Genomic DNA, 71,815 nt, shown 5'->3' on the forward strand with positions numbered 1-71,815 from the left:
GTGTTAGGGATTCCTGTACCACCCTCATCTCTCTAAAGTTATGGTATTGTGTTACGCTGCTATAGTAAGAAAACGGCTGTGAAGGTGGTTGGAAAGCAAAGCTTTAAACGACACCCACAACAACTTCCCATGCGATGTCACTTGAATTCAGACACGTGGCTCGACAATTAGTGAAGCCAGACATTCTGCTAGCCGTTACCTGGAAATCGCGGGGGCGGCGTCCCGAAGGCAGCAGCAGCGTCGGCCATGGCCGGGCTGTAGCCCGGCCGTGAGTCGGGAGAAAGAAAACGGAGAGGAACGTCATTCGAAGGGAGAGACAGCGGAACCTAGCCATCCTGATGCGCTAGCTTGGGGCTACATCACTGCGCGCCACAAGCGCAGACACCGAAACAATTCGGCATGTGAGCTTAGCGATTCCCATTTATACCGATTTAAACTACTTATTGTAGTAAGTCTGAGAATTGCGAGAAAGCTGAGGGAACTTTTATAATCGCTACTTATCAAAACCAGTTGCAGTACCTCTTAACACACAACCTAATTGGTATTCACCAATTTAGAAAACGGATTCCCATTCCTGGCAAACAGTGCGCAAAAGGAATCGTTTCTCTTGCGGCCAGATGTCTGTATGTGGTTTGTACATGTTCTTTTTCCCTCCCTGCAAACCAATCCTTAACGTATGTTTGCCGTACGACCCCTTAATTCCGTCGGGTGCGGCTTACCCTGGAGGTGCTGTCGAACAAGTTAATCAAGCCGTGCGAAGGCACCACGCAATGGACGCGAAACTGCACCAAAACAGGACGAAAACAATCGTCGCTAAAGGAGACGGCAAAGCCGCACCGCCGACGCCGACGCCGGCGAGCAGGCACTTCCGCGCGGGGAACGCTGGGTAAATTCGCCGCGCCATCTCTAGTGTACTCCGTGAGTGAAACCTGCGCCCCCCCCCCCCCCCCCCTTTTTCCCACTCCGCCGCCATCGCCTCCGCCGCGTTGGGTGTTTGTTGTCCCGCGCGCCACGAAAGAACCGTTGGCTGGTAGAGCTAGAAAGCTTTTCTTTAAAAACGTTCCCAAACGATATAACAGGGAAAGAAAAGTAGTACTGTAATGGGTTCCTACTCAGTTTGCGAATTTTCGTTCAGTGCCGTGTACAAAATTTATTCAGCAGTAGAGAAGCCCGAAAGGGCGACAGATTAAGCCACGATTCATGCATTCGACATAACATATGCCAGCATTTTGGCGCGCATGTTATAAGCCCAAAATTGATCTCCCAATCCGAAGCTTACCAGCGTTCTTCGCGGTAAAGTGTTTTATTTATTTAGCTGTTTATTTATCATACCGTCAGGGCCAGAGGCATTACAGAGGGGAGTGGTTACCCAAACAAGGCAAAAAGAGATGAGAATACAGCAATTATGGTGACAAAACATAAATAAGCCTGGTTATACAATATTGGCTGATGCATTTTGAGACAGACGATTATCATGAATGGCCACAACATTTGCGGGAAGGCGGTTCCACATGCGTTCTCGAGATGAATGATTCGCAAAAATGTTGTGTGCTGCTATGTTCGGTACCAACTTTTTTGAGCATGATCGATTCGGCGAGAAATGTGTTGCGGTTGAGTAATGAGTTGTTTGTGCTAGGTGGGATGATGGTATAGTTTGCGAAACAATGTAATGCGAAAAGTGGTTCGACGGGAAGCTAAAGATGGCAGCCCGATAATTGATTTCATGGGCGATATGCTTGCAGTACTGTTATAATTGGAGTGAATGAAGCGAATTAACATAGTTACTTTGAACCATTTCAAAAGCAGTTTCCATGAGTGAAACTTAAGCGCAAAAATTTATCACAGGGACGAGAAAGGGAATGACACAGGCTCGTCCCTGTGATAAAGTTTTGCGCTTAAGTTTCACTCATGCAAATTGCGAACCAACTAGCTCGTCTCTCCATTTTGCTTCAAAAGCAGTAATTAGTCATTGATAAATCAAACGGCTTAAATCCGTGCACTTGCGGCTTGGTTCTCCTCCTTGCAAAATTAACAGGGGGGCTGGCGAATCAGCGCCCTCCAAATACCTAATACGATTTTACCAGTACATTAGGTTTACGTTGGGTTATCACACCTATAAGGCCACGCCCTTCTGCGTGAGGCAGGGTAACAAAGATTTTGAAGCGGAACCGAGGTAAATATGCGTTGCGCCCTCCTGTCATTATTCCTCGGCTAGGCACTTACCTGAATTCTTTTGTATAATGCAATAAGGATTTCATGTTTTAGGCCTTTAATCGCTGTTAAGTACGAAGGATGTTTCTCGCAGTTTATTCTTCGCCTAATATTCGGTGTTTATCAGAGTATGATATCGCTACCTAGCTAGGGGTTTAATTTTGATTCCATCTGGCGTTGTGGAGAACAGTAGTGGCCCTACAAAAACGCGTCAGGAATGCGGGAACCAAGTTTAATGACGAAAAATATTTAATCTTTGAGAAAGCGTACACTTCAGCACACTAACGCTTTCTACTTATTACATAAGCTGTTACAGCTTGTAAAACAAGGTAAACATGCGGTTATAACGAGGTTGGCATCGTGAATGTCATCGCTCGCTTTCCGACTGACCACTTGCAGCACGGAACATGCCGTCTCAGCAATAGCACTCGAAATTGAGAGGGCTGAAAGCCTGAGCGTGCACCGGCAGGGAGCTGGCTCTTTTAGTGCAGATGGGGGTCAGCATGGTTGGCGTTTGCGCATCCCATATAAGGCTGCGGGTGTTCGGAATCTATTCTTTGGTGAAATTCGCAGGGTGTATTTCGGAGTTTATTTTTGAGCGAAATTTCGGCGTTTTTCGGAGTTTATATCTTGTAAAGATTCGATTCTCCGAAATTCGGATTTTTTTTTAGCGTTTATTTTGCTACAGGGCATAGATAAGGGGTATGAGTTTATGATGAGGAAAGTTTGTTGGATGAACATGAGAAGGTTCACTTCGCGTATAAAGTCTAGGAGGGAACGATGATGGGGCCCATATATCCACGTGTTGTATGCAGATGCGTCGTCTACGCGGAGGCCCGTTGTCGCAAGATGTCGCAGTCTCGTAGGACGCAAAGCGAGGCAAGACCACAGCAAGTGGTGTATGTCGGCTATTGCATCGCTGCGGTGGCAAACTGTACAACCGGGGTCTGTAAAACAATCTTTGAAGTGAGGCCATTGGCGGATCACGGCGGGAGTTAAGGCCACCCCCACCCGGATCCTCCTAAGCGCAACCTCCTCGGCACGGGTAAGACCCGGGGGGAGGGTGGCAGCACACGGTGGAATCAGAGCACGTGTGCGGCGCCGGAGGTGTTCCTTTCTAGTCAGCAGGAGAGTCGCATCATCCGTCAGTAGGTCACGCGGAACCCATTCAATCAGTATCTTGTGAGCAATTCGTGCCGCAAGGTGGTGAATACTCTGGGCCAGCATAGAGCTACGGGAATTTATTCCGCTCTATATTAAATACTCCAAATCGTAGGTGAAATGATATCCGAACACGACCACCACGCAACGCTGGAAGCAAATTTTAGTCTCAAAGGTTTGAACGAAAGACAAAACATGTACGGTTTTTCTATTACAACCTTAACACGTTGTAATACACACTAGCATAATTTTCGAGATTTTTGTCGCTGATGGAAGCGCGCTGCTTTCGACTTGTGATTCTCAACATAGAAAATGCCCTTTCAACGGTCGTGCTAAAAACAGGCGGAGCGAGGAGCCTCAGCGCGCAGCGAAAAGGCACTGGCCACTGCACAATGTGAACTCTCCAGAGGAAGGGGGTTTAGCAATGTTACTTAATTCATAGCCCCGGAAGTAAGCAAAGCCTTTCATGCGCTGTCTTATATCAAGGTAGATAACTCTCGTTTGGACAAGTGCACTGGTCTTTAAAGAGGACAAGGGAGCCTCCTTGCGGGACCGGTGGCATTCGTAGTTATCGCCGAAAGTGCGAACGGCCAGTCCGCGGGACCGATAACTACTGGACATTCTCAAGTACGAACTTCGATCGTCATTTTTTGCCGCCGTCAGCTCTAAAATCGGTGTTTATCGGATAAATCCGAATTGACCAAAACTTCACCGGCGAGCGTGTTCCGGATATTTTCGGATTCATTCGAAAAAAACTCGAAGCCCTGTCCATGTAGCACACAAATTAGTTCGCGAGCTCTCACACGCCATCTCTGTCTACAAGCACCAGTCTGAAAATAGGCTCATATTCCTCACATTATGCTCAGTTACCAAAAAGTGCCTTTTACTGACAGCATTGTGCGTTTCAATTTATCGGAAATGCTGCAGTGCATCCTGCGTTGTGGGATGTGCCAACTATGGTATGCCCTAGTTATTTCACCTCCACGACCTTGAAAAAAAATCGCGGGCCACCTCCACTAACGCGAAACCTGTGGAGGGGCGGAGCATGCAGTGAATAAGTGCATCCTTGGCTCCTCGGCGCTTTTTACAACGGATATGAAACCGTGGGGGGGGGGGGGGGGGGTAAAGGATACAGCTTTACTGCAAAAGTCTCTTGTCCTCGAAGCACGAAACTCGCTAGCGCGAGGCGTAAACGAGGGTTCCGGTGTTTTTTTTTTTAGCACGCGTTCGTTCTGGCGCGAGGCGTAAACGAGTGTCCCGGTGTTTTGGTACCATGACTACGTGAGACGACGACTACGACGACTACAGGAGACGCCAACAGCCCCAGACCCTAAGGGGCTTCGCCGCTAAAAAAATCTTGTCCTTTGTGTGAGTCGGGGAGTGTGAGCCGTTGAAAGCGCGCCAGGGGATGAAAAATTGGGCCCATCTCCCCGCGAGGGGGACTCGAGTAAATGCGTCGCATAGGGGGTGGGTGTATTGCGTTAACGTTTAGTGTTTGGGGAGTTGGTGGTAGTGAATGCGTTGTATCAGCAGCTTCTTGACGTAGTTTGAATGAGTCAAGGATATAAGGCGCGTCCGTAGCCTCCCATTCTGTGTCGGCTTTGTGGCGCAGTGGGTAGAGGACCATGTACATTGCGTTCCGCCCGCAGGGTCGAGGGATCGAAACCTGGCGCCGGATAGTATTTTTTTTATATAGTGTAGGGGGAGGGGTGCGGACAACGACGGTGCGGACTACGACGGACGTCAACGCGGGTGACATCGTGAGTTACTGAATTGCTCTGCATTTAAAAAATGCAGCGAGGAAGAAGGGCTCTGCGAAAGGGTGACGCAGCGCGCGCCGGGAAAGGGAAACGGCTGCGCCAAAGACCGAGGGGGGCGAACAGGAGGCATCTGGCGATGGCGAGCGAACGGAACGAGCTTTGGAGGGTGCTTGCCCTAATGGCTGGTCAAGTGGTGACGAGTGAGGCCGCAAAGTGCAGCACAAAGTTCAACAGCAGACCAACAGAACGTCCAAATCGGCTTTCGCCTCCACATTCTTGGAAGCCTCTAAGCACTCCCCCCGTAATTTCTTTCGGTGGGCGTTTTTCGGCTGCTCTATGTTCGAATGGAATATAGGAAACACTGAAAACGGTTTATGCCTTACTCCAAGCGAGAACTTCCTTGTTTGTATGTTGGAACGCGACGGCATTTCCATCAACATCGTGGCCATCGTCATGACCAGTCTCCTCTAACGGGCGAATGACACCCGCCGCTTCATCAACGAGGGGTAGGGGGTGGGGAGGGGGGGGGGGGGGCGTGTGAGCAGCTTCCCTCCTTCGTAAGAGGCAGTGATGGGTCAGCCCGCCCGTCACCAGCTCGTCCTGAGATGTTTCACGCGGGTATACACCGTCATTGCTCCTGTTGGTATAATTATCCCCCCCCCCCCTTCCCTCAACTGGGGACAATGGCGTATAGTATAGCTCTGCTTCTCAAGTCAGAAAATTAATGGTCTCCTCGACTTACCATTTCGGACTGCTCAGTTCTGTTTCGGAGCAGCTCCGCATTTTCTTCTGTTTGCCATAGAATTACTTTTACCAGAGAACTCGTGACTGCCGATGTGCACGTAATGCTCAGAGCTGCTCTGTACAGGTAAACAAAAGAAATTGTTGCAGCTTGCACTAGTGGTGCAACGCTGGAAACAGCGAAGCTACCAAGATTTATCCGGTTTTTTCTAAGTTTTCCTACGTTTTGCTAGGCTTTGCTAAGTTTTGTTAGGTTTTTCGATGTTCTTGCTAGGCTAGGCGAAGTGTTGAGAGGTAATACCAAGTTTAGCCGGATTTTAGAAGGCTGTTCCGATCGGTTACCCGACCCTGACAGCGAATCCCCGGGCGGAAGGAGCTAGGTCAACACCCAGCTCCGCTGTTTAGCCAGCATTATACCAGTATACGTGCAACCTGCGCCATTTTTTTTTGTCTTTTAGTAGCCCAAGAAAGACAATCAGCTTTAGAATGGTTAGTAATGGGTGCGCATACACATATGCCCCTTGTGCTCACACTCGAACAGGCGCGAACTCCGGCTTCACTGTTATAATGCCCTATCTGAGCTTGTGCGCCCTTTACAAGCAGCGCAGTTTCTTTCTTGGTATTTTTTTTTTGCTAACGCCACCGGACCAAGCTCAAGCCTAAACAGCTACGCTGTCAAAACCATAAGGAGAAGCATATGCGTGTGTCCTCCTGTGTGCTACAGCCGCCATCACATGCCATGGCGCTGTATGTTCTCACCAGCTTCTTTGAAGGAGGAATTGACCCTGAATCTTTTTGTTCAACCCGGCCTCACTGGGCACCATGGACGATAGTGCGCCTCAGGCATCATGGCACTGAGGGCCGTGTGAAGCTGCGATCGGTCTCCGATTGTTAGGCGGCCCGATTAGCGTCGCGGGCTCACCCAGCTGGCTGAGTCGGGGTAGAGATATACGCTCGCTGCGCTCGTCGTAATATCGCAGGGCAGGACGCACGTCGCGGGAACTGGGTGCGGGCAAGCACGCCTGACAGGAAGTATACATACGCGCTGGAGAAGAAGTAGTGTCACGGAGTGTGTGCGGTGACGTGGAGACAGCGACCGTAAACTCGGTGGGCATGCCCCGGGCAAAAGTTCGAAGGTCAGGTGTACGTACACGGAACAACAATCACTGCCCGGAAGTGGCCCCGGGTAGCAGAGCTGCGCACCGGCACGATGCGTGAAGAAATTGAGCACTCTGGTTAGCAGCCGCTACAAGGATATGCAGGGGGCGTCGCTCCGTATGGATTGAGAAGAGACGCCTGACGCTGCTCATTTCTCTTTCCATCGCCCCGGTTAATTAGCGATGTTTTCACTAGCGAGCGCCTCCCTCACATGTGTATGATGTCCGTTGCAAGTATACGCTTTAAGAATACCGGCCGGTTTTGTGGCGTTTTCAGTGAAGAGCTCGCAAGCTGTCGCTTTCAGTGGCTCTAGCTTTAACACGTAGGAGTGCTAGGAAACGAAGTCGCCGACAAGTTGGCCCGAGGAGCGCTTTGTGAAACTCGTGGCGGACGAACGGCGCATTTTAAAGCAGATGATTGCCGAACCTATTAAATCCCTTTGGTGTCCACGTTACCAACATTTCGTTACCAAAGAAATGAGGAGCGCAGAGCCGTTATTGTTGTTCCGCAACCGGGCACAACTGGCACGAACACCGGCGTGCCTTAAAAGCTGACTTTTACGTTGTCGCCGCCATGTCCAACGTGTGGTGCATGAGATTACGCCAGACATCTTTCCGTGGACTGACCAGGACGGGCGATGGAGCGATCAGCTTTCATTAAAGGACTTCGAAGGAGAGGCACCCCACACTCCCCGTTGGGTGTCGTCCAATTCCGAAGCGGAAACTGGATCCCTAGACGAGATATCTTGAGTCCAGCCCTCGAGTTGTTCGAGGACGCAAACCTTTGTGGTTCTTGGTGGCTTGCCGCGAATAGTTTTAATATCATGCAACCCTCCGTCAAAAGACGACGATGGTTAAACGCGAAGCTTTCTCGTGACGGGTTCTCTGGTTGTCGTCCAAGTTTTCCAAACCGCTTCCACCATGTCAAAATGGCGCAATCGGACAGACACCGGCTTCATAACACGATAGTCCCACGTTCGATTTCGCCCACGAGAAGCGCTGTTTTCTTTCACTTCGGAGTTTTAGCGCTTACAGACCAACACTAAAACTTTCTCTTTAAAGGGTGCTCACCGGGCGGAGTGATTGCCGGCGAGCCTTGTAAGGTTAGGCATTCCCAAGGAGAAGTTTTATACAACCTCCTTGGGCATTCCTATTCACTAACAATAGCCCTTACTTGCGCGCTTGACACAGCGCTTCGAAAACGAACATGTTCTAAGTGACTGTCTCACCGTCTGGGATGACCTTACTCTGTGGAGGCGTGAAATTAGCCCTGCTTGACGGAAAATCTGAAAGTTTCCTGCCGCTAGAGCCCGGCTAAAGCTGTGCAATGGTCGACCTCGGTGTATACCTAGCAAATTAAATCCATGTATTGCCGTTTTTGAAACTGATAGCTCTGTCCGAGTTGGTAGAGACAGGTGGTCAGAGGCCTGATAAAGAAAGCGAGCGCTCTTGTAATGTAATGGGGCGGAGGACAGTGGCGCCGATACTCTGTAGAGTATTCGTTCAATGATTAAGGAAGTTTGCTTATTTCTAGTTTAATGAAAGCCTCGCACCTTGAGGCCAAGACTAATAGGGTTTTTTTACGTTTCCCGTTCTAGTGCCAGCTTACAGGGGGACGTGAAATTTCAAGCTCCGGCTAAATATCGGCAGCGGTGTTGCAACCAAACCTCCGCCTGCCTTCTTGGTGTGCTCGCTTTGTGACAGACCATCAATAGCTGCTTGTCAGGCCCGAAAACCTTAAGCATCACTGCTTGGGAAACAAACAGCCACCGTTGATTCACCTGTCGGCAAGTGTACCCGCAAGGTCGCCGCCGTCACCTTGCTCATTTTTCCCCTTCTTCGACGACAACTCGACGCTTGTCTCTCAAGTCTATTCATATTTCTCGGTTGTAGCAATAGAGTGGCTGCAGGGGCGAGCAGGGAGGAGCCTTTGACGTCGTCGACCGAAGGCCGGTGACGTGATCCCGGCATGATCCGAGACGACGCGACGTCGGATGGGAAAAGGAAGAGGAGGAGCTGCGGTGAGAGTGCTCTTCGGAAGAGCCGGCGTACGTCACTCGAAGTATCCGAGGGGGAAAGCGCCCCCTCGGCTCCTCTCCGCCCAGAATCTGGAGCATCCGAAGAAAGTGAAACCCCTCCCGAGCGCGCCGTTCCGCCGCCGCCGTCGTCACGTGGTCCGGAGGATGGTTTCCTGTATATAAGGTGCCCGCGGTGCCCTCTCTGAGGTGCATCATCTCCCCTCCTATCCCGAGTGCTCTCCATCGGCCGCAGGTGATCGGTGCGCGCCGGCACGGGGACGACACTCTTCTGCTTCTGCTGACAACAGGCTGCTCCCGCTCCCCGCGAGCGGCCAGAGACTGTGTGGTGGTGATTCGTGGCGCGTGCCTGCCGTACACCACGTTGCTCCGCTGCTCGCCGCGGCCGCCAGGCAGCACCAGGTAAGGCACACGGCGCCGGAGTCCATCCCCCGGGGGTGCTGCGTTCTTCTGCCGATGCTTCCGAACCTCGTGCCGGCTGCCACCAAAGGCCACTTCCTTTCGGCACCGCTCACGACTGCCGGCTACCCGCAACTCTGTGACCATGGATATACAGCGACGCTCGAGTAGCCCACGCCGGCGTTCCTTCTTGCGTGTCCTTTCGCCGATTTACACTCCCTTTCTTATTGTTTCCTTTCAAGCAGTTAAGCCCTGCACGTGAAAATCGTAGCTGCTAGCTTAAACCGCGGAAATGTTCACAGTGTGAGATTCTCTTGCGCCCTATACTGTGTTTAACGGTAATTCCAACCGCAGATATGTTGCTGGCGGTAAATATGTGGTTCATTTTGTGCATGCAAGACATCCGTCAGTTTTATGTCAGAGCGCCGCTGTTCACCCCGCGTTGGGGGGATGTAACGGTATAGCTCGCTTCCTCGTTGTACCGGTGTATACAAACGGACAATCGACATTGTTTTCGTCAGTGAAACAGATTCTTCAAAAAGGAAACTGTTAACCATCACGATATTCACGCCATCATCTTCGCTGACGCAGAAAATTAACCACGAAGTTAAATGTCGCCGCCGTCATGTTAATGGGAGCATATAGCAGCATTGTATAGATTTCTGTGATGCCGCCTCAGTTGCGTGTTTGTAAGGGTTCTCGACCGCTCAGGAGATAGCGTCTTGATGTGTTAGTGTAGGAGCTCACCAACTTCATGTCTCGGGAAGTCCCTGTGCGCGCCGTTTGAAGCAGCAGCATCCCTATACAGAAGGTGTGTTGCCTTACTGTGGGGCTTTCGGGAGGACATTTATAATCAAAATCACCACCGCTCCGCTGAAACACACACACGCACACATACCTCTCGTGATCACCGGCAAGTAACTGCTCCGACGCTCAAATGTAAAAGGGAAATGGTTGCCAAAAAGCCTTATCATGTATTTTCATGGCAGGGAAGCGCAAATAGCATGATGAATCTTCTCGTGCCTTTGGCCGACGTCCCGTGTACTGACGCGAAAGGGGAAAGCAGGCTCTAGCGCTTAGAGAACGACAAAAGGTGCAAGAGTACTGAACGTTGGATATTTTGGGAAGAATAAAGTTATTTTTAATGTTAAAATTAACAAAAATAAAGCTATGCTTTGTTTTAAGCCCCAATTTCATACTCCATGCGATATCTATGGATTCCGTCATGCTAGCGAGAATGCGAGGCGACCTTGCATTGAAACGTTGTCATGTACGCCCACTAACGTTAATTAGTGTTTTGCGCTTGCTAGTTGTTATGCCGAAAGGTCGTGTGTACCGTAGCGACGCATTCTTAAACATCCTTAGCTAGGATAAGTGGTCCTGGAATTCTCCCACTCACCTCAACCGCACCCCAACTATCCCAACTCTGCTCTAAGTTTCTTTTTTTTTTTTTGTTCTATATCTATTGAAGCCGTATGGGGTTAAAAGAAGCAGTGGAGAGGTCAGAGGAATCCTCCTTATCAGGGTAATTATGGCTATGAGTGTGACGTCAGATTGGGCGTGGGTTTCAGACTTGTGGTTCAGCACGCCTTGGTCTATCTATATGCTTCAAGCTCCAAAAGGGTCATATGTATTTGCTTACAGCTCCCGAAAATCTCCAATATAAGCTAAAATCCGAAAACTACGGCTCTACTACGTGTACAGTTCAATTCGGATCCCTGTGCATAACCCCTCAGCCGGCAAGAATGGGCGGTGGCGCCCAGCAGCGGGTTGATTTCGTTGCGTACGTACGTACGGGCGGGCAGGCGTTTGCTGCAGCTAGGCCTGTACAATATTCCTAAAGGCGAGGTATAAGGCGATACCCTTAAGCTCCTCATTGTGCGGAAAACCGACGTCGTCGTTGTGCGGTGCAGAAAATGGCCGCCGGGAAAATAGTAAATAAAAAAAAAACAACCTTTAAGTCCGTATGGAATTGAAGCCGGGTCCTTAGAGTAAGAGCCAAGTGCGTTACCGCCACGTTGCAACAGCACGTTGAGAGCGGCGTAGCAAGAGTTAACCTAGCGCGCGTGGCAATGACGTCGCGTCTCGTGACAGCTGAACGTGAGGGCACGTGAGTAGAAGAGGGGCACCTCACCCGCGGAGAACTCTGATGGCGTAAAGGGGCGTCAGTCTGTCTGTCGGTGTAGTTCGCGCCAAATGACGAAAAAAAAAACGAAAGTGAGAAAAGAGACGCAAGCATGATATAGCAGCAGTAGCAAAATCTTTGGATAAGTAACACCGAAGGAAGCCATAACGCTTTAAAAGTGCATAACCAAACTTAAGTGCCCCGAGAAATTGGGGCTTCCCCTGAAAATGCTTCCTGTGGCTGTTAATGCTTGCGTGACTCCATTTCACTCTTCCGCATCTCCACATAAAGTAGCTTGCCAAGCTTGCTGTCAGTTCAGTTTTTTTCTCTTTCTCTCGATTAGAAGTATAGGATGAGCTGAAAAGCAGGTTTTGGTTAGCGCTGGATGCAATACAGAAATGAAAATTCAGTCTAGACTAAATTTTCATAACTCAAGCAGTTGTTTGAGTTCATTCGAATTCACCTGATTTCCTTCAATTAGAAAACCATGTTACCGTCAAATTATGCGAATGGAACGTACTTTCCCGTGTGCTCTGGCCATCAGCACCCTCAGGTAAAATACTCATCAGTGCCTTTTATCGTGCTTAGTGAGCAGTTTGTGAAAGTAGTTTGGTATCTCATTGATAATTCTTCCCTAAAGCCCATTTTGGGAATTCCCCGTAACCTAAGTTATACAGCACCCCACAGGACTTCATGCTAATCCCGTGCTCAACGAAGCGTACTGTGCTACGCCCAAGTGAGTGTTTTCGTTGCTGTTGGCCCTCTATACGTGTCTCAGCTTGAGATCTGTCCCGGATGCAGGCTTGGCCTGCAGAATGGCTTTCATCCACGTCCAGCTCGAAGGCGCGGGCTCGTGTACACGAGTGCATTTTGAGCATGTCTGGTGCCTTCACCGTATACGCCGGGACTTGCGAAACCGCGTGTCACATCGGATGAGCATATTCTAACACGGCCCGGATGTATCATGTCGTGTTCCACCGCCTGTATGCATTAACGTTGCAGGCGGGAATCAGAGAAGGCCCCAAGGGTGTTGAGAAAGAGCGAGGGGGCGGAAGACCTCAGCAGTCTTGGTGTGAATTAGCGATTCTTGTAATGGAAAATGCGCGAGTGTCGAGACATGGAGACGGGACCGAAGCGAATATATTATACGTAGATGCAAATTAGGGGCTTGTCCAAAAAAAGGAGGGAGTTGAAGATCGAGGTGGGATAGGAGAGTCCTAAATTGCTCTTAGGGGAACGTAAAACCTTTTTATTTATTTATTTATTTATTTATTTATTTATTTATTTATTTATTTATTTATTTATTTATTTATTTATTTATTTATTTATTTATTTATTTATTTATTTATTTATTTATTTATTTATTTATTTATTTATTTATTTAACAACATTGCGACATTGTTACAATAGCATAAATTAAGCATACGAAAACCCGCTTGCAAAGCCAATAGCACAGACAGACAGGGAAAAAAAAGTATTCATAATTTCAGCAAATATAAATGAGAGAGCAGCAATGATATTTTGTCGTAGACTGTCTCGCGAGGTCGTTCCAGCAAATGATTGCTCTTGACAAGAAGGAACAGTCGAAGCCCTAGGTGCGTGAATTATTCCACTTTTAAACAAAATACGACGGATATTTGCAGCTATAACGTCGTTCTCTAAAGCTACAAAGCGTTTATGGAGCGCGCTATAAAGCGTAAAGTTGAATTTTACAGCGCTGTAGATTGCCTTCCCGAAAAACGCCGAGAGAGCTTCGCCACAGTGATAGTTGCAATGGCTTTCCCGCCTTACACGTGTATTGCGGAGGAGCCACCGTTACGGCGGAAGAACCATGGACACCAACAACCTGCGACCTAGCTCTCTGGTTCACCGGTAACGCACTAGGAAGGAAGATGAGGAAAAAAGCTAAATAGTGATTATCTACTAACTTTAATCAATGACGACTTGTGAGTTAAGCAGCGTGACAGAAAACCGGCTTTTTTTTTTTCGCAGCTCCTATTGAATGTGGTCTGTACTACCACCGGTGGCGTTGATTCATCATTACGGGGTAATAGGTTGTTTAGCTATACTGACAGTGAAGGAGGCGACCATTACTGTTGTTTCTCAATTAATGCAGCGCTAATGCAGTCGCCTTCAGTACCATACCTGTCGGCCTTAGCAGCGCCAACCTCTCGTTAAAATGTCCTACAAAGTTAATTCCTACGTACCTACATTTTTCAAGAGGGTGTACTTTCGCACCCACATACTTACAAATCACTGCATACTTAACTTAACGGTGGACACTTTTGTTTGAGATTCCCGCTCCTACCGCAAAAGCTTACCGTACAAGCTTTATAGGCACACGCACAGAACAAATCCCTGATGCGTAGCGTTGCAATGCTTGCAGCATTGACATGTGGACCTCATTTAGCGTTCATCAAATTAAACCGCCCTGCAGGTTCAAATGCAAGTGCATAATGCAGTTTATCTCAATGTTTACAATATCCATGATGCTACTAGCATTGAGATCATCCTCAAGGCTTGGCCAAAGAAAATGATGCGAGCTTTATCATGCGTACCTTCATGCCGTTTAAAGTAAAAAAAAACACGTGCAAAAATAAAAGCAAACTGGACCATCAATTTTCCGAACCCCAACCTTAGAAACCAGAGCGAATGCGTTTCAACCAGCACCACCACTTAGCCCTTCCTTCCATTCAATTTTTTTTTGAAAACCGGTTTGTTTACAGAAAAACTATTACGGCCAGAAAATGCTTCAGCTCAAAGGCTTTAAACTATCAAAGCTGCAACCTACGTATCCCTATTTTGCAGGCTGATATCGCAAACTTGTTTCCTACAAAGCAAACAAAAAGACCACGTCTGGAACGGATGATAACTAAAGCGATTACAAAAGACATGAGCATCCTTTAAGTAGAGCGCCTATATTGATCTCATTGCAATACAAATGAGAAAAAAAAACCAGAAAGCTCACACTAACGCGTAGGACTTGAAAGTAGCGAAACTGCACGTAACTTTCACGACCATCACGCCGCTTAAGTCCACGATTGCAACCAATTTGCTTCTTCTTCGCTGCCGAAACGACCTTTACTTCATTTTTGTTGCTATAACGGCGAAGAAGAAGCAAATCGAAGAAGCAGAACGAACGAATGGAACGCGTACACTTAAACTATGCGCCACGTGTAACGTTACGCCTAGTTTAACGTGTACCCTATCAAGTGTACTGTGTCGAGCAGGTGGCGTGATTCCTCTCCCCACAGTCGCAGCCGAGTCAGTAAGCCGTTTGACCCTCGGGAACTAACTCCCCTTGGCTGTGCTCTCGTACCTTTGCATATCATATATCATTCTTTCATGTAACTTGTAACCATATTTATTCACGTAAATAACGCTATTGTTGAGTAAAAAAATCCCAGTTGTAGTCCAGTGGGTAATACGACTGACTCCAACTTTGTTGGTGTACCAGACACATGCTCGAATCCTGTTGGTGCCGGTAAATTCTTTTCTTTATGCTGAGTGTTGTGAAACGCCGGAATCAACGAATTGCTTAGCAGCTTTGCTGTTAAAGGTCAGTCTTGGCTATTGCCGACCTTGCCGTTGGATGCAACCTGCGCTTTCCGGAAGCAACGAAATGCCACGAACTGTGTGGACGCACTGGTCAGAGGCTCTGTACATAGCAGACAAAAATACCGTTTTATCAATATCTGCACGTCTTCCCCCTCAAATTCGTAATGCCTGAGAAAAAGAGTAAACGCAGGAAGGGACTAAAGGGCTAACGCTATAAATAGCACAATAAGCATTCGAAGTTGCGTCAGTCCACAACACGGGAGCCATTGAAGTGCACCAACAAGTGACAGGCTGAAACCATAGAAACCTGTCGCCATAGCGGGTTTTCTCAGCCGAAGCCCTTAATCAAACTGTCACGGTTGTTCTCCAACGTACAGCCGCGCCACCCACGACTCTGTTTCACAACAAGGTACAAATATAGCGCCGGTATAAGAGCCCGATTCACGGCGAACGCTACTGCCTCTTGCCCATCGTATTCCTTTTGAGTGTACGAAGAAGCCTGTAACTATCGTGATCCCACCGGCGGCGGCAGAATTGTACTCGCGTTCCTTCCTGAAAAACAACTGCCGCAACCGGTGGTGACCCCTTTCAAAGCAAAGGAGGGAAGACGGACACGCAACAAGGCAAATATATGTTTAGAATAAAAAGAAATAGCGACAAGAACAACGCTTTCCCTCCCCGAAACGTTGTTCGCAGATGCACAGGTTCTCCGGCGCGTCATTCCAGCCAGGCCGGTAGCTGGGGAGGAAACGCCAGTTCCTTGTCCATTCCTCCCGAGTTTGTGTGCGCCGTGGCCGGCGTTGTGAAGGCCGGGAGGCCGCATCGGAAGCTGCGGTGGCCGGCGCACACCTTACGGCGCACGGCCAGGTGAAAGGCGTCCATCGCGGAGCCATCTGCGCTGACACCTCTTTGGGCCGCGTATCTATGCGTACACATATACGCGGCAAGTGTTTTCGCCGCCGCCCGAAGCACCCACTTCCCGCTTTGGGGCGCACAGCCTATTTTGGAACCGGTGTGCTGCCGACGCCGCCACGCGCTGTCGCTACAATGGCGCCGCAATGTGTGAGTGACGCCTCGAGGGCGCATTAGAAAACAATGCAGCCACGACAGCACGCGGGCCTTATGAGCCGCGCAGACGACAGCCAATAAAGGTGCCGTCTGGGCGCCTGCTTTTAGCATCGTCTTCGTGCCGTCGCATAAACTGGCATTATGGGGCGCAATCTCTTAGACCCATAGCAACGACGCGCCCGGGGAGGACGACTGTGGCACTGCCGGTGATGCTTGGGGGGACACTGCCGATTGCAGCTATAGAGGGCGTAGCCTAGATTGACGCGGGTAGCTTCCTCCCCGTCAACGAGGACGTCTTCAGCTCACCTATTGTGCACAAATACCGGAATAAGAAAAGAGAGACAGATGCGTTAAACTACGAATGCTAGGACTTATCCGACCTCTGCTCGCTAAGTCAGGGGGTAGTGACTCTAACAGCGCAATTTCTACCTGTAATTGCACTGTTGCTTGCATTGACGTAAAGAGGGACAAAATTCGCAGCGCTCGTCCTGTGTTCGTTTCTTTCGTGCCTCGTCACTCGCGCTGTGCCACACCATGAACCGTACCAACTTGCCCAACTAGCCATTTTACTGTATTCCCTTTCATTCTTCCTGGCACTTACACGAGGCTAATAAGAAAACGCATGAAGCAAGCGCTTAACATCGCAGCTCGCATTTCTGCAGGACTCAAATTCCCTTAGTTGTCACCATGAGGGAAAAAGCACGGCGACCTAATCTAACCCTTCCTGTTTTTGTCCAGCTACAGCTTCCCTTACTTTTTTATGGTGTGTGGCCCCTCGCTTACATTAAATTCGAACTGCATACTGTCAAGCGAAGACCCCAATTACTGCCGCGAGTTGTGCACAGCCGCATGCCTGCAAGATCGTTTTCAGGGAAAATGTTCCTGCCTGGTACTGTGCCCAGTACTGCATGGTGGTATTTTGTTTTTTTGTCTTCTTCTTCGTTCGGCGCACCTGTGTATTTACACGCACACTGTGCAAATGCAATGAGCTAAAAATACTGAACGGTGATACAAGTGAGTTACAGGGCTTATATAAAACAGACATTGGTTCTTAAAAAAACTGTGGTTGATTCCTCTGTCATAGGAATCGGTAAAACACGAAAGTGAAATGTGCAGCGAAATCTACAGCTGAGCAGGATTTGCGGGTCGGCGGCTGTCTTGTGGGTGTGCTTGACGAGTGATGTCCTGCTGGCGGGTCGCTTCGGGAAAGGTGTACTGGCGTCATTTCCGTGACGGATATGACGTCAGTGAAATCTTGGTGCATCCCGACATCAAACACTTCTTTGTTAAAATATAAAACCCGAAAACGAACAACCCCAAGTATAACGTACGCTTTAGTACTAAAGGTTGCTTCCCCGCAAGAAGACTCTATGTGCAGGGGTGCACCCTTTACAGGCCGCTTGCTTCGTTGTACTGGCGTCACTTCCGTGTCGGATATGACGTCAGCGAAATCTTCATGAATTCGTGTTTAAAAAATAATTTGGACAGCTAGTCTAAAGGCTCTGATTCTGACGCAAATATGGCTTGCACTTCATTTGTCGGTGATGCAACAGTGGATGGCAGTTCACCGTATCAACAACGTGCGAACGTGGCGGTTCGGGACGATATACATGACCCCGAAGAGTGACGCGTCTAAGAAATAAACTATAGTGAGGAGCACAAAGCGAGAGTGTCCAGGTAGACGACGTGCGCTGCGCCAAACACGAGACTCGAGGGGGGGCAGTGCCTTCGCGCTCGTGACAGTGAGCGATGGTTCGATCGACATGCAACGTCTGCCGGCACTGCGTGTTCGCAAAAACAGAGGAGGTCATACAAGCCTGCTTGCATGCAATAGAGACTGCGTCATCTTTACTAAATTGTTTCCTGTAGGAACACGGGCGTGCCATCTAAACGGAAGAACAACGTTTTTTTTTCTTTTTTGTCTTTTTCTTTAACGCACAATGCGTTTTCGGGGTAGCTACACGCGGCGTAATGGTGAAGGAAGTGTTTCGAAAAATTCTCCCGGCAGGGAAGCATACATCTTGCACATTTGTCGAGCAACTAAATGGGCGTTAAGGGATTACAGGACCTTCAAAACATCCTTAACAGAAGCCCTGAACGCCAGCCTATTTCTTCGTGGGGTGCAAAATTCATTCACGCCGAAAATATATTAACCCTTTCATATTTCCTTGAGAGGCTATTTACAAACCCATTTGTAGCGTAAGTGATAAGGTTGGTCCAAATGTCTAGTTAGTTTCGGCTGTGGTGCGTTCAATTCTATGTCGTGCAGCGCTGCTCGTATTTCGCTAAAACCTCGCCATCTACACAGACACAGCGCCGACTTTGTCGGACTACTTACTTGGCCGCCGCATATTTTGAATGCCGGCCTCTCCGATCGAGAAATCACTGTGCGCTGTGTCCTTCCCATTAACTCCTCACGTCTTCTTCTAGCTGCATGTACGCATGGCACCCAATAAGCAGTACCCACTCTTCTTCCGTATGCTTCAGGGACATTTTGTTGCTATTTATTCTCCACTGAAAGCTTTTCTTTTCTATTTCAGGATGATTCGCCTGCTATTCCTCTTCCTCATCGGTACGTATCACAACGCCGCAAGCAGCATCCGCACATTCAGGGTCCAAATTCTGCCTCTGGTTTATGCACTTTATTTTGTAGGATTTTTTTATACAAATGAATCAACAAACAAATAAATAAAATAGACAATTAAATACATTTATGGGTAACAGTACCGCGGAGCTGCGTTACATACTTTAGGTAACACACATTAGTTAACAAAACGGAACAGAGCAATGCTAAAGGGCCAACTGACGAAAAAGATCGAGTGCGCGACAAGCTTGAGTTAGAGCTTACGTTTTCCAGAACCCGAAGCAATTGTTTGCGCGCGTCAATTTGTCGGAAAGCGACATTATTCTCCATTCACCGCTCATGGCTCCAGCCTTGCCACCGTCTGGTACCACGGGAAGATACGACGCGGGATCACTTTTTCCGGTGTTAAAATTCCTGAAATAATGTTGCCCTATTGTGCTCAATACAAGGTATTTTCCGCCGGACACTTGAATGAAACATTTAAAAGTTCACAACGCTTGGGAGAAATATGCACGCCAACACGCGGTTTGTTGGGATAATACAACGTGACCCAGAATCCATTTTCTTAGTCGAATTGGCACATTTAAGCAAGTGTGTATGTAGGAGGGTGGGGGTGGGGGGGTGCTTTGAGCAAGGCCTGTCGTCATTCGCTAATGTGATTTGTAATATATTCAGAGCACTCCGGCAATGTCCTTTACCGGTTTTTCTTTCTTCTAGATAAAGTCTGTAGCTCTGGCATGGTATATATTTCACAAGCGCTTGTGGGATCATATTTGCCCACGCGAACACAATGCTTGTTCTTATATGCACCTCTCTGGTCTCATCTATTCCAGGAGGGTCCTTCGTCGCCGACAGCAGTGCAAGGGTAAGTTTATTCTCTTTTCTCCCAGGAGGAGGAGTACGAGAAACTGCTCCACCACTGCGTACAGTTTCGGCGACGCGCCGCCGTGTATCGCAGCGTAAATAAGGCACGCGTTCGCACAATGCTTGTCGGTATGATATTCGTGAACGCCTGAAATGATTATGGTATCCTAATGCACTTTAAATTTGTTGACGCGAAGCGACATCTTAAGGGGATTAACGTGCCTTATAGCGTCGGGGTTCGTTGCGTGACCTTTTTCCGTGCTTAAAGCGTGTATCCATTTCTTGTTATTTCTTCGCATTCTTAACAGAACATTGTTCAGCCGGTTCGAAGAAAGTGGAAACATTTACTGAAGATATTACGAGTGGACGAATACTTTTCGGTCAGGTGCTAGAATGTGGGGTGCCGCCCTCACTGTAGATCGGCCATGTTCTCCGAAACATCGATTCGGATCGCTTGAGAGAGAGAGAGAGAGAGAGAGGGAGAGAGAGAGAGAGAGTAAACTGTAATTAAATCGCGGAAAAGCTTCAGCTGTGTCCTAAATATCCGGTGCAGCTTTACATACTGCCGTAGCCGTATTATCGCCACAAAATAAAGATCCATCTTCGAAACAACTAGGTCCAGATGGTTCTATTCAAGTAGAGCGTCATTTAAAAATCACTTAAATTCCTCAATTTATCACCAGCTCTACGGTAACTGTCGGGGAGTTTTATTTAAAAAAATTAAGAAGTAAGAAGCTACGCTTTAAGGGACAACTTGGGTTCAACAACTTCCGTTCAGCGATATTCCTCTGTTCTGTCGTCCTCCACTGCTACCCCCACTAGGCTCAGAAATTAACGCTTGCATCGCAATGTCTCTCATGCGGAGGCTTTTACGAAGCACGAGCGCTACGTTACACTACTTCCTCAACCGCGTAGATGGAAAGATTCTCTCCGAAGCCGCGGAGCTTATTTTACCTCGCTTAACATTGTCGGGCGAAACAATGACGGAGCACCGGGAGTTTTGTCCTTTCGCTCGAGGGGAGGAACTCCGCAATCACGAGGCGCTCGCGGGATGCCTCGTCGCTATAAACAGAAAACGCAAATGCGCTCGGAGCGCGCGCGTTTCTCACGCGCTATGGGTTTTTATCGCACAGGATCCCACGTTCGGAGGCGCCGGTGCAAAACCCCGCGATTACGGCCGGCAGTTTTTTTTGCGTCTCTTTTTATACACAATTTAAGCGCTCGCTTTGTCTCCCCACAATAGCGCACAGCGCCGGGGGGCCTATCTGGGCTCTGCGCACCCGCACGGATCTCGCGCATACCCACCTCGGAGGTTTAAATGAAACTGCTCGAGCTAATCATTGCTGTCCCACGTACGTACACCGCCGAGCGCAGCCTCGACGGGCGATACGAGAGCGGCAGCGCACAAAGACTCCGACAGGAAGGAAAGAAGAAGACGTGCGCGGATGAGGGTCAGAGGGCGACCAGGCGGTAGACGACAATCGCGGGCCGTTTAACGACCCTGCCGCCGCGCAACGCCGGAGGACGACATACCGATGCGACGCCACGCGCGGATCTGCAAATAGTAGCTCCGTGAAGACACTTTGCGCGCCGCCATAATGTAACTCGGCAGGGGCAAGGCCGAAGGCGTTCGTGCGCGCCGCGTCAGCTCGGTCCGAAAAGCCCGCTGTTAAAGGAACGGCCGCCGTGGCGTCACCTGGAAACGAGACCTGCTAAGTTTAGAAGAGCCCTCTCTTCGTATTTTTCCCCTCAGTCATGGTCAGCCTGGCTGGTTCCTTCGCGCGCACTGACCACCGGAATGTTCTAGTGGTCGAGTCGGTTTTCTCCGCCTCGTGTCTCGACCTCTTCAACTCGTCATTCGGGCTCCCTGTGCCAACAAAGCGCTCTCCCGGTCTGCTCGCCGGACTGCTCGTGACCGACCAATCCGCCGCCTTTCAAGGCACGCGCTGTCTGCTTACCCTCCCCGAGAGGCACCGCCGGGCCATCGCGGCTTATCAGGCCGATTTTTGTTTTTTCCGCCTCGTGTTGCGGTTTCTCCGCTGCCCTATTTTCTTGCCGTTTTTTTTTCAGTTTAACACTGTTTTCATTTTTGCCCTCTAACTTCAGCGTTATTCTTCGGCGCCTCGCTTCTTTTTTTTCTTCTTCTTCCTTGGACATGTTTAGGCAACAGCCCAGGTCCCCGCCTGTTTCACTATTGTTCGGTAGGAATAAGGTCACGATGCCGAGACTGACGTTGTTACGTGCCCTTCCACCGGCTCTTCCTTGCCCACGGCCACAACTAACGCAGGCAGCGCCACGCAGGAGCAACTATCTGCCCCTCCTGGGAAAGTAGCTTGTCCGCCGCGCTCCGATCCTTAGCGGCGCTTTTGTTGGCTTATTCGGTGTCTCGCCACGTAGACAACGCGTGTCGTTCTTGGCAGCATTTGTGACGTCTTTATTCTCTTTCTCAAGCGCGAACAATCGTGTAAAAAAAAAAAAGAAATGTCAGCGCGTCGGTCGGCAAGGAAAGCGCCGAGCATCGACAAATACTTTACACTAAAACTCCCGCCCTTTCACTTCGTAGTTTTCTGCGTTTTCTCTCGGCTACGTCGTTCTTCCAGCTTTTTACAGCAACGCCGTTCTCGCCACGCATTTCCCGTCTCTGCCATCGTCACGGAGTTCAGGTTTTGCGGAGACAGCTTTGGCGCGGCTTCGTTCTCGTTTCGTTTTGCTCCTTCTCGCCGCCCCTTTCCTCCCGCGTGAACCGTACGCCTGTCGCGGGCAGAGTCTTCAAAACACGACGACCACGGAACAGGTGCGGCGACAGGTATACGACAACGCCGTTCCCGGAAGTCGCGTGCCTTGGTGGCCGCGTCGTCATGAGACGCGCGGCTTCGAATCGGGCATGCTCTTCCTGCCAGCGCAGGCCCCGATTAAGGTAATAGCCCTTGCAAACATCCATTTCCAAACGGCTGCATGATGAGCGACGAAGAGGAAGAAGAAAAAAAGAGCGCGGGAGATTGCCCGGTCGAGGAACGGGGACATCATTGTGTGCATTGGGCACGAAAGTAGCGGTCCGAGGTTTAGAAAAACGGGCGAGCGCCGGACCATTTCTTTAGCGTGCTCACAAGCGCGCACGAAGCAACGTTTATCCCCTCTTCTACGCGCGTAAAATTTGTGTTCGCGAAAGGCCGAGCCGGACAGAGGCAGCCCCGGTAGCATTGCGCTGGATATCTTCTACTGCCGGGCATATCCTAAAAAACGTTTTCGCGAAGAAAACTTTCTTGTCAGGCTTAGGTAGACTACTTCAAAACAAAAACAGGTTCCACGGCAAGGTCCTCGGAGGCGTTGCCAAATCACCCCCCTACCCGGTGACCCATGTCCGACGCTGGCTATTCAGTGGGCAGAAGCGGTTTGTCCGGCTAGGTAAAATCAAGACAGGCTGATCAGTTGTAGTTGCGAACGACACCAGCGAGGATTGCTGTACTGGATGGGAGCAGTCTGTCTTGATTTTTACCCAACCGGCCAAACCGCTTCCGCTTACTGACTAGCCACCGTCACTATCAATAATTAACAGTGACGCTGGCCAGTCAGTGAGCGGAAGCGTTTTGGTCAGTTGGGTAAAAATCAAGACAGACTGCTCCCATCTAGTACAGCAATCCTCGCTGGTGTCGTTCGCAACTGCAACTGATCAGTCTGTCTTGATTTTACCCAGCCGGGTAGGGGGGTGATTTGGCAACGCCTCCGAGGACCTTGCTCAACATTGTTATTAAAAGCGCTAACACATATCCTTATCCATGAGTAAGAAAATGCATATATTGGAGGGGTGAATCGATTTTAAGGTCAGTGGAGCGTTGTCGCAGTATCTGGGAGTTTACATCACTCCTGGCTCGAGCAGCTTCTTGATGCCTTTCTGGGAATCGCTTAAGAAAGACGCCATTAAATGTTGAGGGATGAGCCGCACCGGTGCAACGCATGCGAAGTTGGCTACGCTCTCGACTGTATTGCGGGTATTCTGGATGACCTCATTAGTTCGTTCAGCCCCAACCAGTAATGCACCGTACTAAGAAGCACTGTGTAGAGGGGAACAAGCGAGGGGGAGAGCTTTCTTTTTCCTGGCGTCCTATCGTTCTGTTTCCGTTCGCTCGTCCGAACGATTGACGGCACCGGTAAATCCACGATTGCTGGGATGTCGGCTGGTGCGTGCATGTGCCGACCGAAAACTCGGTTACGCGCGAGTACGGCCGCTCTATTCAGTGTTTACTGCTTTCTCTGGGAGGAGGCTACACTGACCGCCGCCGTCGCCGGAGACGGCCTTTCCTTGCGCTTTATATATATATTTTGCGAACGCATTGAACGCTATAAAACAGCGTGCGAGAGAGAGACAAACAGAGAGAGAGAGAGAGGGAGAGAGGGAGGGAGGGGGAGGGAGAGAGGGAGGGAGAGAGGGAGGGAGGTGCAACAAATCAAGCTTGGTCGATACTCATTCTGTGCCCGGTGCCCAAATGAACAAAAATTTCTTTTATTTATATCGCTGCATAGAGAATCTAAGTGGTAAGGTGCATAAATGGAAAGGAACAAAACCTTGAGCTTTTCAAATTAATTTAATTAAGCATTTTCCGCACGTGGTAAGAGGCGTACTGCTTCGCGCATACACAACGAAACAAAACAAAAAACAAACGCCTGTGGATCCAGAACGTTGTCGGATGCAAGGCAACTTCACATTCAAATTTTGGGACTCTATCGCAACGAAGGCAAACCCCTGAGTTATAATGCGTGCCGTATTGGGGGGCTGAAATATCTACACACGGGCGTTTGCGGTTTTCGTCTCCATCTCGTCCACCGCGGCTGGGAATCGAGCCCTCGTCCTTGGGCTCACCGCGGCGGCTTTGCCAAATGCACCTTACTCTCTAGTTCGGGTGCTGCATTATGGAGAGCATGAGAGTAAAAGACATGGCCGATGGTAAATCTCACACCCCTGACAGTCAGACCATAATTCAAACCTCCATCTCTCTTACCGGCAGCCTTGGTCGTGCTTATGACTTTAAGAAGCGACCCTGCGCCCACTAAAAGAAGCATGGTATTGTTGCAGCAGTGCCGACGATTATCGCCTGCACCCACGCAAGGGCAGTCGCGCGTTTGGTGTTCTCGCTCTTCTATTTGTCCAGTTCACAATTGGCCTCGTCAATGCGAGCGCATACAAAACACAGCTAAGCAAGGTTGTCCTTGTCAAGAGCAGCACGCGACGCCCCCTCTTTGCCTCCTGTGTATTCTTCCGCCGCTTCAGACTTCCGATTGGCTGGCTGGCCCGTTCGATCGGCCGGTGACACACGGCGTTGGACCGCCGTCGCGCATGCCTGCCAGGGTCGTGGAGGGGAGGGAATGACGAGCGGCTTGTTGCGTTATTTCGGCATTGCAATCTGTAGGTGTTTTAAGTGCAGAGCACCTTAGGGCCGCGCCTTGTCGTCGTAGCTCACTCGCTGGACCCAAATAAAGCAACAGGGCATCCCGTGGCAACGCTGACGTTTGCGGCGTACCCCGGAGGCTTCTAAAGCCAAGCGGTTTATATAGTCATAAGCGTTCGAAACTCGTAAACCGCTCGCGCTTGTCCTACATCTGCCCGTTGTTTAGCGCAAAGAAAACTATAGGTACATTTGAGGCAAAATATACGTAATTCACCGGCAGCGCACGCGTTCCTTTAGTTGAGAACGGCCGTAGGGTTGGTTTTTACGATAGTAAGCGAAAAAAAGTGACAGTGCAACGCCGGCACGCGCGGGAGGAAAAGCACCTGTGAAGGAGGGAAATTTGAAATGCGTTGGGTGGTTGCAGTGAGCGGATAACGGCGCTACAGCCCATTATGGCGAATCACTGCTCTGCACTTACGACAGCTTTCACATTGAGTGGAACGGCTTCAATTTTTTTCTTTGTCGCATCACGTGTTTTAATCGTCAAAGGACACATATGCCAATGAACCGACGCAGCTTTGGCAAGTATAGTAGTATATTGGTAGACGTTCGCGCACAGGTGGAAATGGGCTTTAAATTAATCAGACCGTTCCGCTTCAACCAACTAGAAACCCGAAGACTGGGCTGGCTGGTCTGGCTTCACAATCCGCTTCTGAACAGAACAACTTTATAATGGTGCAGTAAACAATTATCTGCAAAGTTTTCGGTACTCTACTGACCTACATTTTTATTTCCAAGAGGTAAAAAACACGCTTGACTAAGAGTCAACAGGTGACCACAAATAATAAAATGAATGCCGAATTACTGCATGCAACGAAATTTTATGTATACCGGTGCGCGGAAATAGGCTGCTCAGGGAACGCGTTGTTATAATGATGCGTATTCATCGGCGCTCTTTTAATATGAAACGCACACTTCGCCATTGCCGTCGCCAATTCTTAGGCTGACGTCCAAACTATATTTTTGAGAGTAACATGGGTAGCAGAGAAAACAACCAGTGACGCACGCAATATAGCGAAACCCTTACTTGACGTTGACGGACGTGTAATGCACGCGTTTTATAATCGACGGCAGACGTTCGCCCAGCCGCTTCCCGATCACGAACTTGGCGCCGAAGCAAAGCAAAAACCCGCGTCCGAAACGTCATTCACGCGTTCGGTCTTTTCCAAATATACACGCGGTCCGTTATGCCCGCTGTCTAAAAGGCAGCCTTTTTTTAACCACCGCGGTGCGCCGCTTTCCTGGAGGCTCTATTTACTCGTCCTTCGATGGGCTTTTAGACGCTGACACGCGGTGCAGCAGCCTGCAGTAGCTCGCCGATGTCGGTCGTTCACGGGAGTAGTCCGAGCGACCTTTGAGAAAACCCGCTCGTCCATCGCACTGCGCGCTGAGAAGGGGGGTGGTCGCTCTCACCCGAAAAAGACGCCCCGTGCGCTTCACTTCCTCCTTTGCCATTCCCTCGAGCGCTCGTGGAAAATTCGTTCTACAGCGAGCCGTCCGCTTCGGTCTGCTTATACATTAAAAATCGGCTCGGAGGCTTCGCACGTGAACGACGCCGAAGGTACTAAACTGACTGTTGCGTGAAGAACCCACCTTTTTACGCCGAAAAGGCAACGCCGGACAGCGCCTTTGTATAGATTTAACGGAACCGCCCTCGCCCCCAAGCAGGGTATTACATCGATCTGCCGATAGTTGATTACCCAGGAAGTCTAGCGGGAAATGGAAGTTTGTCTGATGCAATCGCGGTTTACGACTCTGTTCCTCTGCCTGCTCTGACCTCCGGACGTGCTCCTCTCCCGGGGCGCGGCCTTTCCCACTCGTGCGCAGAGGCTGTCGGGCGGTTACGGCGGGGCTGACGAGCTCCTCAACCAGATCTCTGGCACCACCACGCCGGCACCGGGAGACTACGGTGACCTTCCGGCTCCCAACGGCGGAGGTTACGGGCCCGGAAGACACCATGGCCACGGTGGTCCGGATGGGGATGGATACGGGCACACAAACGGCCACACAGGACACGGCTCTCACCACACAGGAGGCCCCGATCACACGGGTGGCGCCCACCACACTGGGGGGCCTCACCATGACGGAGCTCTCCACCACACCGGCGGTCCTCACCATGCAGGCCTCCACCATACGGGAGGCCCTCACCCCACTGGAGGCCTTGACCACACCGGCGAGCCTCATCATAGCGGAGCACCCCATCATGTCGGAGGACTGCACCACACGGGAGGCCCCGACCACACGGGGGGCTCCCACCACACCGGTGCGCCTCATCACATTGGCGGGCTCCACCATACCGGAGGACCTCTCCACACCGGCGAACCTCACCATGCCGGGGGACCCCACCACACCGGAGTATTTCACCACACCGGGGGACCTCATCATACTGGGGCACCTCACCATACCGGAGGACCTCACCATACCGGAGGACCTCACCACACCGGAGGACCTCACCACGCCGGAGACCTCCACCAGACGGACGGCCCTCACCACACCGGAGGACCTGACCACACAGGCGGCCCTCATTTCACTGGAGGACCCCAGCATGCAGGAGGGCTTCACCATACTGGAGGTCCTCACCACACGGGCGGTCTCGATCACACCGGTGGTCTCGATCACACCGGCGGTCCTCACCACACTGGGGGACCGCATCATACAGGCGGGGTTCACCATACGGGCGGTCCTCACCATACCGGTGCCCCTGACCATACCGGCACTCCACACCACACGACTGGCCCACACCATGGCCCGGGCTTGCACCATGAAGCTGGGCCACACCACGAAACAGCTGGGCCTCATGGACACACCAATGGAGATGTGACAGGAACGACGGGATATCCTGGCAGCGGCCACACTGGGCATGTCCCTACCACGGGAGACGGCGGTCATACGGGAGATCGTTTCGAACCATTCAAGGCCACGGGAGCCCCAGCTGGACACGATGGACACGGTGGACACGGTGGCCACGGAGGACACGGAGGACACGGAGGCCACGGGCGACCCGCTCCAGCTTACACGCCATCTGTGCCTGGTGGAGTCACGGGGCCTTCATTTGGTGATGGCGCTGGACCCGACACGACTTTCGAGCCTATTAAGACGACAGGCCCAAGCTCTGGCGACTACCCAGGAGGACCCGGTTTCGATGGAAACGGGGCCACGGGCGGACCCGCAGACACTCCAGCCCCTGGCGGACACGGCGTCACTCCATCGCATGGATTCACAGGGCACCACGCCACTGGACCAGCCGGAGGCCTAGACGGCGTGACGGCAGGCCCCGCTGGTGGGCCTTACGAGCCAACTGGTACCCCCGGTTTTGGCCTTCCGAAGATAACGACGCTGCCTCCACCCGAACACGGTGGGATTCCACACGGGGGTCCTCACGCCGGACAGCAGCACATTGGCGGTGGTGCACACGACGACGGGCAGTACCACGGAGATGACGGCCAAGCGTGGCCGGCTATCCGAGGCACGCCCGGGCAAGATTATCCTGTCTACAGTGCCGTCCCGCGCACTGAGTTCAGCTGCAAAGACCAGGAGTATGCTGGCTACTATGGTGACATGGACGCACAGTGCCAAGTAAGTAGGGCGCTTGATTGCGAGTGCAAGCCTCTGCAAGCCTCTTCCTTAATAAGGGTCGCTCTATTCAGACGCCTTACAGCAAACTACAGTGACACTAAATCATGGGTAATTCGTTTGTGTAGCCCCGTACCCCAAGCAAATTACGTTGTCAAGAAATTGGATCGTGGAAACTGTTTACAATAATACGACAAAGCGAATTGAACAGCTTTGAATTGTCCTTTCCTGGCAAAAACCTGTGCTAAACTTTCTTCCAGTGCTAGAGCCCCAGGGATTTATACTCCTCCCAAGGGATTTTACAACCATGAGGACCCTACCAAGGAATTTATACACGCACCTTCAACACCCCCCCCCCAATCCCCTTCCCCCCCCCCAAGGAGGATTTTGGCACTCCCCAAAATCTAAATTCTGAATAAACCCCTGTTAAGAGCACTACAGCCCATTTCCAAATCAAACAATGCTGGATCACGCTCCTCCTCATTTTGAAGACAAATTTTAAATGAGCGCTCAGTCCAGCTTTAATACTATGAACTGTATAAAACCACGTCATCAATATATCGCGCGTGCCTTGCTCATAAAGGTCCATGTTCTCGCAGGTCTTCCACATCTGCCAGGAAGACGGCCGACACGACGCGTTCCTCTGCCCCAACGGCACCGTCTTCAACCAGAAGTTCTTCGTCTGCGACTGGTGGTACAACTTTGAATGCGAAGACACGCCAGGGCTCTACCACCTCAACTCGCAGTTGTACGTAGCGCCCGAGGGCTCAGGGCCATCCGGAGGGGTCCCCGGAGGTGTCCTCGGTCCCGCGGAGCCACAGCACGGCGCACCGGGTGTGGGGCACGGGCCGACGACCGTGGGCTACCCCGTTACCACACCCACAGGCTCGTTCACGGGAGCTCCCGGCGCAACACATACGGCACCAGCACACCACGGCCCCGGATACACGGGAGCACCCCACGAAGTGACGCATGGTGGCCTTGATCACACGGGCCCTACTTACGGTGGCCCTACAGACGGCGGTCCTGATTTCGGCCCGGGTACCACTCACCCCCGTCCTGGCCACACTGGTCCCGCCCACGGGCACACCGGTGTCCCTCACGGAGGCCCCCACACCGGGCACACTCACGGTGGTCCAGACTTCGGTGGTCCTGGCACGCACACCGGTCCGGCCCACGCTGATCTCGGGCACACGGGCGTCACTCACCATGGTCCTCACACGGGTCCCACCCACGGTGACCTCGGACACACTGGCGTCACCCACGGAGGCCCTCACACCGGTCCCACACACGGAGGTCCTGGCACTCACACGGGTCCCACCCACGGTGACCTTGGACACACTGGCGTCACCCACGGAGGTCCCCACACTGGCCCCACACATGGCGGCCCTGGCACTCACACTGGTCCCGCTCACACCACCCACCATGGCGGACCCCACCACGGAGGCACGACGGGGCCGGCCCATGGAGGTCCCACACACGGAGGACCGACGCACGGGGGCACCGGTGCCGACGTGACTGGCGCTGACGGTGACGACTACGGCGACGCTGGCAGGCCCGGATACGGGGGTGGCGGCGGACACCGAGGCGGCAAGCTTTCCGCGGGCCCGGGAACGACGCCGTCGGACTACGGTAATGGGGGCGAAGACTACGGGGAAGGCAAGGTTACAGGCGGCGGAGACACGGCGACCCAGGAGCTGCCTTCTCCCCACCACCACGGGGACGGCAACGGAAACGGTGGAGCCGAGCAGCTGAAGTACCCGAGCTACTAATCATCCCTGCACCCGCATCAAAGCTTCTGTGTTCTGTGTCTAGAGTTGAGCGCTTCTGTAAGATACCGATCCGTGCCTGTTGATGGACCAGCGAATGTCGACGTCGAGTGTGCGAGCGCGTGTGTGAGTGCGTCATTTGCCTGCGGAGGAGGTGGCCTGTAGCTCGCCCCTTTGAATGGCTGTGTTCATCACTGCGAGTATATGTGACACATATGTTTGTTGACCTGTTGCGAGTATATTATAGTTAAGAGGACGGTCTATACGCACGCATATAATATATAAAGGGGGAGCCAACCGTTTGACGCACAAATACCGGTGTGGGCGCTGGGTCGGGTGGCTTTCTCTACACTCTCTCATCTCTTCAAGTTGTTCGCATTTCCGGCATCAGAGGTTTATAGAAGGGCACAGTATTCTCTAATTTATGATTCTAGTCCTCTTCTCTATAATATACATGTCGGAGTTGAAATAAAGAATTGTTTTGTTTAAAAATCTCTCGTTTTGTTTGGTTTTGCATGTTTTGATACAAGTTAGACAATCGTATACAATTCAGGCCTGACACAAATCTGATTGCTGCTGTCCCAAACGCTCTTGCATCCGAAAACTCGTGTAACACGAAGGCAATCACTGAGCGGTGCCACAGGACGCTGGGCTTAAGCACAATTTCAAAATACTCACAAACAATATCTACTTGGTCGCTGCGGTTAGTCCGCACTCGGTGCCCGGCTAATCGCCCATTACACGTTTGGTCTCTTGTTTACGTTTACGGCTCTGAATGATTTGTTACCATGTGGCAACGTTGAGCCAAACCAAGGCACGCCAGAGAAGGCAATACTTACACTAGTTATCTGGCGTTGGCGGGACAACCTAAAACAAAGCCAAGTACTACCAGAATGATAGCCCAAAATAGCGGTACCGAGAAGAGCGTTGTGGGATCCGTCGACCCCCAAGGACAAGACTAGAGCGTCAGGGGGGGAGAGAAGTGACCATCGAGGTCTGTCTTTAATGGGACGTTGAAGGGAAGAGAAGACGAAGACGCAATGCGTGCGCTCGGGAAGCACGAGACATGACCATGCCAACCAAGGGAGATTGACCTCAGTTCACTACAGACAATGGCTGGCCGCACCAGGCCTATGGCGGTCGGTGGCGATGCGGCTGTGACCTGTTCAAGCAGATTTTACAAGCGTAGCCGTATGCCTGCATATTTCTGTGCATATATCCAGTTTTTTGGGGAAACAGTCAGATAGGAAAAATTCTCCAAATAACAGGTAGGGACAACAACAGTGAAAGCATTTATTTCCCACCCATGTTGACATTGAAAAAACTTTCTGACAGATAAACAAACAAGCGACATCCTTTGAAAGCTTCGCCCAGCTGTCGCACCCTACGAAATGGTAAAATATAGCAATATAAATATCCCGACACTTCAGTACTCACCCCCGCCGTGTAGCATTCGTATGGCTCCAGCGCCGTCTATTTAGCATGTAAAAAATGTGTGGGAGTTCGCGCAGGGAAGCAAGAGCCAAGGCCATCCACACTTACTACGGGAGGGAACCAACCACAGTGTACACGGACGCGTCTTCCTATCCCGGCATAAGAGCAATGGCAGCCGTGGTTGTCCAGAACAATAAGCACGTCACCAGCCTAACCCTACCCGGATACGACCCATTACAAGCGGAAGAAGCGGCCATCGCTCTCGCCATAACGCAAACTACTGCCAGCGTAATCATCACAGATTCGCAGCAAGCGTGCCGCAACTTCTCATGCGGACGAATTCAGCGCACAACCCACCAAATCATCTGCCAGCATCCACCAGACAGATCTATCATGATCAAATGGGCACCCGCCCACTCTGCCGTCCCGGGCAACGAAACCGCCCACCGGTCGGCCCGAGAGTTATCCCGCCGGGCCCCGGGAAACGAGCAAGAGAGGCCAACCCCGCTGATAACGTATCAGGAAATAACGCAGCACTACAAGTTGGGACGTATCACCCACCCAGCACCGCATAAACACCCAACGAAAGAGGAGGAACGGCAGCTCCGTGCACTCCAGACGAATACTTTCCCCCATCCCACTAAATGCCATATCTTGCACCCCACCGTATATTCCCCGCTATGCCGCTTCTGCGGAGCCCCCGGGACGCTCTTTCATTGGTAGGGGGCTGCGCGCACGCCCAACTACATTCGCTAAATCCCTCAATTCCTTCTTGCGAGCTTTGGGAGAGAGCTCTGACCAGCTCTGACCTCAATGACCAGCGCCTGCTGGTGTTGAGGGCTGTTGAGGCGGGGAAAGCTCAAGGGGTCTTGGACTGAGGACTCCTCCCCATTGCTTTTCGCAATAAACACGTTTACTCTCTCTCTCTCTCTGGTCTCTTTAAAAGCGGTTTGTGTGAGTGCGACCTCTGTCACGCTCTGCTATAGGTTATCGACTTCCTAAACCAGATGAATGTCTAACTTTCATCCAAGAAACAAAGGCAGGTACGCCCGACGATGCCGAGAACTTGGTACGCTTGTTAGGTAATGGGTTTTGGCGCTTCCACACCCTCACTGCCAGCCGAGCACGCTGCACGGCCATTCTATTTGGGTAGAATGAGTGGGTCGAAATTGTCGGATGCGAATCGGGTAAAAAAAAAATTCCCGCGCCTTCCCGCGAGGGGAACACGAGTAAATGCAGAGCATTGGGGGTCGTTAACGCCGCGTAAAGTCGCGTTAGGGGGTAGTTGGGTCGTAGTTGCGTTGGTGTTGGTTTGGGGTAGAGAGAGGAGAGTAAAGTCGCGTTAGGGTGGAGCGAGCGTCAACCAAGGAAGGAAGGAGCAACGCAGTGACTGAAGCACGAGCGACCGCTAGCCGCTTTATATTTGCAGCGCGCGCAGTAGAGGGAGAGCAGTACGGGGGGGAGAGCGCGCATGCACAAGCAGCGCGCGCCCTTCCACGCCCCACCGCGCTGCTATCACGCACCTGTTACGCAGACCGCGACGGAGCGAACGGGCTGACCATAGGTCGGCGTACTCACTCGTGAGTACACTCATTTGTACTCATTTGTACTCAAACTCACGAGTGAGTACGATGATGAGTGATCACACACCCAGAAAAAAACAGTGAGTACGATGACGAGTGAGTACAGGGGTAAGTCCACTACTCGTGAGTACAGTACTCATGAGTACACTACTCATGAGTGTGAGTACTCATGAGTACAGTATTCATGAGTATGAGTACTCATGAGTTTGAGTACTAATGAGTATGAGTACTCATGAGTACACAGTACTCATGAGTACACAGTACTCATGAATACACAATACTCATGAGTACACAGTACTCATGAGTATACAGTACTCATGAGTACACAGCACTCATGAGTACAATACTCATGAATACTGTGTACTCATGAGTACTGTGTATTCATGAGTATATGCACTCCTGAGTACAGTAGTGCAAACAAGTTTTATCACGAGCTCGAGTCTGGACGCGCGTGTACGAGTCGCAAACATTTAGCGGTGCCGCTGTGCACCTTAACTGTCAAGCATGGTAAAAGTACACAACGAAAACTGCACCTCCCTCCTTTCCCGGTCCCTGTTTGGCGCTGTAAGCGTTTTTCGGCGGTCGCTCGCAAAGGGGTCACGGTGAAGAGGGAAAAAGGAGGGGGTCAGGGCCCGGCGGGAAACGCGGCCGCAGTTGCTCTTCTCTGATGGGACTTGTTGACTACCGCAGTTATTAGATGCAGAGCATCTGATTCACTCGCCTTGTCCCTCCGGCGTCGTCGTCGTCGTTGTCGTCGGCGTTGTCCACCCCTCCCCCATTCTCCTCGCCGCGCCAGCTGCGCTCTCCGCCGCTCACCCCCTCTCCTCTCCGATAGCGAGCACTCTCTCGCGAGGGGCATTGGATTGGATTCGATTGATTGGCTTGGATTGAATTGGCTTGGCTTGGATTTGGATTGGATTGGATTAAAGTGGAGTGTGTTTGATTGTGTTGCGTCATAGCCGCGGCACGTTGCGTCATAGCCGCGGCAGACGCGCTGGGGCCGGCGCATGTGCAGTACTCTTTCTTCCGCGGTTTCCTCTCCTTCGGGCGCGCTGCGCATATAACCGGTGTGCCGTTCTCCGGCGAAGCAACATCCACGCTTGGCTCAAACACCTAGAGTCCACGCCGCTTTACAAGTACGCCAACGTCGTCATCGACTGGGACCGGCTTTCGCAGTCCCCTCAACGTTATGCGCGCTATAAAACGCGGTCCCTTCGGCGCTCCGCCTATGCGTCGCACCTACACAGGGGTTCCCGCGAGGGGAGGTGGGAGTTTTTTTTTTTTCTTGTTGACGCAGCCTCTGAACGCGTGGCGGCTTCATTGCGCTTGCTCCCTTCCAATTGTTTTAGGGGAGAGGCGGTGGAGGCTACTAACAACGCACGAACTAGGCGTACTGAAGTCTCTCTTTTTCGGTCTTCAGAAGTTTCCGTAGACGCATGTCACGCTGTGTAGTCGTTTCGTGAGCCGAACCGCTCATTTCAACAGTCGCAGTTATTTACGTAACTCGCGTCAAACCGACTGCGTGGTTTGTAACATTAGCTGTGCGTATTCAAGCGACAGTTTGACTGATGTACGTGCGCCCATATGGTTTTATTAGGTTCCCGTTTTGAAACATTTTGCTCAGGTTCGCTAGTAATATGGTCTCGTGTAGTGCCATTTACAAGTGAGCATATAGCCCCACCGTGCACTACGGCGTGCAGGCGCGGCGGTGGAATTCGCCCCAGCAATGGAAATAAAATATCCGAGTGCACCTAAGCACGTTTGTGAGTTGTGAATCGGACATCATAATATCCAATTCAACGCGTGCGGCGCCTTGTTTAGCCTCGCATATTTTGTCGAAGAGCTCTGTCATCTTGCCGCTGGAGGAGCGTTTTGCTTTCGAATGGCTTTAATTTCGAGTGGAAACCCGATTCGCCGCTTCTCGTTTATGCCACCGTGTAATGAGGGCGCTGACGATGATGGTGAATTTCGGTGGTTGTTATTCCCCTACCTTCACTACTGTTTACAGGCGGGGCGACCACCCCTCGCTAGCAACTATACCGCGGAGTTTAAGCTCGCACTGTGAGTGGCCTCGTGAAGGAATTGTTTTGAATTGATGAACGCCAACGCCAGACGCCGGGATTGTCACTTAAGCTCCTATCTTGGAACGTCTCGTAAAACATGTGGATTGCACATAACGACGTCACCGCACTTTTTGATCGATCGCTGTCAGCTTCATCCGCGTTGCTCGAGATAAGAGCTGCAGATTTCCACTGTGCAACCAACCCACCAACACGGCAATACAGTGACGTCAGTGCAAGCTATCACGCCTCCAAAAAACGCGTCTACAAACTTTGTTCTCGAGTACACAAAGCACGGCAGAGCAGTTCTACACTGCTGTAACGGCTGCCAAGTACCGGCAGCAACTGGGTGCACTGCGGCCCTCGACTGCGACCGATACCCTCTCCACCCGCCGCCCCGAACACACACACACACACTGTTGGGACTGGGCCATTGTAGCTCAGTCACCACTGTTCGATTCACTTCACTTTATTTCCTTAAAGACCCCACAGGGGGTGTTACATAAGGGGCGCGTTGTACAACATAGATATACAAAAATTGGCCGCGTATCTGCTCCTTTTGTTGCAAATGTCGTCAAAAGACGATAGTCTTCATCGACTTTTGCCAAGTAAATGCCTCCCTTCGCTTTCCCGCTCACCTCTCATGTTGTTCCTCTTGTGTCGCGCTCCTCCCAAGGTAAAGACGCCAAAGGTTTGCTTAAATTATTTTAAATTTCCCGCGTTCCACTGCTCCAAACCGGGTGTCTCGATGCGAACGCTGCCGTACGGCGAAGACGCGCGTGAATCGAGGCGCCCTACTTGCACGTTTATAGAGCCGCGTTTCCCTAGTCCACGTGCGTTCCAAGCAGAACGTGGAACCTATCTAGTGGAACCTTTCGTAACTGTTGCCACTTGATTTCTTCAAATGCCGCCTGAAGCTATATGGCGCGGGCGACAGCAGGCGACGGCGGAGTGATATTTTTTTCTTCAGTTGATGAAGTATTTAATCTCGCCAAAATCAAGCATGTACGATTTTTTATAAAGGAACGCTGCAAATATCGCTTCTGTAATAACTTGTTGTCTTATATATGCGTAATGTCTTGTTGTTCTTCAACAATATTGACAAGTATGAACATTACCCAGGAATTAGACGGGCACATTTAGCTGTGACTATATAAGACTATTGCGCAGCAATTGTTTTACTTTGGCCGGGTGGCTGAATAGAGTCACAGACAGACAGACGGACAGACAGACATACAGACAGACCAAAATTTCTGGGTTTAAGTAGCCCAAGAAAGACTATCGTCTTTAAAAGCCACAGGTTAACAATACGATGCATAGATGTTGCGACGTTGCCCTGTTCAGTCCGCCATCGACGCGGCGCAGAGGAGAGCGATGAAGTTGTCGAGCCGACGGTGATTTTAAGCTGCATTCATATACAATATATACAAAGGTAGCAAGAGCGTTACATGGCTCGCACAAAGGCACTTCTCAACTCAGTGCCTCCGATGAAATGCCGCCGCACAGCCGCTGCTTCAGGGCTGGTTTTACACCCCCGGGGTTCCGCCGCAGCCGCGTGCAGTTCGAATCTTTCCAATCAGGACTCTCACTGGCCGCAGTTTGAATCCGGCGAATGCAGGCGAAGTGATTGCGTCAGCGGAGCCACGTAAGGGGAGGCGACTCAGCGGCGCCGTCTCCAGAGTCTACTCGTCGCTGCGTGTCTTTTGCGGGCCGGCCGTCCTAAGCATGATTTGGTGCGGCCGTCTCGATGGGAAAAGGAGAGTAGACTCGGCAGCGCCGTGTGCCGCCAGTTGCGGCACGTCTGCCGCGGGCTGGCTGACCGAGGCGCGAATCGGGCCCACCGTCGGCGCGTCGCCAGGTGCAGCAAATTTCTGTCGGGCGCTCTGGTTAACCGCACACACACGCATAAAAAAATTAGTAAGATCAGACCCGTGTGGGTTTTGGCCTAGCTGTTAACGGAAATAGACACAACGACGCGTAGTGCCCGTCCTGTCCCTTTTTCGCGGCGGGACCTCCCTCTTTGGCTTTTCGCGCGCTAGCCGGTTTTCGTCTTTCTGTTTATCTCTTACTTTGCCGGCTGGCGGCGGTTGCGAGGGGTACGGTTGCGCAATGTTCGCAGAATTAGGAACAGCGGCGGCAGCGTCTCTTTCCAGATGGTTTTAAAGACGATAGTCTTTCTTTGGCCACTTGAGCGCGACAATGTTGGCCTGTCAGTCTGTCTGTCTGTGTCCGTCATAAAGATAATTCATTATTGCAACTTAATATCACGCCCCGCTGTACACATGGGAGCTACTGGGGTCGCCGTTAAGTAGCTTCACGTACATAATGCGCCCTCTCTACAAGTGGCCAACTGCGCCGCGATTCAGCCGCAATTCAGCCCGCGATTCAAAACGCGAGTGCGTACGTCCCGTTTCGCTCTCTCTCGTGTACGTGCCTTCGCGCAGTGGGAAGCCCTACGACAATGCACCGAGTAAGACGTTTTCTTCTCGGGCTCCTCTGTCCTGATGTATATGTAATCTCAGTATTTCTAATTAGTTAAACATTTTATTTTTTTCTGTTTAGCCTTTCATTCGAGCCACGACCTAGCTAAGATGTTGCAGTCGACAGGATCATGATATAAGGCCACGGGAGGACAAATGGACGAACAACCTGGACGGACCGCACCACGACTACGAGAGTGCAGCACGCAGACATGGGGCCACGATGCACTCCACGCCAGCGGTGGTCGACACAGTGCTGACTTCAACGGAACGCTACGTCCTATGCTCTACGAAGAAACAGCAGTTCGTGAGCGCACTACGATTACGAGGGCTACCCTGCTCTGGCCGTAAGGACGACATCATCTTGCGTCTTCTAGAGGACAACGAAGAACGTCGCCATCTCTCCAAACGAACGAATGTGCCAACGCTACTTCAGGCTGCCTCCGACAACAAACGGCAGATGACGCTGCAAGCGGCGCTGTTTGAGAGCAGAAGGCTGCGTGATGAATGAGAAAGTTTTCTGAGACAACTGGCGAGAGTCGGCCGCACGTTTTCCCCGGTACCTGGACTGCACAAGATCCGAGCACAGGCAGAATGCCCGACGGCACGCACATAAACGAGACGACGCATGCAAAATTGTGATTGCGTGCTCATCGGACCTTTCCCAGGTAATCGCCACGATTACGGAGACGCATCGAAGGTCAGTGCATTTCTGGTGAGATCACGAACACACGTTGCTCTGCTACATCGCCCACGAGCTACATCGCCCACGCGCAGGTCATTCCAGCAACGAGCAACGAGACGCGCAACGTACGCAGCGCGCACGAGCCAGAAGGCACCACGTTCCTGGCACCCGCTCTTCCGCTACAGACGTACACGAACGGAACGCTGAGAGCACGGAACGCAACGGAGCCGGTACGTACATTTTCCGCACGTGCTGTCCCGGCGCGGGTCCACGCAACCAACGACATCGCATCCGGATGGGTGGATATGGCCACGACAAGCGAGCAAGACGCGCGGCGCCCGAAATGCACCATACGTGGCGAACGACCGCACCCCAATTATAGGGGAGTTTCATAGATAAAACGAGACGCACAGCGCACGAAACGCACCAGAAGTGACGAACGACATCCAACTTGAACCAGTGGAGCTGACCACGGAGAACGAAATGCACAACGCACGGAACGCCACGAAGCCGCAGCACACACGGATGAAACTGCTGTTCGCGACATCCTCCGCTCCCACTGCAGGTGCTATCCGGACTTGGCCAGCGAATGTTACAACCGCAGAAATCACCTGGCCACAAGCAACCAAAGACCCAGCGCACGCGGTTCAACCCTACCGGAAAGTACGAGCTCTCCGACACCCGCTGCTCCCGCCCGAGTCCAGCGGACGAACGACATGACACTCGTGCAAGTAGGTCCGTCGACGAGCAAAGACACGGCCAGCGCACGCGGCATGTCCGAGCCAGAATTAACCAGATCACCGGCACCCGCGCTCCGATCGAGACTCACACGACAAACACCATTTCGTACAAGAGGACGCAACCGCGAGCAAGCAGACTCGCGATAAACGGATCCTGCTTGTATGGGAGAGATAGCGATTATAGCATTCTCGAAACAACTGGCAAAATACGAGGTCTTGAGCGACGACACGGACACGGCAAGAACGGCAACGAATAAACCCGATCCAGACGAAGCATCGAATGCCCTGACGATGAAGTCACGCTTGCGACGCCGAGGAATGTGGGACCGAACGGACGGCACGAACTACGCCCGCTTCCCCACCACAACGGTTTCACTTCCGAAACAACCACGGCGACTGCGAGCACGGAGCCGCAACGACTTTGACCGATCAGCCATGCCACCCTACGAAAACGCCCCGCTACCGCACACTAAACGAAAAGCCAAACAGCTCCCGCACCATACGCAACGCACGCGTCAATTCAAGCAACGTCCTCAACGCGCCGAACTATGCCATCCCTACACAGCGCAGCTCGCCACCGGACAAACCAGACGACTACGCCCCCACATGCATCAAGCACGCGACGAGCTACACGAACACAATCGCCGACGGAAGCGGCGCAACCAACGCAACGCCGTAAACACTGTCAAGTTCAGGTCTGACGAAGTGAGTCCCACGGCACACACACAATAAAATCAAGCAGATTTGAAATTCACCGAAACTCAACGAGATGAACACCCTCTTAACGAAGTTTCTAGTATCTGGAACAACAAAAAACAAACGCCAGCATCGAGCATCTGTGAACAAGCGGACAGTGATCTGGATACGAACGGACGTCAATCTACGCGAACGCTTTATTGTGCCTGGGGGCAGGCGCATTTCGGATTCAGAGCACGATTAGGATACGTATCAGCGCGCCCGGAAACGAAAACGGACGACAAAAGCTGCCACCCGAAGACACGCAGAAAAACGCAGTTTACGGCCACGGCCGCACCGACAAGCCCCGAGCTCCCCTGAGCCCGACCCGGCCTGAGAACAAGACGAGATGCCAGGCGCAACGCGAGTGCTTACGTTCCGTTTCGCTTTCTCACATGTACAGTGTACTTGCCTTCGGACAGTAAGTCGCCCAACGACAGTGCACCGCGTCAGACGTTTTCTTCCTCTGTCCTGATTTATATGTAACCTGTGTTTTTCTAATCAATTAAACAATTTATTTTTTCTACTTAGTCTTTCATTCGAGCTACGACCTAGCTAACAGTGCAGATAAGTTGATTATTCGTGAGTAATACAAATTGAGTACTCATGAATACTGATTGAGTACTCATGAGTGAAGAATGAGTAGTACTCATGAGTGCAGAATGAGTAGTACTCGTGAGTGCAGAATGAGTAGTACTCGCGAGTGCAAAATGAGTAGTACTCATGAGTAGTACTCATGAGTAGTACTCATGAGCAGTAGTACTCATTGAGTACTCATGAGTACAGAGTGAGTACTCATGAGTACAGATTCAGTACTCATGAGTACAGATTGAGTACGAATACTCGTGAGGACAAATGAGTTTGAGTACAAGTGAGTACGATTACAAATGAGTATTTGATGAGTGAGTACGAGTGATTTTGTGAACAGACGAACTTTTTGAGTCTGAGTTTGATTGAGTACAGCGTAAATAAAAAAAAATGTGATTGAGTTTGAGTGAGTTCTTTCTGTTTTGCCGACCTATGGGGCTGACTACGACGCATGCGCGCGCCAGCTGCTGTTGAGAGAGAGGAGGGAAGGAGGAGAGGCGCACCTGCTGCGGACGCGGAGCTGTGGACGCCGTCCGACGCAGGAAGAGGCGAGGCTAAGAAATGCTCTGCATTTAAAACGTTGCTCTACCAAAATCAGTGTGACCCACGGTCACACGGACCATGGAGTTTTCAGGCGAAGCTTTAGTGTCCTCACTGATGCCGCCGATACGCCTGGCAGGAAAGCCAACTTTCTCTGGCGATGGTGATGAATGACCGTGGGAGAGGTGAAAGAAAAAAACGCTTCGCGTGGCCCGAGTCGAACCAGGATCCCTCGTGCTATGGAGCCGGCGTCTATCCGATTGCTCCATTTCGACATGGTCGAAGCGCTTTGGAAAACTTGGACGACAACCAAAGAATCCGCCACGAGAATAATGGCGTTGCTCTGCCTGCCGCAAGGCTGTCAGCCACAAGGTGTTAGGCGTAACTTCCCATTTCGAGGTTTAGGACGCTAGGCCTAACGTCGCATCTTGGGGTTCGGCACCTCAAACCGCTACTCATGAATGACAAATATGGCCGTCTAAACGCGCTCCGCATGACCTTTTTGACGTCATGTCCGGTGTGTTGATTATGCTAGTGTGTAAATTAACGCTGTATGTTTAAATCAGGCTCATTTTAAAATATACTTTGTTTAAAATCTTGTTGGATCTTATCACCGGCTTTGTAAAGTCGCACCGTTGTTATGGCAGCAAACGGCGTCGCCCTGTTGCTACGCTACGACTCCTACGAGTGCTCGACCTTCTGTATTATGCAAGAGGCGGGAGTACTATGACACTCTTGCTTCCCGTGCGGAAGTACGGCAAGTGGGACCACCGGCCATGGGTTGGTAACGCGCCCCTGTAATCCAGCGTGGGAGGAGGTCGGGGTGTCAATGTTGCGCGCTAACTACTGCACCTATGGGTGCAGCACGTTTTGTAGGGGGCGGACCATTGCTGAAGCAATGGGTGTACATACCACTATGAGGCCGGGGCGTAGCAAACCCCTGTAACCATTGCTTGGAAGGGGCCTACAATGCGTGCTGGTCGCTGGCCCAGGGAAGTGATGAGCCCTTGTAACCTAGTGACTTGGGGCGGAGGTGCAGGGTTACGGGAAGTTCTGCATAACTGACTCCCCGGGTGACCCTTAAAGGGGTACTTACACAAAATTTTGAAGGCGAGATAACTTCGGAGGTAGATTGGTGTGAACACACATACATCATCTGCAAAATATCAGCGGCGAATACAGCCTAGAACATATTTAAAATCGATTTTAAAGTGTGCGAAACGCAACCGATCAGCCAGAAGAGGACCGCGCGCAATCGACATCCCGTGGATATTCTGTAAATAAACAACATCCAAAGACGCCACGAGTTTGTGTTTGCCGCTTCCGCACTGCCGGCGTTTTTCGCCGGCTCGCCCGGCTCGCCGCTCCAATCGGAGGGCCGGAGGGCGGAGCTTCTGCTCTCGAGAACGAACGACCCGATCGTTGGCGGTGGAGGCGCCGTGATTTCGTCGGCTCATCGGGCAGCTGGCCGCGACCAAAGTTCTACAGCGATTCCAGGCACTCTATTTTATTACGTTTTATTACATTGGACGCGAAAAGGCACCGGAGACACGAAAAGCCCACTGAGCGAGCCGCACGGTCGCTGTGCAGGCGGTGGCCACGGCCACGAAGTGGCGCAGGCCGGCGCAGGTAGCTCGAGTGATAGCTTGTTACCGCTGCATGCACGAAATTGTGCCCAAGTCCCAACCATGGCAGCTTATATGAGAAAGGAGTTAATGATGTGACGGCGGGTTGCATTAAAAGTTGTCATCTGCACCGCTTACGAGAGCGGTAATCGAATATCCGCCGCAGTGCTAGCCGAACACATCTGTAGGCGGACCTGTAGGCAGACAGACCGCGTCGCGCGTCGTTCTTAAGCCGCGGTAGCATTTGCACTCGCAGCGCCTGCGTCACGGCCACGGTCGCTTTTTAATTAAGCGGCTCACGAGATCAGTACGTGGGGGCATTCGCAGAAACTACCGGCGATGCGGATTCGACAGTGGTACGGCAGCTCTGCCTTGTGATATCCCTCCGACGGTCACGGGGTCAGCTTTGTTCGCACAAAATCCATCGTTTCGCGGCACACGCTGAAACCGAAACTGCGACTGCCGCATTGAAAATGCCTCTAATTAAGCAACCGTCGCACGCTGAAGCAAATGAGGTTTCTACAGGTGATAAGTACGTCACTAGATACTTATCGCAAAAAAAAAAAACAAGATGCGAAATTTTTGTGTCAGTGCTCCTTTAAACCTCCAAGAGCTTCCCGCTGAGAAACGGCAAATAATCTGCAAGGCCGAGAACCCGGAGAAGTCAGGCTAATCTGGGTCACCCAAGGCTGACATCCAAGGCTGGGCAGGCGCGCTTTGTCAGCATCGGCAGAAATGTTTCTACAAACGCGTGGATTCTTTAAAGATCTGACATACTTAATCCTTTCATAAAATAAAGTAAGGGGTATCAGATGGACGTGCAAAATAGCGCTTTTCGGTAACGCCCATCGGTTGTCATGAAACGTCGCGATCGAGCTGCTAAGCTGTTCACACTCTGACCGCGTCCGACCGGTCGCTGGAACAACTAGCCCACTTTTCTTGGCTCGTCAGCATGCGAAATGACACCGAGCTCTAGGCGTCCGCTTCAGGCACGCGTAAGCCGCTGAGCCTCGCGGAAGCGGCTGTTGCGGAGCGGTGTCTGGTGGTGCGTCCAATGGTTTGGCCGGCACAAATGCGTCTATGTATCGTTTAGAAATTCCAAACGAAACTCACGAGGTACGAGACTTCACATTTTTGCTACACAGTTCGGGGAGTGCGGGTTAATAACTCGGTAATTTTGCAATTAACCCGGGCAAACTAATCAGCCTGTTAAGTATACACTTACGTCAATCGACAAGAGATACTCCATGAACACGCCTGCATATATGTTCTATAGACTGTGCTAGCCGTGTTGTCATATGCTTGACACGCAGGCGTAAACATGTTTTTTTACAGATCCCGCAATATCTCTTGAGAATTTTTAAATTGTTTTTTATGACTATGCCGTAAATGTGCCGTAATAAAAGGTCCTGAGCACAGCTGGTATCTGTATTACATTGCAATGATTTACTACATGCTTTTGCCATACTTATAATCATTTTTAACTTATCTTTCCCCTTTATGGCAAATAGAGTGATGATCAGTAAAAACGCGAGTGAAAATCTCAATTCAAATCGAGGATCTTTTTCTCTGTCGCTCTCGAACCCACCACAACACGGCAATGACAGGCCGTCAGCGTTTGATCATGTTCGCTGTTAATAAACTTGTTAGTCTCAAAGATTAACCAATAATGTTTTCTCACTTTTAACCTAAACGTAGCGGGAACGTTTAAGTGACAGTGGTCGAAAACGTGTGTAATATATTGACAATCAGTATTTGGCCATCGGCATCCTTGTGCTGGATGGTGTCAAGGAAAGCCTCTTCAGCACTGTTTCCCGATAAGGCTGAAGCCACTAGGACAGTTGGCAAAGCAACTGTAAAAGAAAATCACAATCAATGTTCAGGCAACAAGATTGTTGAGGCACAGACCTCGCCTTTGAAGGATCAACAAGGGTTTCTGCCGGTCAGCCAAAAGAAACAGGAACAACCAAGCATAACCATTCACTCAGCCAAGGCATTCACACGAGCATAGCTGGTGCCATAACCCATTAGGATGAGAATGATTTGCTTGATTTTAATGATGGCACAATGGTGATGTGCGTGAATTTCAAGGTGGCAGACGTTTAAATTTGTGCTTTATACCCCTAAGTTGCATACTACGGGTGTGCCGTAAGGCGCCACGAATAATGTGACCGGATTTCCTAAATGCTAAACTCCACAGACAGGGGAGAAATGGCGTGCACAGTTGTTGTTGAACACATTTGTTTCACATTTTCTAGCCATTAGGTTGCTGTAAAAAATGAATAATAAAATCAAGTCACGTTTCTTCACCGTCTTTGACCATGACACATTCTACTTTTGGCTCAGCGTTTGAGCCATGCAAGCCTCGAGTTACCGGCAGGAGCTCATTGGCAACCACTGTGGTAACGTGCAGATCTGGTGCCGCCTAGTTCAGAAGGGAAGTTGGCCTTATCCCGCCTAGAGGCGAAGCCGTGGCCCGAGCTCTTGCAGCTGAGTGCAGTAGGCAGATCCGTAGTCGGTGCTCAAGGCCGGACCAGGTGCCATGAGGTCCCAGGAAACGGCGGCTTTCTTTGCTGCAAAAACGCTGAAAAAAAAAAAAGGGGGGGGGGGGGGGGGGGCAGGGTTCCACTCTGGATACTTACCAGAATGTAACTTACAGACAGCGGGTAGCTGCCTTGGAGAGAGGTAGAGGAATACTAAGAGGATGGGAAGCGCTGCGGAAATAGCTCCGTAGGTGCTGCTTGTCGGAAGCTACCTTTACTTTATGATCCAGCGACTGATGGTGTGTCTGTTTGCAATTAACGGATTGTAGAATCGCCACGATGGTTTTGACTGCACACATAATAGTACTGCGCATAGTCAATGGACCCAGTTGTTTCCTCGTACGCAGGAGCATGGCCACTCGATCTCCCCCTTTTTGTGCGGCCTTTCGTTTCGTCGAACAAAAGAACGCGCATGAAAGGAGAAGCTGACTCACTGGCCACGGTAGGAGCGGGAGGCGCTGCGTATCGGCGAAGAAAGCTCCTTGCACATGCTTGCACTGCCTCGTGCAAAGGTGGTATCCTTTCTACTCTGTGACACTTTTACCTTGACGTCGTCTGTTCAGCGTGCAAGGTAGATTTTTTTTCGGGACTGGTGTTAAGTTGACCTTTCTGTGGATAAATTACACTGCATGCGAAGCCTAAATATTGTTGCGTGCCACTTTGTAGGTGGAATGCCTCATGAAATCCGGAACTGTGCTACCATGAGCTGCCGCCCAAAGAAGACCTTCAAAATGCTGACTGCGGAACATTTTTTCCGACACTGCAGTGACAAGGGCAGCTAGCGGCAGCCAAGCTCCAGGAGCGTCGGAAGGAAGGCCACATAGATGGCACTAGTCATTTGCAGCACTAGAAAAAAACCGCTATAGCCCACAAATCAAGAACGAAAATTTAATGCTTTGATGGGGAGGTTTAATTTTCAAATTTCATGCATGTGGCAGCTAGCCTTGGAGAGATATGTGGACTATGTCTTTTTTTAGCAGCAGAGCTCTGTAGGCCGATAATTATCCCTCCGTCGTGCCAAAAAATGCTGGAAGCCTCAAGAAAAAATGTGGTTATGGTTGTCCCCAGAATCATACTCGGGACCTTTACGCCGTGAAACGGGCAACCTAACCACAAGGCCGCCCGATGAGGTCGAGGTCTGCAGCGCTAGCAGCAGCAGGGAAGCATAACATGCGCAACCAATTGGAATGAAAAGATCTTTGTGTTGGGATGCAGTGCCCAACACCTAAAAGAAAAAGAAATGCCAGATAGAAATTTTCACAAGTGTCAGAGCCGAATGGGTTAATTTTGAAGCGGAAAAAAGTAAAAGTAAAAAAAAAACTACCACCTCCCCTCGCGGGAACCCCTGTGTAGATGCGACGCATAGGGGGTTCACGTTGCAGCGTTGGACAGTGGAGGAACGGCGCTGGAACGATGGAGCGGAGCGGCGCAGGCACCGCGTTTTATAGCGCGCATAACGGTGAGGGGACGCGCCGGTGCCAGTGCGCGTGCCGCGGCTATGACGCAACACAATCCAACACAATCCTCTTTAATCCAATCCAATCCAAGCCAAGCCAAGCCAAGCCAATCCAATCGAATCCAATCCAATGCCCCTCGCGAGAGAGTGTTCGCTATCGGAGAGGGGGGGGGGGGGGGGGTGAGCGGCGGAGAGCGCAGCTCGCGCGGCGATGAAAATGGGGGAGGGGCGGACGCCAACGACGACGACGCCGACGCCGGATGCAGGGACAAGGCGCGTGAATGAGATGCCTTCGCATCTAAAAGTATAGCACAGCCAGGTCTCCGACAAAGGGAGAGGGCCTGCCGTCTGTGCTGTTTCTCCAGCGTTACGCCACAAGTTCAAGCTGTGCCAATATCGTTTTGCATCTCACCCAATATAAATATAACCATCAAAAGTGAAGAAGGTAGTGATGCTATCCAGGTTATCGACGGAATGTGTACAAACAAGGCAGTCGTCACGCCAGCTGAACTTCGCCTTTGAAAGTCAAAAAACGTTACGCGGAAACCAAAGAATTCCATATCATGTAGCTAGTGCGAAAGCATTACGTTGCGATTGCGAGACAGATATGTAGGTGTTGTAAACGCCACTACGGCGCCCTGGGTCTCTGGGGATTTCGTGAGCCTTTGTGTGAGGCCATACAGCAGCGTGTGAGCGAAGATCGGTGCCGGGCGGTCTGAAATCACGTCTCTCTTTACAATCATCGTTATTCACTGGCATTCGCGCGTTTTTTTACTTCTCTCTATTTCTATATAGGGTTAACATGAGGTACGCGTACCGTTTATCATCACAACGTGCCAAGCAGTGTAAAATTAAAGCCATCTCCACATCTCTGAAATTTGCTGAAAACAGCGGCAAACAGGCTGACAGCCACCTAGCTGCCGCAGAGGTGCGGGTATACATAAGTATGTGATTACTTATGTATGTAAGTACATAAGTACTTACATATGTACTCATATGTAAGTATGTGAGTATGCAACGGAGGTCGTATAGTTTATCGGCGTTTATGTAGGATACCCCAGTGCGTGAGCCACAAAGAGGCACTCGATGGCCGTAGAGGCGGTGGCGCCATCTGTCGGCCCAGCGGGGTATATTCGCCTTCAGTGACGGACATCATCAACGGACATTACCAGCCCCTAAATAGCTCCGCTATTAGAAATCATTGTTAATTTAGCTCAATTTACCGGTTAATGACATCATGGCTCCCAATGTAACGTTTACGCGTAACTTCAGATCGGTACATCCGCACCTTCGTATCGCGTTTTTCACGTTTTGTATGATCGCAGTGGGTGCCGCATCAGGTCGCTGCTCTTGCACGCCAAGCGAATACAATAGTTAACAGAAACGTACTCTGCTCTTCGCCTAATTGGACTTTATTCAGCATGCTAAAAATACACAATTCAAATGTAAGGCCACCACAACGCGTTCACTATGTGTGAAGTAAGTGAGCTAGAGTTGGGAAGAAGTGGCGGCGTTCGGGATGTACACCCAACCTTGCATTCTGGAAGTCCTCTGTTCAGTTACCACCTAGATACAAATTTGAACTGCTGTTTATCAATTACTTATCAATCCTCGTTATAACGAAGTAGTATCATGGCAGTAATATAATTTGTTATATCAGACATTCGTTGCAACAGTACGGGTAAAAATCGGCTTCAACAAATAGGCAATCTGCCTAGCGCAGAATTCTTAGATACAAAAACACTATATGCTAGGCTTCGAACCCACTATAAACGTAGTAATCCTTCCCTATCTCATTGTGGCATTTCGAACTAAATGGAACGGAACACAGGAAAGTGAAAATACAACACAACGAAGTGCGTTCGACAGAACAGATCTGCCTTCTTATTTATTTGTAGTAGGATGTGATCTTGGTCAGATGGCTTTCCACAGCACCGAGCAGGAGGAAGTTTTCTACATTGTCGACGCACGAAAGGGCCTTTTCTACTTCTGCAGTTTTGGACGTCGGCAGTTTTTCCAAGTAGCCTGTCGGGCGCTTCGACGCACCAACTGGCGCGGGCCGTGGGACGAGCAGCGCACAAATGAAACGCACGTGTCGCGCGGCGCCTTGAAACGCCGCGCATTCCGAGGAAGTCCGCGCCTGCTCGCACCAGATGTCTTAACCGCCACCACATGGGATGGCCACCGACGAAGACAACTGGCTTTTCCTTCTTCCCCGGCCGTCAGCGGCAGGAGGATGGAAAATGAAGACGGAGAGACGCGGTCCGGGCGCAGGGGAGCTCCGCCCGTCGTCTTCGGGCTCCGCGCGAGTACTGTTTTGAGTCGCCCGCCGGGCTGTAAATAAATGTACAGTTTTGTATCGGAGGCTGAGTTTGTCGGTTGAGGATACCCGGGGTCAGATCCTCAGCGCTGCTGCGGCTTGGAGGAGAAGCCCCGGGGAAAAGAACACCCACGAAGATAACTTAGCCTGTCAGCCTTCCTCAAATATTCCTTCGTTGTAGCCGCTATCCAGCGCGGCTCTAGCGGTTTAGGTTCCGTTATAAACAGGTGAAGTGTCACTGAAATAAAGGGTGGCCAACGAAAGTTCGTATTTAGTTCACACGTATTGCCCCTCGCATTTGCCCATCGCGAAGACGAGAGGCAAATGCGCGTTTTCTTTTGATTTCGTTGTGGTTCAATCCAATCTTCGTACGCGCGAACATAGCGTGGTTTGTGTTTCATGCGAACCTTCCTCAGCCGGATTGATATTGTCCGCGTGTGGGGCGGACACAAAGACATAATCAAAATAGACCCGTTACCCCTCTTCGAAGTCTGCTTTCCCCCAAAATGACCTGAACTAAGCGGTCCATGTGCGGGGCAGGTGTGTAAGGGATCATATACCACTAGCCAACAGGATTTATTGTCTCCCTTTCCTCGATTCCGCGAGATGAGGCGCTCGACCATTCCTATCTGAAAATTTATTCATTGATACATTTGCACAAGTCTTACCTGGCTGCTTGCATGCAAACATCTTTGCGCAGTGAACCCAATACAAGAGGCTATAATTCATGGCAACTGTTCTGTGTGACGAGCGCGTATTGAGTTAAAGGGTGTTGCGTCTGACATGCGGTCTTATATCGTGGCGACCTTTAACTACCAATTTCCAACTTATTTACCAGTTCCCTGCGTTGGTATGGGACTGTTTTGAGGCCACCACTGCTGCCTGCATAACCATCACCAAAACGGGCAAGCATACGATCTTGCGGTGCTCTAAGCACAGGCAATCATCTGAAATCACAGCTCTTTCACAAATGCTTCAAATTACGCCCTTCTTTACAGCCATGACTCGTGCGCAGTAGCATTTGTGGTAAAGGAGTGGCCATTTCTCGAGCAGTTATCGCCCTCTGCCTGCAGCATGCCGTGCCAACGATCTATGGGGTTGACACTGAGACACGCTGTAAAGAAAGACGGCCGCGATGAATGCATCGGTTCCTCCCTGCCATTTGTATTATCTGCAATCCGACTGGTCGGCTACAATAGCAGCGACTGACGTATTTTCGCCTGCGCCACTTAAGCTGTTTTTTCTTCTAGGCCTTGTTATCATGACGTGACCTTAGAGGACTTCTTTGGGTGGGCGCCCGTGCCTGACTCGTGATAATCCCGGCTGTTGCTGTCTAGGACACTTACGTAATATAAATGCTACGATCCGAGCTCGTTATATGCGCGGCATCTTTCTTACACGAAATGACCCCCCGAACCACCAGGATATAGTAAACGGCGCTGCCGCTTGTGAGGCAAACATCAGCGCAACCGTCTATTCCTTCGAAACGTGGCGTTTTTTTATTCGGTTTCAAAAGCCGCGGCAGACGGCGGTAGCGGCGGCCGCATGATCGAGAGCACCGTGCAGTCGCACCAGCCAAAGCCCGCTTGCACACACGGCATAGCGCGATAGGCAGGCAGATGAAGGTTATCTTGCTCCGTGACGCAGCATAAAATGCCTTGACATGTATCCTCCGGTGCCCGCGTGGCTGCAACTAGATGCGATAACTACAAGCGGAAGTTGTCTTTTTCTGTCGTTTTGTATTACAACTGGCAGAATGCTCTGGAAGACGATAGCGATGTGAAAGAATGGAATGGTAGGCGGTAGCCGAGCAGTAACAGCGCTCTGTAATGCCGGGATAAACGCGTTTCAGAACAAGGGGCACGCCATCTTGATTGCCTGTAGCGTATCGGGCGCCGGCGTCGATGGATGGGTGAGTTTTTTTCCACGCGCTACATTGTATTGGGGAAGTTTGGCTCGCGCTAAGAGTTTACCTGTTGTTGTTTTATTTTTCTAAAGTCATTTTTCTTTGTGCCTGTACCATTCCCCTTTCCCAACCGACAAGCTCGGACAACTTCCCTCACGTCCGACCTGCGTAGGAACTCTTCCAACTGGTAAGTTCCGTGGCCGAAGGCCCGGGGTGACGTGCGGCGTACCCACGAAACTGGATTTCTTCTCGTTCTTTCGCGACGCCAAATTTTCGCGAATATGGATTAAGTTTCAAACCTGGCGCACGAATTCGCCTCGGAGCCGGACGTTTCATGGGCCGTCGCGACACAGGGACTCCTACTGTCACCAAAGCTTTGCGGTGCGCGTTGGGCTGTAGCTTCCGGGACAGCGGCGCAAGAGCAGTTGAAGCCCTTCGTCGCTGCCTCTATTCTGGTCTTTAGCTCGGAAGCCCCGTTACGCTGTGGTGATAGTCGGTCTTCCTTTCCGAACGCCGCGGTAGCCGATGCATGCAATTCCGCTCGCACGTCCTCGGTTCCCGCGGCGTTCGGAATACAGTCGCCACCTTCAGCGAACACAACTGCAAGCACGGAACGCTGCTCTGCAAGGCGAGTGCTGCTGCTGCCGCTGCCGCTGCCACCGCCGCTGCTGCTGCCGGTGTGTTGGCTGCTGTGTTACCGCTTGTTTGTTTTGACAAACGTGCTCATGTCAACGCGCCAAGGAACACCCATGACGGCTCGTGAATTTTCGAAGATATCTGACGAGATGAAGGATGCCTTTCGTAAGGGATTTAAGGAATTCAGTGAAAAACTGAATAGCGAAATGCAGGAGCTTAAGAAAAGCGTGCAATTCATGAGTGATAAGCATGACGAGGTTCTTGTCGAAATGAAGGCTCTCGGACACGAAAATTCGGAGTTGAAAGAAGCGAACCAAGCGCTCGCTGATAGACAGACTGATGAAAGAATAGTGGCTTTGGAACAGTACACTAGAAACCGGAACGTAGAAATAAAGGGCGTTCCACACAGTTCAAACGAAAACCTCCAAAGCTTGGTTGAAAAGATTGGGCAGGCAATTGGTGAACCAATCAAACCTGAGGATCTTCACTGTGTACCAACAAAAAATGTCACCGTCCTACAACTTAAACACCGATCCAAGCGCAACTTGTACGCGCGGTATAGAGCAGCTAGAACGTCCCTTCTAGTGTCCTTGGGTCGACCGCTTTCTAGAGGACTAACTCTAAGTGACGTGCTAGGCCCTTGGTCGAACGCCAAACGAGCATCTCGGGCGACAAAAGCTCTATTGTCTTTCCTGCGAAGCACAGGACTTGATCAGTCTCTTTAAACAGGACTCTCTTAATGAGCGCGTCATCTTCATCACAGTCATTATCAACATCTGTTCATTCATTTCATTTTTTCATACATCTGGTGTAGCAAGCCAGGCGCCTTGGCCAGGCTAACCTCACCAGTATCATTAAAGACTATTCTCTCTCTCTCTCTTGATCTTGCAAAAAGCACGGGAAGCGCGAATCAGCACAGTTGACATTCAATTCACCGAAAGAGCCCCAGTGTTCGTCAATGAACATCTTTGCCCGCAGTTGAAACTGCTGATGGGCATGACAGTATCCCCCAAAAAAAAAGCAAGCTGGTTGGAAGCATGCCTGGTGTCGGGACGGTGAAATTTTTGCCAAAAAAGATAACTCAAACAAGGTCCGTAGTAAACGAGCAGGACATAGCGAAAATTGTCTAAAGTAGCGTGGCAGTAATGCGTATAAAGATTTAGCCATGGCGGAACTCTCACAACTTCCCGACACAGGCCCTTTTTCAAGTATAAGTCTCAACAACACCTCGCTAACAATTATTCACGTTAATGCACAGCGGGGAACAAATACGAAGTATTGGTTGACTTATTGCTGAGCTTTACACGCAACTTTGACATTATTGTGCTCACTGAAACGTGGTACACAAGTGAGACTGAAGTAGCTATCATATCTGGGTATAAGTCCTTTTTTCTCAGGAAAGAGGTGGTGGTGTTTTTATCGCCATGAGTGACGCCCTTCCTGCCTATATTGTGCCTCAATTATCTTTAATAACGGATGATTTCGAAGTACTCTCAATACAGCACGCAGCGTACTTGATATATGTCGCATACCGCGCACCTCAGGGGTAATGCTGCACCCTTTTTTGAATTTTTAGACCATTCTTCTGAGTATGCATCTAGATACAGATATGACCTTATCTTGGGTGGCGACTTCAATGCCAACCTACTCGGGCATTCTGCTATTAGAACGGAGTTCTTAAATTTATTGGAGGCGAATAATTTGAGCAATGTAATTCACTGCCCCACACCTATCACAGCTTCGCACTCGTCTCTGCTTGATCTGTTTTTAACCAATATTGAACTCGATAATGTATCGCTTGGAACAATAAACTGCGCTATCAGCGACCATTTACCTATATATTTTGCCCTCAAAAAAGCTTCCATGAACCGTAAGCAAATACATACTATGCGCTATCGAAATATTACCCAGGTCACGCTGACTCATTTACGGAACTTAGGAGCGAATGAAGTGAGGGAAGATGTTTACCGCGCAAATGACTCTGAAAGTGCCTATAACATATTTTTCGCTAAATTTGAAGCAATTTACAACGAATGTTTCCCTGTAGAAATGTTTAAACAAGGTCGCAAAGCACAGAAGCCTTGGGTAAGCAAATAATGCGTAAAAATGATACGAGAAAAAAATGCCCTTGCAAAATTAATGAAAAGCAGAGATATAGGCGATCTTCACCGTTTCAGAAAATGTAGAAACAAACTGAACAAAGCCATCCGCCATTCTGAGAAACGCTACCTAAGTGATATTTTCTCCCCCACCGCATTGTCTAGTCCCGACAAAACCTGGAAACATATAAATAGCTTGCTGGGTCGTTCAGTATCCCACGGCATACAGATAATTCAGAATGGGGATGTGGTATCGTGACTCTTGCCAACATGTTTAACGAACACTTAGCCTACCAAACTTACCGAAACATGAACAGCAAAGATGTAGATGGCATTCAGCTACGACCGGTTGAATTTGTGCTGGGTATAATAACGCCCATTATAACGTATATATGGACCCTCTGTTTCGCCTCTGGAATTTTTCCAACAAAAGCTTCAGGTAGCGAAAGTCAGCGCGGTATATAAACGTGGTAACAAAAATTATCGCCAATCCACCCTGTGAATGTAAATGGAAAGCAAAGCTTAAACGGCACCCAAAACGATTACCCATTTGACGTCACTTAACTGCACGCGCATCGCTCTGCAAATAGTCAAACGAGACAGAAGTGAAATGCACTTAACCACACCCTCTATTAATTAAGAGATATTCCTGGTAAGATCAAATTAATGTATGATGCATGAACGGTGGTTGGTTGACTTCTGTTGATGTAGCACATCAATGAAAACTCTTTTTTAATATTAAAGCTCAAACCCGGTGTAGACGATCTCACTTCTCCGTCTCTCACAGCGGCCGTCACGGACGAAGGCCGTGCCCAGTGTGAATGGACGTATGTCCCGACGCTCTGCATTTCATCGCCCGTCGAGAGCTCTCTTTGCGTCTGTGCTTCGAGTCCTACGCCATTGCACCTGGGGCCTACTGAGGTGACACTCGACAAGGTGCCGTGTTTCAAGGCCGTTTTACGGCCACCCTTTTACCGCCGGCGACGGCTTAAGCCTACACCATGGAACCACCGGGGACGACCGCTGCAGAAACGGCGGACGAGGAGAGGGTAATACTTCTATTCGGATTTCTCAACGGCCCAGAGTGCGGCCCAGGGGAGTGGTTCCTTCTTCACTGTAGCCCATATTCAGTCCACGCCGCCTGTGCTCTGTCCACCAGCTGACGCTGGGTAGGCAGAGGGGGGCTAGACAGCAGCATCTCCCATTGCTGTTGTTCGGTAGTTGACAGAAAGAGAGGAGGGTGCTCAGTGCTAAAGTCGTACACCCCGATTATGTGGCGGAGTGTTCCTACTTCTGAGCAAAATTTACATTCAGCGTTGTAGCGAATCGGGTTCATTATGTGAAGACGCGTCGGGTGTGGGAGGGAGCCGGATTATATTAGCCGAAGGGTGGTTTGTTGTTCTATGAAAAGGGCAGGGTAAGGCGAAGGTAGGGTCTGTCTCAGAAGGCGATAATCATGGGTTATGTCCCTGAACGAGGCAAGAGGGTGACTGTCATCGTACAGCTCCATAGCACGGGGGTTAAAAGTGCAGGCTTGGTGGGCGTATTCGTTGCCCTCTGTGGAAGCGTGAGCGGGTGTCCAGATGACCTGAATGGAACCATCTGGGGCCCGGTTTTTAGCACACGCAGTGCAGGTCTGGACACCGAACCCGACTGGTAATTCCGGTAGGCTGGTTGGGAATCGGGGACTACCTTGCAAACCCCTGGTTGAGTAAGAGCCAAGACGATGGCTGCCATTTCTGCTGCCATCATGTCTTCGGGCTTGAGTGCGGCACAAGCAAGGAGGTTGGTTCTGGAGGTAGCCACGATGATGGCGTACTGCTGCCCTCAGTGTTGGGAGGCGTCTGTGTAGATAACTGCATGATCTCCACCGAGGATGGAGTTGAGCGCTTGAGGCCGTGCTTGTTGCGACTATCGTCGTGTGAGGGGTTCATATTTCTAAGCAAAGGGAGCATATTTAGTTCTTGTCGCCAAAAGTCGAGGAGTACATCAAGCGGAGTGACATTCTGAGCTGTCCAGCCAATCTGGTGAAGGATGCGGCGACCCGCCGCAGTTATGCTGCGAGCCATTCCGAGCAGCATTGTCGCGTCGTCGGCCCTCGTTGACAGGCTGGTCATAGCTCTTCTGGCGGAAGAATAATAATAGATCTTGGTCTGGTCGCATATAAAATCTTTCTCTCAGTTCCATTCGAAAGTGAATTTCACGCCCAATTGGGCGCCTATCCGCTGTTGCTGGTTTAGGCGTGCACGGGTTGGGGTGAAGAAAGGGGGACATGCGCGCACAGCAGGGCTTACTGCCGCTACCGATATACTCGTTGGGGTGGTGGGATATTTAAACGTGAGTCTCATAGCTCAATGCGCCCCTCAGCTGTCCTCCGCAATCGAGCGGTTTTGGTATGGGTTGGTGTGTTGCACAGACAATGGGATGCCTACGCCTGGGCAGCGAAAGGGAAACCCACGTGTGCGTCTACTAGTATAGTGGCCGAAGCCCTCGAGGTGTTAACCCGCTACGGGACGGACGCATGTCGCTCGCTTAGAGGGAGAAGAGCGGAAGCTTAAAAAACGTCAGCCCGGATAGAAGCGTGAATGGGCGCGAAAGCCACGGAAAGACGTTGCCGCCTTAAGTTGCGGCTGGTCGTGTGGCTGCGAATCCCTCCCGGATGAACAGCAACTGGCCCGCTTGGAAAGCCGACGTGGGCCAATATCGCTCGTTTAAAGGGCTTTCAGAGCTACTTGTCCGACAGTATCTTTCACTTCCAAGCTCCCGCTCATGACCGGTTGCCGGTTTATGCGTGCACGGGATTTGGAGCGGGCACGCACAGATATAGGTTTCATACCCTTACTGATGACATGTGCGTTGGGTTGGCCGGAAGTTCAACGTGGCCATCAAACAGCCCATTAAGACCGGTAGGGTGTCGACCATCTGTGGTGGAGTGCATTGGGTTGGCGTAACACACAAACGGTAAGATGTCTACTACTTGGGAGGGAAAGAGACAGCTCTACGTTTGTACGCTAAGATAAAGCTCGGGTCTGTTTCAAATTTCATTCAGGTAATTGGCTAGAAAGTATGCTCCGTCGTAAATTACAAACAAACGTGTTTTGTTTCGTGCACTCCGTGGAGGGCGTGTTACTTTGCAGGTCATCCTTCTTCACAGAGTGGAAGGGCACTAATTTTTTTTAACTCGTAATTTTTAGCAGTAAAGTATTTAACAGCAAGTATTTAACAGTTAAGGGTTGCGCTTGCTGTGAGGTCATTTGTGGGGCCAGTGATGAATAGAGAAAGGCGAGCCGCCGCGTCTGGAGAAGTTCACTGTGACGAATTTACGAGTTCACAAATTCACTGTCTTCATTAGCAAAAACATTCTGGATGAAAAGAGTTTGCTCAATTTCGCAAAGTTACTACGTGTTGCCTTACTGCCGCAGCTTGACAGCGCTCTAGCCATAAAAAAGAAAATTTGTCCGAAGTGGTGAAGTTCTATGTCTTATTAAAGTTCAGATTTTATGTTAAGGGTTGAACAAAAAAAAAGAAGTCGCAGGCAATGACAAAATGACAAAAACTCCTTAAATTTCGCTGCTGCCAGCAGTGTGGCTTGGTTTGACTCCTTTCTTGTGTACCTGATTTGTTCTGTTATTGTGTTCAGTGTTCTGTAAATTAAGTACTTTGTTTCATGTCTGCAGTAAATGCAAACTTACCCATACTTTTGTTTGCATAATTTTATAATTTTTGTAGTTTCCAGGTATCCGCAGATCTAATTCAGAGTGGTCCGACTCCTTGGGACAACGCACTTGCACAGCGGTGTAAAATACGGCTTTGTCAGAAACAGCTTGCTATTTTTTCCACGGTGCAAAAAGAGAAAGAGGTTATAAATAGCCGGTACGCTTTGGCATACCAGCCTTTACGTACTGCGTTGAACACAGCGCTTCAGTTCGGAGCATCACACTGAGCTATCTGGCAGGTGGGTTAGTTGAATCATGACGTAAGTCTCCGGATCTGTTGGGGTACAATAAATCGTGGTTGTAGCATTGTGGGTCAGGTGCGTCATGTGAAACAATTCAACCTAACACATTTTTTTGTTTTTAATTTCCCGCCTTCAGTAGTGCAATAGCTGCTCGAAGATTTCAAGCGCCAGTATGTCATTTCAACCGGATTTTTACAAAAATAATATATATGCGTTCTGTGCAGTTTTTCATTGCCGTGATAGGTAAAGTTTTCATTACGTTGTTGATTCTTCGACAAAGACACTGCTTTAGAGATATTTTCCAATATCAATATTCGTTGAAAACAAATCGAAGGTGTCGCTTTTAATTTCACTGCCATAATGTTTTCCAATTTACCTCTGATATACAGCGTAACAAGATACATCCGAATCTCAAACGTTGCTTTAGTGTCAGGTTAATTTCTTGACGTGGATGTCGTTATTTATTTTGCAGCTACGTGGTAAGCGTTTTGAAACTTTGTGAGATATTTCTTGCTCTGAAAAGCAAAGTAAATAAAAAATCGGTTGGGAGGTTACTGACAAGTTAATTTTTTTGCGCGGGGGGGGGGGGGAATTTATCTACATTTAATATCACAAAATGCGTACTCTGTAAACGCACTCGCGTAGTTCTTTTATGATATGACGTTTTGTAACGAGCGCTCTGAATACACTGACAATTTTAACGTTTGCTTCGCGCTACTCGACTGTCTTGAAGCTTCGCAGCGCTTCAGGAGCGCGCGGAACGGTGCGCGGACGGCGCGGATTGAACGGAGAACTCTACCCCAATTTACCTTGTCTACCCTCTCTGGCACAGCAGCGCACCAAGCGAGCGCCGCCGCAAATCATCACCGTCAGGGCCTTCTCCGCCCCCCCTCCCTCAGCACACTTGCCAGGCAGGCGGTGCCAACGTTGGGCGGTGCAGCGAAAGGGGACTACCACTTTCACTGGTGGAGAGGAGCATTCCACAGGCCGCACCGAAAGTGGAGATCGAGCGGCTGTCCCAAGAGTACCCTGGAATTTAACGCACATGGCAGTAGTAAGAGTGTTTTGCTAGGCTTCCTGGTAGTCTGTGCGCACATGGTAGACCGTGACTACAGTTTCCCTCCACTTTGCGTCGAGCCAACCCTGCGTGGTTGGCGAAGCCTACGATGGTGCAGAGTTCAGCTAGGGAGCTACAATTTCAACATGCTGCATGCTAAACATAACTGAGGGAACGCATCTCGCCGCGCATACTTATGACCTATGCTACAGCCGGAACAATAGGCGAGGCAGGCCAACACAATTCTTGCCGTTGATTCATGCCCAGACAGAACAGAGATGTGAGCTGCCTTCACATTACTGCTGATCTTGCTGAGGAGACAACAAGTTGAAGCACGGCTCACCACCGGCCTCTGCTGATGTGCCCGTCAGAAAATGGCTCGACGTGTCCTGTGACTTCCATTTCCACTTGTATACGCTGTAAAATGGAGTGTGCAGCCAGTGCAGGGCAGTAAAAGAGGAAAAAATGCGAATGACGTCGACAAAAGGGCAATACAGTCAAATCTCGTTACTACGAACCTCACATTAACAAATTTCTCAAATCTGCCAATATTTTTAAAATCTCCACCAAATTGCCTATATTTTCAATGTAAAAATATTTTAGAACTACGAATTTGGGCATATTAGTCCTTTCTGGTAAGATGACATGTCATCACCCCGCTACAGGGGGAAACCAATAGCAATCATCATCATCATGAATCATCATCAGCACGTTATACTTGGGGTTGTTCATTTTCGGGTTTCATATTTTAACACGAAAGTGTTTTATGGCGGAATACACCAAGATTTCACTGACGTCATATCCGTCCCTGAAATGACGCCAGTACACCTTTGCCGAAGTGACCCGCCAGCAGGACGTCGCTCGCCAAGCCCACCCACAAGACCGCTGCCGACCCGCAAATCATGCTCAGCTGCAGATTTCGCTGCACATTTCACTTTCGTGTTTTACCGATTCCTATGACAGGAATCAACCACATTTTTTCTCTGGTCTGCCTAACTAAGCACCGAGTGCTTGTTGGATTTCCAGGCAGTTGGTGTAAACATACACAAAAGATAAAAAGCCAACTCTCAAATTTTAACGTGACAAATACTTCTTGCTTGGAAATCGCATAGCAGAATTATGCATTGCACCACAACATAAACAGTAAAAACGTACTTGTAGACACCACAAATGTATATCATTCTTCACCAATATACGTTACCTGAGATTCTCGAATTTTCTTAAACATTTTCCTTCGTGTTTTTATATCATACAAATCGTTTCGTAGAGCATTAAAAATTTCTGGCATGTAATGTTTCCGTTTTTTTTTTCAGTAGAAATTTGTGTACGCTACAGTCCTGTCTTTTTCGTCGTCCAGTCTCCGTGCTGTTATCTGTGTGTTCAGTTCATACTAAATAGCCCTACATAGTACTCTAGTAAGAACCATAAGAATGTTTTTCTTTTTGAATTTTTCTGACCCTACAGGATTGAGAAGGTATTAGTATGTATTTTACAGGCAACTTTTCAAACTAGGGACATGTTCTGAAAAGTCTGCATTGCTCAAATAAAAGCTGCTTTTTCAATCACATGCCTGGTATGTTCACAACAAACAAATGTTGTCTTTGCCCGAAGTCGGCTTTTAAGCAAAAACAGGGCAAGGGTGGCATGTGCTTTGAAGGAAGTCCAAAATACTGCTGTGCTAAAAAATTAAGAAAAAACAGGAGATGATTGAGAAGTTATCGCTAAAACAACAGGGACGAAAAAAGCAGCAGCCAACACGCCCTGGATTTAGCGCTTTTTCCATCGAGATGAATTCCAGATAGCCCAACTTTCCGTACTGCAGCAGAGAAGTTCAGTAGCCACACGACACACTGCATCAGCCTGACTGTCAATTTCAAGGCGCTTTTCTGAATTGGGCCTGCGTGCATGCACATTACCAAAGATTCATTTATACTGGTTGTTTCATAAAGGAGAGTTGGCTATATTGACTACTGACAACGAAAAATTTGTTCTACGTGCGTGCGTATGTCACGGAGGGTGTCCTACGTGCGTAGGACACCCTTCGCTTTGTTCAAGCCCTCATATGAGCCGCACATATAGCCTTTCCTTCCACCAGCTGGATCACAAACAAGAGGAAAGGGCCGGTGCAATATTAACAGCTCACAAGACCGCTCTAGGCCTACCAATTTACCCGTACAACGAAGAATTACTGAAGCTCTGCGTGTGACAAGTCCCCTCATCCCTGATATTCGTTGGCCGCTAAGTTCAGTGGCCCCACCAGGCTCGGTGGGCAACCTTGTGTGTGGCCGGGCAATAAACACCGCCGAGCTATAGTGCCTGGAATATACTGGCACTGTAGCCGAGCACGGCTGCTCGGGGGTCAGTCACCGTCACCACTAGCACGCTGCATGTCGTCTCTCGGCAGGAGGGCACCCCTACCCTCCCAGGTTCACGTACGCGGGTCTAAATCGTGACACTGCGTACACAACACCTTCAGCGAAATCAAAAACACGCTATTAGACGCCCAGAAAGAAAGCCTCCTCAAAACAAAAACATGCAGAGAAATTCTCAGATCTGGACAGGAGGATCATACAGCCTTCATTATTAGGATGATCGGCTTAACACCCGATAAAAGAAGCTGCATCAAGAGCTCTCCCATTCCCAAGAAAATGTACCCCACTCACAATAAGGGCAGAGGATTGGCAAGAACTTGATACATTCGACAAACATGCCAGGACAGCCCAAACACAATCTGCATCGATGTAGCAATAAAAAGCAAAGCAATGCATCAGCCGTAGCCAGAGGTCGGCAAACTCACTCATGAGTCCACTCACTCAGACTCATTTGGACTCAAACTCACGCGTGAGTTTGAGTTTGAGTGAGCGCGAGGCTAGTGTGGCATGGTGAGTTTGAGCTTGAGTGAGTTTGAGCCGAGTGATCACGACTGAGTTTGAGTCCGATTGAGTTTGAGTCCATTTTGAGTTCTGAGTACATTTTGAGTTTGAGTCCATTTTGAGTTCTGAGTACAATTTGAGTTTGAGTCCATTTTGAGTTCTGAGTACATTTTGAGTTTGAGTCCATTTTGAGTTCTGAGTACACTTTGAGTTTGAGTCCATTTTGAGTTCTGAGTACATTTTGAGTTTGAGTCCATTTTGAGTTTGAGTTCATTTTGAGTTCTGAGTACAATTTGAGTTTGAGCTCATTTTGAGTTCTGAGTACATTTTGAGTTTGAGTCCATTTTGAGTTTGAGTCCATTTTGAGTTCTGAGTACATTTTGAGTTTGAGTCCATTTTGAGTTCTGAGTACATTTTGAGTTTGAGCACATTTTGAGTTTGATTACATATTGAGTTTTGAGTACATTTTGAGTTCTGAGTAAATAGGAGTTTTAAGTCCATTTGGAGTTTGAGTACATATGAGTAGCCTAGCAGGCAGCTATGGTTGGCTGTTAAGTTTCATGCGTCACTGTGGGCTTGGAATTCAAGTTACCTGCGGGTATGGCACCAATCGCGATCTGCATGATCGGTTGGGAGGGAGGTGGTGTCTGATTTTTTTTAGTTTCTTGTTGAATTTTTATGGCCATAAGCACTTGCTGTATACCTAATTTTCGCGGCTGGGCGCGTGAGTGATAATTGACTGGTGAGGTCATAAAAAAGGGTTGTCTTAACTTTTCCTCCTGACGGATCCACTAAGAGCGTGGGAAAGGGTGGTGGGAAAGCACACGGCGGCGCTGGCGTGCTGGTTGTTCGCCTGCTACTGTTAACGGCTTGATATACTAGGGGTCACAAAGGAAGAGGTGAGAGCCGGGGGGAAATGGGGGCGGGGGCTGTCCTTTCTACTGTTTCAAATGAATTGGCTGAATTGACTGGGCAGCGCCCCTTAAGACAGAATAATGACCACATTAGATTGGGTGAAAAGTGAAACTGATGAGGCTAAGGCGTGTAAGGTTTCAAATGAAAGGTCCAGGTTAACGGAATCACGCGGGGTAAATAAAAAAAATGCTTCCTGATTGTAGTCATCAGGCAGTCATAATGAGTCATAGATTGGGTTAAAATTCAAAATGACGCTGCGAGGGCATGTGGGGAATCAAATTCAAGGTCTCGATGTGGGGAATCATTCGGGACGAACATGAGATATGGATATATCATGACGTAGTCATGGTAAATCAAAGATTCGGTTAAAATTCAGGTTCATGACGCTAGGGCGTATCAAATTAAAGGTCTCGATGAGGGTAATCACGTGCTTCCTGATTATTATCATGACATAGTCAAAATGGGTCATAAATTAGGTTAAAATTCACAATGATGCCACTGGGTGTCCGGGGTATCAAATTGAAGGTTCCGATAAGGAAAATCACGTGGGACAAAAATGTGGTAGGGCTATATCATGAGATAGTCATGGTTAGTCATTGACTGGTTTAACGTTCAAATTGATTCCGCTAGGATGTGATGGGTATCAAATCAATGGTCTTGATGAGCCGAATCACGTGGGAGAAATACAAAAATGCTTCCTGGTTATAACCATTAGATTGTCATGGCGAGTCTTATATTGGGGTAAAATTCGAAGTGACCCCGTTAGGGAGTGTAGGGTATCAAATTTACGGTCTTGAAGAGGGGAATCACGTGGTACAAATAAAAAAAAGGCTTCGTAGTTCGAATCATGAGATGGTCATTATGAGTTATAGATGGGGTTAAATTCAAGGTGAGGCCGCTGAAGCATGTGGGGCGTCAAATTGAAGGTTCCAGTTAGGGGAATCATGTCGGACACCTAAATAATGCGTCCTGGTTACAGTCATGAGTCATGGTTAGTTTGACTGGTATGATTTCCATATGACCCTGCTAGGGTGTGTGGGGTATCAAATTAAAGGTCTCGTCGAGGGGGTCACGTGGGACAAATATGAAAATGCTTTCTGGTTATAATTATGAGGATATCGCAAAAGGTATACAGCAAAAAGTACACACTCTCACTCACACTCTCACTCACACTCACACTCACACTCTCACTCTCACTCTCACTCTCACTCTCACTCTCACACTCACACTCTCACTCTAACTCTCACTCTAACTCTCACTCTCACTCTCACTCTAACTCTCACTCTAACTCTCACTCTAACTCTAACTCTAACTCTAACTCTAACTCTAACTCTAACTCTCACTCGCGCACTCGCGCACTCGCGCACTCGCGCACTCGCGCACTCGCGCACTCGCGCACTCGCGCACTCGCACGCACGCACGCACGCACTCGCACGCACTCGCACGCACGCACGCACGCTCGCACTCGCACGCACTCGCACGCACTCGCACGCACTCGCACGCACTCGCACGCACTCGCACGCACTCGCACGCACTCGCACGCACGCACGCACTCGCACGCACTCGCACGCACTCGCACGCACGCACGCACTCGCACGCACTCGCACGCACTCGCACGCACTCGCACGCACGCACGCACTCGCACGCACTCTCTCACGCACTCGCACGCACTCTCTCACGCACTCGCACGCACTCTCTCACGCACTCGCACGCACTCTCTCACGCACTCGCACGCACTCTCTCACGCACTCTCTCACACTCTCACACTCTCACACTCTCACACTCTCACACTCTCACACTCTAACTCTCTAACTCTCTAACGCACTCGCACTCGCACTCGCACGCACTCGCACTCTCTCTCAGTCGCACTCTCTCTCAGTCGCACACACTCGCACTCTCTCTCAGTCGCACTCTCTCTCAGTCGCACACACTCTCGCACTCTCGCACTCTCGCACTCTTACTCACACTCTTGCTCACACTCTTGCTCACACTCTCACTCTTACTCACACTCTCACTCTTACTCACACTCTCTGACTGTCTCAATCTCTGTGAGGCCATGTGAGTTCTGAGTTCATTTTGAGTTTTGAGTTCATTTTGAGTTTTGAGTACATTTTGAGTTTTGAGTTCATTTTGAGTTTTGAGTTCATTTTGAGTTTTGAGTTTATTTTGAGTTTTGAGTCCATTTTGAGTATGAGTCCATTTTGAGTATGAGTCCATTTTGAGTATGAGTCCATTTTGAGTATGAGTTCACTTTGAGTATGAGTTCACTTTGAGTATGAGTACATTTTGAGTTTGAGTACATTTTGAGTTTTGAGTACATTTTGAGTTTTGAGTACATTTTGAGTTTTGAGTACATTTTGAGTTTTGAGTACATTTTGAGTTTTGATTACATTTTGAGTTTTGATTACATTTTGAGTTTTGAGTACATTTTGAGTTTTGAGTCCGAGTGAGTTTTGAGTCCGAGTGAGTTCTGAGTTTTGAGCTCAATGTGAGTTTGAGTTTGAGTGAGCGCAGATGTGCTGCTCAGCATTGAGTCTGAGTTTGAGTGATAGGTGATTCGAAAAAAAAAATTGTGAGTGAGTTTGAGTGAGCCGCGCCAACTTTGCCGAGGTATGGCCGTAGCTATACCAACGAACATGGGAAGATGCCTGATTTTTATCATTACCAAAAAACAGAATATTCAAGCAGAAACCACTGCCGTAATACTAGCAATCAGATGGGCTTCATTCGAGAACAAGGACTCCATAATTACCACTCACTCGATTAGGGCTATAAGAAACTTCATCTGCGGCATCGTCTCAAGGGATGCTGAAAAACTTCTTCCAAAAATTCTAAAACAAAAACACACACTTGTATATACTCCCGCCCTTCAGGGGCTAGAGGATAATGAGGAGAACGATCTTCTTGCGAGGAGTACCATACACCGAGCCGGTACATTCGTACGCCCTCCCTGCTTACTATCAGGGCACAGACTAATCAACATAGAGTTCACTGAAGATTAATGCCTACTCACCGAGACTATAAGGGCTGAAAAAGCGAAACATCTTAGAAAAATACAGACACGTACGTACTTACATAAGTTCAGACTCTCACTTATGTTCACAGAAAAGTATAATGAAGACTGCAAACAATGTCACCAGAAGGCCGATTTATTCCATACAGTTTGGGATTGCCCAATTACTCGGTACGAAAATAGCCACAAAACTTCATTAGAGCCTGGGAGGAAGCCCGGCCTGTCCAGCTCGGACCCTGCACAGCAGCTTGTGCTGCTTAGTAAGGCCAGGGCTGGCCACATAGCTTCTGGTGTCCTGGAATTTGGGTCCCACCCTTGATCTCCCCTCTTTCCCTTCCCCCTTTTGTAATATAAAGCTAACTACTACTACTAGTGCTACTACTACAACTGCTGCTGCTACTACTACTACTACTACGGCTGCTACTACTGCTGCTACTGCTACTACTACTACTACTACTACTACTATGCTGCATACAGAAGCTTCTAAGGGTGAAGGGATCGTGAAGAGAATGAAAGATGATCCAAGTTTTTAACAATGAAGCTTTGTAGCAAATCGTAATTTTTTGTTTCCGCAGTTAAAAATACCAAAAAATTGCCGAGCGCGCTCACGTGAGCGCGGGTCTTGCGGTGACCGCCCAGCAGTTAACAAAATCAAGAAAATGCGACGAGCTCGTGCTCGCGTGCCTCGCTGCGACCGCCCAGCGTCCCCTGCGCCCGTTTGTCAAGCAAGCATATATCGACTTAAAGAGATTGGCCAAGGTTGCGCTGACATCCCGGCAGTTAAAAAAACTAAGAAAATGCCGAGCCTCGCGCGGTCGCAGCGAGGCTCGGCGACCGGGGTCGCTGGGCGCGCCCAGCGACCCCGGTGCATGTTTGTCAAGCCAAGCATACCCAATTAGGGAGATTGGCCAAGATTGGCCAAGAAAAGCTCCAGCGTACGCCGTAATCGTGGCAACACTTGCTCGGAACGAGAAAGACACGTCATAGCGTACGCCCCTTCAAGGTGATGTCCAATGATCGTCACTGCCAAAAACATGAAAGCTCACACTTTAGCCCCAATTATGGAGTAAAGGCCGTTGCGACAGTGAAGGAGGAGACAGTGAAGGAGGAGCTTCGTGATGGTCGTGAAGTTTGCGTATAGCTTCGCTACCTTGAAGTCTTACGCATTAGTGTGAGCTTACTTCATTTTTTTTTACTTTTTATGTCCTACTCACCCGGTGTGCATTCTCGGCGGAGGCCCGAATTATGAGCAGCGTATCTTTCATTCGGTCTTTTGGGTACACCCATTCGTCCACGCTTCGGACTCGCTAAGGCCTGTGGTTATCACGGGTGTCTGCCAGTTCCGGCCAAGAGCAGAATATAGATAACCAATGGCCGGTGGTTCCCTGTAGCATTGGTGGCAGGGGTGTTGGTCGGGCGGAATTGGCAGGTTCTTGCTCTGCCTGCAGTACATGCAGCGTGCAATAGTGATAACGTAGCCGGTGCGTGTTTTGTCAAGGAGTACTCCTGGAATAGTGCGCGGAATCGGATGCGGAATCGGAGGGGGATGTGGCTCTTCCTCGCTCGTTTGTTTCAGTGTCACTTTTCCTGGTTTTGGCTCGCACTGAAGGCAAGATGCCGGTGGCTTCGAGGGGCGAGAGAGAAGACATCCCCAGCGAGTCCGTGCACCTCTTCATTGCCCACGTCACCGCTGTGGCCGGGAGTCCAGCTGATGCACTTCAACGTTGCAGCTGTGGCTTGATGACTTGCTCCACCCTGACGATGTATCAATTTTCGTTTAGGTTGGCACCTTGGTGCCTTTGAAGCTGCCAGTGCATAGCCTTGAGTGCTCCTTAAGGGGCTGACGTAATTATACCGTTTTTATTCTAAGTAGGATGTCTTCTAATGCTAGTTCAATTGTAGAGGTCGCTTCGGTCGTAATGGAACGTATATAGGGGCCAGTGGCGGTCACTGTGATTAAGCGTCGATACATATGAAGACCTTTTACGTTTTTATGATGGAGGCGAAAAGCAAGAACGCCCGTGTATTTGAGATTTTGGCGCACGTTAAAGGTGTTGTGCCACCAAATTTTAAGTCTGTAAGAAGCCTGCTGTAGGCTTCCTCTGCATGCAACGACCCTCAACACGAAGTGCTGGGTACAGCAAGCGCTTAATATATATTTTAATTCGCTTCTAAAAATTACCTAAATGCTCTTCTGGAAATCGGGACCCATCGCTAGCGCCACTAACCATGACGTCAGTGAATTGCCAGCGCAGCAAAGTTTGTGACGTCATACAACGCTAGCGACTCGAGCGACGTGAACGTGAACTCCAGTTACCACAGTTTGTTTGGTCGCTTGGTCGTATCGACACACTATACCGATACGACGGCGACGACGACGCGACGCCGACGAGCCGCCAAAACATCGGCCAACTGCCGATTTGCCAGACCGCGTTGTCACACCACGCCGACGGCGACACAAACACGTCGGCCGATGGAAAGTCGCCGTAGTGTGACTGACTCGCCGACCGAAGACGCGAACAAAACCGGTCGCCTGACTGGTCGCACGACGCGTCGTCAATCGACCGAGAAGCGAAAACTGCGCCCCGACAACATTCGTGCCGCAATGAACGCGGCTCTATTTTGTTAGTTTCTGGAGGGTAATAAACTCAGTAAGTTCCATGAAGCCCATACAACTCAACACTAGCGCTAATGCGATCCGTATTTTGGCGTTCGACGCTTCGGCCGTGCTCTTCGGCGACGCCGCTACCCCGGAATGCGTGTGCGATCGGCTCGCCTGTAGAAAATATAAGGTCAGTTTCGTGCAGAAGAACAGTTACGTAGGGTAATTTGGGTAATAAGAGATCAGTATCGGCAAAGGTTTTTAACGTAAAACGTAAAACCAAAGTACGGCAAGCACTATCCCTTCAGTGCAAAATCGCAGTCGCAGCCGGGCACACTTATTTTTGCGAGCGCTTTCGCAGAAGAGCAGAGTTGATGGCGATAAGCTGTCGCGGGGGCTTCGCGGAACCTTGCTGCGCAAGCGCTATTTAAAAAATGTGAGTTTGCAAGCCAGGAATTCTGTAAACTAGCTAGTAAACACCGACGTACGACTCCAAGGATGGGCCTCCATCTAGTACACCGGCTATATCGCAGAGTGGAATCGTTTGTTCGCTGGCTCAGTGGTCTCGCTCGTTCCGCCCATCCGGTCAACGTTGCCGGTTCGATTCGCGGCGGGGGCAGCTTTTTTTTTTTTTTTTTTGAGCGTTTTTTTAGCATTTTTATGGTTTGCAAATCCATGGTTTTCATTTGTCTGCATCCGAGGATGCAGACAAAGAATCCGCGTCGGAGCTGTCGCGGCTTGACGTGACGAGTCGGCGTGTTTACTTCCGTGGTGAAGCACGTATGTGGGGGAGCAGACGCCGCAGTAAAGTCGCAACGTACCGCAGCGCCGCATGGTAGACACGCGTGGCAGAGCGTCCGCGCAACCATAGCCTCCTATATAACCTACTGAAGGAGGCTATGGCGCAACGCTGTGACGTCACTGCTTGAATCGGCGCCCAGAAACCGAAACCGAATCCTGTTCACATGAATCGTGCGATAATAAATTCTTTACTCAGAATATGTGCATGTGAGAGCATGTATCATGCTTTCTAATGAAATATAAAACGTTTGCAACAAAGAATGCACAAGCAACAAATTTGGTGGCACAACACCTTTAAAGATCCTCAGGTGGTCAAAATTAATCCGGAGCTCTCCGCTATGGCGCGTCTCATAACCTGTGTAGTTTCGACGTTTCAATGAAAAAGACTTTTGGCACTGTGAAAAGCCGATTGAGCGGCGCGATATTTTGTATTTTTGGCTAGTCACCGGGATCCCAAAGCAAAGCCAAAATTGAATCTTGAAAGCGATCCGGATTCTGTTAAAAAAATTCGGCCACCTTCGCGATCGAGATGCGAAGACTGAGAGAACAGCGGAGCTGGTGGTCTTCACTAGCTTTCACTTGGCTTTGCTTAGATCTGCCCCTTTCTTAGGAGCAAAATGGTTAAAAGCCGAAGCTTTCTTCAAGCAAACTGAGTTAATAAAAGCTCACAATCCAACCTTCTAAAGTACAAAATCCAAACTGCCAAAGTCTGAAGCACAACCCTGGCTTCGGACTTTGCGGCGCTACGAATCCAAAGGAACTGCTGTGCGCCCCGGATGTGATTATAACGCATTCGGATAGACGCCTTTTTCATAACGCGGGGGACGCAACCCAGGTTTGATTCCGACCGCGAGAAACGTTCCAGAACCTGCTCGCGGGCTTCTTGCCTTCTCGCCTCTTTCCGCCATATTTCTTGGCCTGGCATTTTCCCCTTCTCTATTTCGCCGAACGGAATTTTCTGGCAATGATCCGCACCGGCTGATGAAACCTTAAACAGCTCCGCAGTTAATAAACTGTGAAAACTAGCAGGCGTAATTGTCAGTCATAACTGCTCAGCACAAATTCAAACTGCGCGCGCCGATTTTCCGGGGGGTTAAGCAGCGTTCATAACGGCAGCCAACCTGGGTAGTGCAGTGCATCCGTGACCGCACGGAGCGATCAGCTGTTTTGGCTCGCCCGTGTTAACTACAAATCGCCTACGTCCTGCGGACGCTGTAATGCTCAAGCTATGCGTGTGCACAGCTGTTGCACAAATACTTCACGATGACCCCGACGGCCGGTGGTGGGGGCGAAAGGATATCGCGTCCGGAGGTTACAGCAGTTACAGTTGAGCGCTTGAACGGATCATGCAGTCGGCCCGATTTTTGCGCCGTACGTCCCCAGTTCTCCGTGGCTCCTACGCCCAACGACCAGTGCAACAGCACAGCACGTTTGTACCCGCTGCTCGCAGTGCTAATGAGCACGCAGGTCACGCGAGCAACAACGAGGCAAGTACCCAACGCCTGTGCGTTGCGCAACGATCGGTAGGAGTTGTCGTTCGACACTTTTTCACTGGGCTGTGTTCCCCCCCGTTGCAGGATGCCGTCCGTGGTTTGGTGGACAGCTTTGGGAGGAAGCACTCCTACCTGAGGATCTCTCTGACGGAAAAGTGCAGCCTCAGGTGTAAGCTTTGTTCACTCGGGCTTTTGTCTCGCGTTTGATTCGTGTTTATCTGTGGCTAACGGTAGGAAGAACAAGAATCAACGTTAACGCTGTGGAGCTACTAAAAGTACACCTTTTCATTACGTTCATATCCCCCCATGCTTTTCTCATATAAGCAGGCGTTTCTAAGCAGGCGTTCCTCTTTTGAGGAGGCAAAGCTACAACCAATTTAAATGGCACTTACAAGATACTAAAAGCCTGTTTCTTTTCGAAGTTAAAAATAAATGTTCTGAAATCTCCAACCCATTTTTTGAGCGCTGTGTTGCAAGGCCAGTGTACAGGTGCTCCAAAAGGTCAACGGAGCACACGAGCTGTGGCTGGAGCGCGCAAGACTGCATGCCAGCGTGATCTATGAATAGACGCGCCGCAGATAGCGAGCGTGCATGGGCACGTCCGGTCCGGCTGGCCTCGATACTATGACGCTCGCCTTATCGCCGGCTCAAGCGAAGCTGCACCGCCTCATTGCCAGGGGCGCTTCCAATGCTTTATGCACGAATCTGTTTGCCCGCTTCGGGGATGAAACTGATCTTCAGCGGCGTATGGGGTTCCATTTAGTAGTAACGCTACCAGCATCCCTGCATGGTTGGAGATTATCCCGGCGGCAAGTTAGTTGTGCCATGTTTCAACGCTCGTGAATCACTCGGCAGCTGCGGCCATAACCATGCTTGGCTCAAGGAGACGCATAGAGAATGAATAAACACAAACAGTTCATGCATGTATTGGCCGCATTGCTTCTATGGTTTTAATGGGAGCTCAAAAAAATTGAGTAGGTGAGCCTATCGGAGGCCAGCTGGTTTAAAACAAATCGGCTTTATTACACAAACTTCAGTAAATGATGTTGGAAAAGAAGGGTATCCCTGCTTGACACGTTAGCATTGGAAGCGTCCCTGGAGAGCAGGTATGGCAGCAGCGTGGCTTCGCTTGAGTCGGCGATAAGGCGAGCGTCATAGTATCGATTGATTGATTGATTATGGGGTTTTAACGCGCCGACGCAACGCAGGCGATGAGGCGCGCC

At 50.1% G+C, this 71,815-nt stretch overlaps 2 protein-coding genes across 4 annotated transcripts in view; both read left to right on the forward strand.

Moving 5' to 3' along the window:
• Positions 1-9,181: 9,181 nt before the first annotated feature.
• LOC144152719 (uncharacterized) lies at positions 9,182-30,942 on the forward strand. The gene is made up of 5 exons (XM_077684125.1): positions 9,182-9,468; positions 18,757-18,788; positions 19,634-19,665; positions 26,936-28,684; positions 29,281-30,942. Exons 2-5 carry the CDS (start codon positions 18,758-18,760, stop codon positions 30,451-30,453), a joined length of 2,985 nt encoding a protein of 994 aa, XP_077540251.1. The 5' UTR covers positions 9,182-9,468; position 18,757; the 3' UTR covers positions 30,454-30,942.
• A 19,905-nt stretch (positions 30,943-50,847) lies between these two features.
• Positions 50,848-71,815, forward strand: part of LOC144151489 (molybdenum cofactor biosynthesis protein 1-like) — a 37,685-nt gene continuing 16,717 nt past the window's right edge. Inside the window, exons 1-2 of one of the 3 annotated variants that reach the window (XM_077682557.1) lie at positions 50,848-51,151; positions 51,284-51,332. In XM_077682557.1, the coding sequence (XP_077538683.1) occupies positions 51,032-51,151; positions 51,284-51,332 (169 nt within the window). In that variant the 5' untranslated portion in view covers positions 50,848-51,031. Of the gene's footprint in view, positions 51,152-51,283; positions 51,333-70,035; positions 70,587-70,676; positions 70,762-71,815 lie in introns of those variants that run through there. The other 2 variants (XM_077682556.1, XM_077682555.1) reach the window with 2 other exon arrangements.

This window comes from Haemaphysalis longicornis, unplaced genomic scaffold (assembly GCF_048455015.1).
Source record: "Haemaphysalis longicornis isolate Haplotype H1 unplaced genomic scaffold, Haemaphysalis longicornis Haplotype H1 scaffold_9, whole genome shotgun sequence".
NCBI lineage: Eukaryota > Metazoa > Arthropoda > Arachnida > Ixodida > Ixodidae > Haemaphysalis > Haemaphysalis longicornis.

What these genes read in the sequence shown, in the direction of transcription:
- LOC144152719 (XM_077684125.1), top strand. Translation starts at nt 18,758, where the DNA reads ATGATTCGCCTGCTATTCCTCTTCCTCATCG. An exon ending in GCTATTCCTCTTCCTCATCG is followed by an intron (nt 18,789 to 19,633) that starts GTACGTATCACA and finishes CATCTATTCCAG; the next exon opens with GAGGGTCCTTCGTCGCCGAC. An exon ending in ACATGGACGCACAGTGCCAA is followed by an intron (nt 28,685 to 29,280) that starts GTAAGTAGGGCG and finishes ATGTTCTCGCAG; the next exon opens with GTCTTCCACATCTGCCAGGA.